The 52,245-nt window shown below is 40.5% G+C and overlaps 1 protein-coding gene across 1 annotated transcript; it reads left to right on the plus strand.

The window, feature by feature from the left end:
* The first annotated feature begins 12,365 nt into the window (after positions 1 to 12,365).
* TPPP3 (tubulin polymerization promoting protein family member 3) lies at positions 12,366 to 38,397 on the plus strand. The gene is made up of 4 exons (XM_018559647.1): positions 12,366 to 12,665; positions 35,449 to 35,643; positions 36,543 to 36,696; positions 37,998 to 38,397. The coding sequence occupies exons 2-4, from the start codon at positions 35,456 to 35,458 to the stop codon at positions 38,184 to 38,186; spliced, it is 531 nt and encodes a 176-aa protein (XP_018415149.1). The 5' UTR covers positions 12,366 to 12,665; positions 35,449 to 35,455; the 3' UTR covers positions 38,187 to 38,397.
* Positions 38,398 to 52,245: the final 13,848 nt, after the last annotated feature.

Below are 52,245 nucleotides of genomic sequence, written 5' to 3' on the forward strand. Positions count from 1 at the left end.
TGCCCCCGGGGGGGGGGGGGGGGGCACCCACCTTGCCTCTCAAGGAGCCTCCTATAGATGTCTAAGGGTTTCCTCACCTAGTTCAGGGTGTTGGTATAACACCCAAGGTTCCCATAAAAACTTGGCATGAGTATCAGTCAGAATACTAAATAATCTTTTGTTGATCATAATAATGTCCAATCTCAAAGTGAATTCGTGATAAGGGAGGTGTTGTTTTTTCCAGTTGCTTGCTAGGGTCAATTTGGCTGCCAAAAAGATCTGATGTGCTAGGGATCTCTGGGGTGTGGTTAACCGAGGCACCGTGGCATGTAACAGGGCCTGTGTGGGGTCCTTAGGAATGGGAGTGTTAAACAGGCAGGATAGCAAACGATAAATTCTAGTCCAGAAACGTGAGGCGAACGGACAGGTCCACCAGATGTGGAGCATGTCTCCAGGGAGGGTGAACCTGCAGAAACAGACAGCGGACAAGATTGGAAATATTTTAGCCAAACGGGTAGGGACTGGGTACAAGCGAAACATTACCTTATATGCCACCTCCATATTGGTCACATTAAGGGAGCATCGAGAGATGTCTCTCCATACCCTTTCCCAATCCTCCTCAGCCCAATTGAGGTTGAGGTCTGTAGCCCATTTAGCCGGATAAGAGTGCAGATTAAGATGCTTCAGGGAATTGAGTTTGGAGTATAAGAGTGATACCAATTTGGGTCCACCGGGTGAGTGGAGGCATATATGCTCAAAGCAAGTAAGGGGTCTATTCAGGCTCCTTTGTTCTCGTAGGGAAGACACCCGGTGTCGTAGTTGTAGGTGCATTTTTAAGATTTAACTTCTAAGTTTAGTGTCACGTTAACATTTCCTTTAATAAACAAGTTAATGGACAGGAAATTATTAACACATTACAAACAAACTTAGGCAAGGTAGAACATCAGTTGATTTAATAGCAAATTAAATTGAATCTATCGGAATAAAACTTAACAGAATTGTCACTATTGAACATTGCTCCACAATTGTTCTATTTTGCTCTTTAACCTGCTTTTTTTCTCTTGTGATAGATCTATAACGGTAGCAATTATTACATTTGAGGTGTGCTGTGAAGTTGCAGTGTTGTGCTCAAGACCCAGGGATGTATTGGCAATTATCCGAAACCACATACAGGTCCTCCAGGGTGTCTTGAAACACAAGTGGTTCACATGCAATACAAATGATACCACTATATTTATTGCTATCATTTAATGTAGCTAGAACAATTTAAAGTGTATTTAAACCCAAAAACAACAATTTAATATATTGCAGCGTACCATTTATCTCCTTTTTTTTAAAGCTTTTTTGCTTCATTTTCACCTGGTGATCCAACCAGTAACACATCTCCTTTACTGTATGGTTAAAACTGTCACTCACTGTAATGTATCTATGGAGGAACAGCCTTTTAATCCAAGGATATAAAATGTGTTAGGACTCCAGAGCCCACCCTCATTTCCATAACATATGGATGAGATGTAGATTGAGATTTCATATTTCAGCATTGTCAGCTCACTACAGACCACTCCTGATTCCTGACATCACAAGGTATTGTTTTACACTTATAAAACAGACATAATAAAAACACTTTTATTGGTTAATTTAACAGACCAAAAAGAGGCAAATAAAGGAAGTTAATTTTTAGGGTTTACATACACTTTAACTATAGTAAATTGTTTTGTGATTGGCCTTATCTGCCGCGTTCAACTTCAATCTGCATTGTTATAGAAATGTTTTCTTTGGCATGATGAGTGAATAAAGTTTAAACATTTGGTTTGTGATAGTATCAGATCTTATTTTGCCTTATAATCTTTGAAACGGTGATTAAAATAGTTATCAATACATTTTTGTATTTGCATTTGTCCCCCTTTTCACTTCAATGTTAATAAAAAAATTTACAAAATGGTGTTGAGAATTTGCATGTTTTCTGTTGCCCCTTGTTATAAATCATTTTTGTTTTTGGAGTAGATGTGTATTATTCTTGCGGGGTATGGATGGGGAATAATCTAAAAGATACTGTTTTTTTGTAAAGTTTTATTCTAACCTCAGCACTTATTGAGCTTTAATGTCTTGTAAGTTAAACCAAGGAGGACAGTTTCAAAAATATATTTAGTAGTGGGGATTAAACAGACTTTCACTGGTCCAATTATCTAGGCTCCCTCCAAAGTCCTCAAAATGAGTTTCTTCTCTCACTGGTTTAGTACAGCACTTGCTGTACTTCTGGGCTGCAAATTCATTGGCAGGTAAAACAGCTCTTATATATGTATTTTATCTGTATTTAACTTTTTGCCTGGAGTTCAGCTTTAAACCATGGGGCACAGGATGGCAATCCTATTGGCAATGAGATGGTCACAGAAACAAAATGCCCCCCACACACATCCCAACCTTTTATTTGATCCGGTAACTCTGGACTGGTAAATGTGTCAAGGTGGAAATATTGCAAAAGATCCCAAATCCGGGACCATCTGTATCCTAGTAACCAATTATGCTGTGTGACCACCGGCAAACGCCCAAGTAAAGTAGCTCCAGGACAGATGATCCTGGGATTGGTTGCTTGGACCATCATTGGTGGGTGTAATGGCTAAATCATTCACCTATTCAGCGAACTGTGAACAGCTTAGGTTTGGGTAGAACCTATGGTCAACCCAAATCTGAAGCTCATCCCTGGTTGACAGAGAGTGTCTCTTGTAAAGCAAACATGTTACTTTACACAGTGTAGGCAAAGCACAGGTTTACATTAATTGCAAAAAGACAAAAAGCTCCCCTACCTGGCAATAGTCTAGACTAGCGTTTCTCATTTTTTTTTCAGTAATAGCACCGTTTAAAAGGATGCCAAATCTCGAGGGACCCCATTCTACAATCTAAAAAACATAAATGTTCAAATTGGTTTGTGGCCTTATCCCAGATAGGGGTCTGGTATGGAATTTAAGGGGGCCTCCATGGAAAAACACAAAAAAGTGGAGTGTCCCCTTATATCAGAACTCACATCAGAGTCCCCTTTTACATCAGGAGCCACCCTTCACATTACAAGCCCTCATTCACATAAGAAGGCCGCCTCACATCAGCAGCCCCCTTTACATCCAAGTCCTCAGTTACCCCTTCACATCAGAGTCCTACTATCACATCAGGAGCCACAAATGCGGCACCGTGGCATAGTGCAGGGGGTGGAGCAGGCCTCCAAACAGTCAAACTTTCATCCTTTTCTGAATGGATTCCACACTCCATGGATAAGTGTAATTTTTGTGTTCATTGTGCCTCAGAACCTTGGCTGAGAAAGGCTACTTTAACATAGGTATCTGGATCAGTGGCTGAACAGTATTACAGTTCACATGTATGTACTTCATCTGTGTATTTAGCTGCTTGCCTGGAATTTTGCTTGAAGAATGAGTTGGTTTTGAATTAGCCTCTTATGACTGTGGTTGTAATCAAGAAAAAGAATTAGATCATAAATAGGAAATGTCTGGAGACAGCACCATTCACATGCCACGCAAAGATGCTTTTGTTGTATCAAAGACAATGCCTAAGAACAATAACCAGTTGTGTCTGTTTATCCATTCCCTTCTTATGACATACAGCCTGGCTGCTGTGATACTGCTGTCATGACTGTGTATGTCAAAGGAGCCTTTCATTTTGTTGGCGCATGTCAGATATAAATCTGTTCACCCAGCTTACTGTCGAATGATTTGAAAGTACTGTATTTAAAAACACATTCTATATATAGTAAAATATGTATAAGTTACCTATTAGAAATGTTAAAGCCCAACTCTAGCCAATGCTTTTATATTAGATAGACTTGGGAACATTAAATACATCTGTCACGTTTTTAATGCTTTTTGTTACCCCTTTGGGAGAATTCACCTCACTTCCTGTTTCTGTGAAAGCAGGACAGAAATGTACTGCCCTCGGGCTCCTGCACACAGTAGCATTTGTTTTCCTTACCTAGTTGCATACTTAGGCAACTGAATGGAAAATATTCTCCAGCAGTAAAGTTCTAGTAGTTAATGGGTGAAGTTTACTTCTTTCACACTATCAAATGTGACACAAGTCATGTTTAAAGGGGCTGTAATAGCAGTGATCTCTAGCAGTTTTGTGTAATGTGTCTGCAGTCGATGATTGTGGACATGCTATAAGAGTTATTGAAGACTGAGGATGTGATTCATGGAGACAGTCCCTGGCAATCTCTTGTAGCAAGTTCACAGTCATTGACAATCACTTGAAGCATGCCTGTAGTTTTTGACCATCTCCAGTTGCATACCTGCAGTCTTTGTCAGCTTTCTGTAGCATTACATTCACTGAATATTATGTGTGGCCCATTATTAATGTCGGGTACTGGAGGCCTCCTTTATCAAGATAGTTGGCCACCAGTTGTCTACAGCATCTTTTCTGCCTTCTTGCCTGAGGAAGGGTTGTATCCAAATTTTTGCACATAGAAACGGATTACACTAATCCATGGCAGGTGGGATCCATTCAGAAAAAGATGGAAGTGATGGTAGGCCTCTAAAGGGGGACTGAGGACTCTAATGTGAAGGGGGGCTGAGAACTTTGATGTGAAGGAGCTTCTGATATGAAGGGGGAACTATGACGTAAAAAGGGGGAGACTCTGATATGAAAAAGGGGTTTTGTTATAAACGAGGGACTCTGATGTGAAAGGGGAGTTCCTAATGTGAAGGGGGGTTTCTGATGTAAAAGGGGCTATCAATGTGAAATGTTGGCTTCTGAGGTGAAGAGGGGGCTGCATGTCAAAGGAGGAGGCTCCTGATGTGAAGGGGACTCCTAATGTAATAGGGGGGCTATTGTTGTAAAAGGGGACTCTGTTGTGAACGGGGAGATTCTGATGTGAAAGGGCAAGGGGATCTCATGTGAAGGGGCTTCTAATGTGAAGATATAGGAAAATGGACACTGGCACTCTAAAATGCTGTGCAAATGCGTCTATTTATTGACGGACATGCAGGAAATCACATAACAAGCAAAGTTTCGGGGTCTCTCATGAATCCCTTCTTCAGGCAGAGCAAGTGCTGCCTGAAGAAGGGGATCCTGCGAGACCCCAAAACGTTGCTTGTTATGTGATTTGTTGCATGTCCGTCAATAAATAGAGGCATTTGCACAGCATTTTTGAGTGCCGGTGTCCATTTTCCTAAGCTTACTTGAAGACGGTTGCCACCCGTTATCACCTTTGCACCCATTCATTCTATATGGAGAAAAGCGGCTATGAGTGTGATGGGTTCCAGGACTATCACTTCTAATTTGAAGAGGGGCTTCTGATTTGAAAGACTTTGCTGTTTTTGCAAGAGGACTTCTCCTAAAATTCATCCCAGACCCCAATCTTGGATAAATGTTTTGTATGGATTTTGGAGGGACAACACAACATTTTTTACATTTTTACATTTACATTTTCGGCTGGGATGCCTCAATTTTTTGTATACCTTTCAAGAGTGACGTGGCTGACAAAAAGGTTGGGAAATGCTGGTTACAGTGATCCTAGAGTAATTCTAATTAAAAAGTAAAAGGATCTGCTCCTGAAGCCACTCACTCTGTGCTCTCCATCTGTCAACATGTTCCTTGTCAGCACAGTTACATGCAGCACAGCTGATTGATTCCCAGTGCTTTGTCTTCCCTGCACCAGTCTGAGTGCTGCTGTACGGGGAATTACAAGAGGCTAATATCATGTTAAGTTTGCACTACCTGTATTTCAAAACAAACAATTGTATTCTTAATTGTAGTTTTTATATCTGAGCTATAAATTTGGCTTTAAAAACATTTTGAAAGATGTTTTTTTCATACAAAGGCTGTGAATTACTGCACAGGTTATAGAGGAATTAGGACAGTCTAAGTGCTTAAGCACTAAAAACTTCCTCCTTCTAATAATCTGTGATTGATTACATTTTCTTCAAGTGCTTGGAAATGTGGGAAATCCATAGGCATTATGAAGACAAATTGTTCTACTTGGCTTATGCTTTGTTTGCAGTTTACACATGAATAAGGTTTCCCTGCAACTCTGTCAACATCTGCTTTTGACAGCAGCCACGTGAGTGTGGCTACCACAACCTTAGTGTCATATGGTTGTACTAAGCTGATTTCCTTAGGATGCACAAGATCACAAGTGAAGGTGATAGTGAAAGATGACTTATTGATATGAAACATGAAAATACTAAGGACTGTTAAGCTGCTCACCATACACATTACCCAATCAGACAGGAACTACTTGCAGAGAAAGTGGTTTACCTCATGCAGGTATGCAAAACCAATAAACCCTTTAAAGTGACACTAAACTCAGGAACTAAATCTTAAAAAAGCATTCAGATACCTTAACTATTAACAAAAATGTAGTTTATTTGTGTATCACTCATCTGCAAATCCTCAAATAATCTCTGAATTGGTGCTGACACTGTCCTTCCTTCTGAAGGGTGGCTACTGTGATTCCCCATGGTCCCTGTATGTGCTGTAAAGTAGTCACCACTCCAAGCTCACTCCCATGATGTACTACAATCTCAATACAAATTAGTAAACTAAACATGAGATTTTAGTCCATCACAGGCATGAGCTTGAAGTGGTGGCTACTGTACAACACACAAAGGGACCAAGGGGAACAAAAGTAGCCACCCTCTAGAAGGAAGGACAGTGTCAGCACCAATTCAGGTGATTTGAGGATCTACAGCTGCGTGATACACAAATAAGCTACATTTTTGTTAATAGTTAGGGTACTTGAATGCATTTTTAAGATTTAACTCCTGAGTTTAGTGTCACTCTAAGGCTGGGTTCACACCTGGGCGTACGGAATATGCGCATTTGCCGCATGTTTTACCGCGATTTGCGGTAAAAGAAACGCGCGACAAACGCGCGTTTATGAGGGCTATCCGGCTGTATCCTAATGGATATGCGTGGAAAATACGCCCCAAAGAAGCTCCTGTACTTCTTTGGGCGTAGGGCGTTTTTCAGCACGTTCCTACGCGCTGAAATACGCCCAGGTGGGAACCATGCCCATAGGCAATTATTGTTTTTCACATGTTGAGCGTTTTACAGCACGTAGGAACACGCTATAAAACGCCCAGGTGTGAACCAGGCCTTACAGGGATGAATGGAAAATGTCACTTCCTGTCCCTGAGGTGTAACAGAAAGTGAAAGAAAAGTGCTAAAAGTAATTGTAATCCACCACTTAGATAATTGTTACTGATGCTTCCTGAGCAGCACTTATGAATGATGCATTTTACAGGGGTATGTCAGACTGCTGGGGACCTCTCTGTGTTGAGCAGCTGTCCGGCTCTCCAGCATGCTGCCAGCACAGTGTATTTTGAACTTTGCTACAGTAAATAGTACAATTTAAAAAGCTAAAAGATGCTCCCACTGCTTACAATTGTCTTACAGCAACAATATAAGGATCATTCATTAGGTCCTAAACCAAAGTGCCAGAATCCATTTGTCCTGGCTGAGCAGAATCTATATCTTAGGGTTTGTGACATGCAGTCTTTGTTGCAGTGCAGTGCAATACAGTATAAGACACAAATAGTATAATCGTCATAGATGAATTAACACAGGGGAACCAGTTGAAGTGGACACAGACACCCCATCACATACTCCTAATGGAGCTTTCCTGGTGCATACAAATTAGAAGAAGTCCTGGAACAGACCCAGAACATACAAGATTGAAGCTGATGTTCATAATAATCATCCAGATGTTCACTCTTATTTTATTATTTTCATACTAAATAAAACGTAGAAAGTTGACTGTTGTTATGGACAGTATGGACAGTTTTTCTTACAACCTCTAAATCCTAAGATTCTCATGTTTCCAATTTCCTCCAGAGACAGTCTGGAATCCAAGATCTTGAGTTGGTTACCAAACAAACAGACATTTGAACTGGAGAGCTCAGCCCATATCTCCCAATTGTCTTCATTATGGTGGGAAATTCCTGACTTTTGGACCTTTGAAGGGGCAGAACAGAAGAGTAATTGGGGAGTTTTAAGCAAATGTGGACTGATTGGATCAATGGATCAAGGTTGTGTCTAACATCCCTAATTTTAGCTTTGACGACATTTAGAGGTATATACCTTCTGTAGGCAATAGGCAGAAAAAGATAGAAAGTTAGATGAAAATAGATGAAACGCATATCTATGCACAGTATCTGTGCAGTCCACACCTTTCCTGTACTGATCATATAGTACAAACATCAATCAGGATAAATTGGCTGAGTCTCTCATTACATTAATGTATTCTCCATCAGTTGATGTGACTGCACAAAATGCATTAAAGGAAAAATAATGTATTATGTATGTGTAATCAGTATAGATCAGCAGATGCCTTCTGCTCCATATGTTAAAGTAGATGTGAACAATAAATGAATGACATTGCGTGCTAAAGCACTGTGTATTATAAGTCATCGTCTTTAATTAAAATACTGTTTTCACATTTTCTTATACTTTGTTGTATCCCATTGCTGCTAAGCCTCGGCAGCCACTTCCTGTCTACATGCCATAGCGTTATTACTGACCATGTGTTCTGACGAAGGGGGCGTGCCCCGGAAACGCCTCAACGCACATATCTTCACTGGCACACAGGAACTGCTTCGCTGACTTCCACTTGCCTCATTCTGGTTTACAGTCCCATTACTTTTATCTACTTACTCTTGTGAATACCCCTTTCTATAGTGTACCTGTATTTGAATAAAACTCATCTGCACCAGGAAAGGCGCCCCCCTTTTTGTGCTTCTTTCCAGATACTACAGTCGCCCTGACTGAAGTGGGGCAGCATCCTGCAGTATGCACATTATCATACCCTTCTGAGGAGTGATTGTCCTTGGCGCTTTTTGTTGTTACTTAATAAATGAATGACATTGCGTGCTAAAGCACTGTGTATTATAAGTCATCGTCTTTAATTAAAATACTGTTTTCACATTTTCTTATACTTTGTTGTATCCCATTGCTGCTAAGCCTCGGCAGCCACTTCCTGTCTACATGCCATAGCGTTATTACTGACCATGTGTTCTTAGAGCTGCAGAGAACAGATGCAGCCACTGTGCCTGTTCAAGTGAATGACAGGCTGACAGTGTCCGCATCTGTCCATGGCTGTCCACAAGCAATCTTACATGGAACAATTTCCTGCTGTTCAGGAAAGATAATTGTCCCTGGATGCAGACAGATTCTGTATGCATCTGTACAGACCCACCTGGGACTCCTGGGAATCCACAGGTTCTTGCTGCAGGAATCCCCAGCCACACATAATAGCCATGTGTGCATAAAACTGTCCTGCTTCTGGCCAGTTTTCCCATGCTGTATCTTTTGCAATATGTTTTTTTCTTTTTGTAAAACCCTTCCATGTGTTCTTTGTCTCTAGTAAATGTGGGCCTATTTTTGCTCATTAAAATTGTCCTGCTGCTGGCCAGTTTTGCACTGTTGTGTCATCCACAGTCTCTTAATGAGAGTTTTATAGAAATTGGACAGTTTTGCAATCAATGAGAACATGGACAGCCTAAGAAAACTACTGGATACTTTCTGATAGTTAAAGCAGACCTATTACTTTTGGATGAAAAAGCACATGTCGCTGCTAAAACTACCCGAAAAAAAAGCTTTTTTCAAACTCCAATGACTGCGGTGCTGCTGCTGCTGTATGTATACCATGCTAATGTAAAAGAAAAAATCCACAGCCAAATGTGTGCTGCCAGTGTATACTGTCACTGAGGCTGCATATGAAAATCATACTGTTTTATAACACCATGTACAGCTTTAACTCTTTTGCTGCCATGAATGTAAGTACTATGTCCATGGCAGCAGGAAGCTGTAAACGGACTCCTGGCTTCTATAGCAGCCACGAGTGTGTTTACTGGTTTTAGGATACACCCCCTACAGGTGCGACCCCCCTGCCATGTACCCCAGGCTCTGCTGCCTCTTTTGTAGGCCCAGGACAGCCATGGTTTGTTGATATTTCTCCAGTGAATAAACCTGTAAATTACAACAACTTTGTCACTTCAAGTATCTGAGGTGTCCTTACCCAGCCATTGTGGGCGGGGAAAAAGCTGATGAAGCACGATATTTGCTTGATCAGATTTAATGGGCTGAAAACATGACAATAGGGCTTTTTATAGAAGACAAATAGTCTCCTTAAAGGGGAATTGTCTCCTGCAATATTTAGATTTTATATTTCTGTAATAAAAAAAGTAAAAAAAATGACAATTATATATAATAAATGAAAAAAAACAAAAAACGTATCAAGCCCCCACGTATACATAGACACCAATGTAAATGCATGCGTCGAGTGCTCCCAAGTATGAAAAGATGAATGCGTCATACATGTTGGGTATCGCCTCACACGTAGGAGTGAAAGTAATAATTCATTGTTATTTATGACCTGCAAAGGCCATTTCTTTGAATGCATTTTTGCTGAATATTTGGGTAATATTTCAGACATAAAATGTTCATTTTAACATGTGTGCAAAAAAGACTACGGCAGCAAAAAGGTTAAGCCATCCCCAAGCATTTATTCAAACAATTGATGAATTTGTAATGTTGCCCTTCAAGCCACATACAAAGAGTCTATCCCTGCGGTACAATATTTTCATTTTTGCATATTTTTTGCATTGGTACGTGTCCCCCATGGCGGTGCCCAGTTATCCATGCCTTTTTTCACAGTAGTTCCGCCTATTACCCTTGCTCCAGAACTTACTAATAAGATTTTGCAAATCAAACCCAGAAAGATTCGCCCATCCCACTCATTGTCATGACATAGGGGGGGAGATGTTCTGTAGTACACATAAGAGAACTGGGCAAGGCAGATAACACTGCTTGGGACTTCAGTGCAGCACAGCTACAGACCACAGGAAGTTAGGCACACTCTAAATTCCTGGCAGGATCTACAGATATGTTTTCTCTACTTGCAGCATTAATAGAGACAAAACATGGAGGAATCTGCATGTATTGGAGAGATGTAATATTTTTTTTTATTATGCATTGTAACAACCTTTAAAAGCAGTATGTCTCCATATAGGGATTGATCAGTTTTTGATATTCATGCCCCCCACTGCAGTGCTGGGCTCCCCATGTCTTTATATGGCAGTAGTTTGCCCATTACCTTAAATGGCCAGAACTTGCTAACAAGATTTGTCTCCCATAGACTTTAATGGAATTCACCAACTAAGCTAGGGTTTGGTGAATTTTTAACAGGATTCACTGATCCCTCAGCAAATTAGACCCAGGCAGATTCACTCATCCCTACCCATCTTCACAACATACGGGGTGAGATGTTCTGTATTCCCCCGAGGAGAACTGGGCAGAGCAGAAAACACTGCTCGGGATTTCAGCACAACACAGACTCAGAGCACAGAAAGTTAGGGGCATTCTAGATTTCGGGCAGAATATACAGGTATGTATATGCAACAAATATGTTTTTTATATAGAGACTAAATTCCAAAGACATGCTGGTAGGTTAATTGGCTCAACTGAGCATGCCCAAGATGGCTGCCTCACCTCCTAAGCACTTTGAGTCCCCAGGGAGAAAAGGGGGATGTAATAAATATATGTATGTTTTTATTATGCACTGACATATCATTTTAATGCCCTTCTATGTATCATCATAGAGTGGTTGATCACTTTTTTTTTAAGTCATTTTTTGCTGACGTGTCAAATATAATAAAAATAAAGTAAGTCTTACATTTATCAAATGCAATGATACATTATTTCACTAAAATTCAGATATGTACAGCTATATAGAAAAATTCTGATTCATATCTATTGTCAGCAATCAATAAGGATTTTCTTATATACTGTATACCACCATCATCTTCTGCAGATCTGTGAATAACAGAAATATAATAGTTGTATAACATTTGCTGATGTGTCAAAGAAAAAAAGAAAAAAAAAAGAATGAAAGAAAGAAATAAAATCGCCTTACATTTAACAAATGCAATGATGCATTATTGCACTAAAATTGCACTAAAATCTGTACAGAAACAGTAAAGAAAATTATATTCTGCATATTCTGATTCATACATTATGTCAGTAATAAGGACTTTTGTTATATGTCACCTTCATCTTATGCAGATGTATGCCAAACTGACTATATTATTTTTTTAATATCTGCTGATGTGTCAAATACCCCCAAAAAAGTTGCACTAAAATTCACATATAAACAGCTATACAGAAATATTAGCATTTTCACTTATATTCTGCATATTCTTATTTATATCTTTGTCAGCAATAAATATTTGTTTTAAATATATAATTATCATCTTCTGCAGATCTATGCCAAAGTGAATAACATATAATATTTGTATAAGGTTTGCAGGAAGGCATGGAGCTGCAGCAGAATCTGGGAGACATTGTAGCCCAGTCCTGGTACAGCTAGCCAGCACATCCTGGTCCCTAATGAGCAGCCTTTGTCTTCTCCTGACACACCCCTCTCCCACAGCACCCCATCTAGAGCCTTGCATCTCCACCAAGTGAAATCTTGTCTGCTGCAAGCAAGAAGAATACATCTCTTACGCCTCTCTCAATGACCTTGGTCACTTATATTTATATTACACTCCCTTGATGTTTTACAGGATGTCTCTATGGATACAGGAATAAACACAAGATAATAGCCCTACAGTCTTTAAAGCAGCATTTCATTCTACAGGCCAGGCGGGGAGAGGAGGCGTCTATAGCAGAACAGAGAGAATCAGGAGGTAAGAGCAGGATTCTCTTTCAGTCACTGCACAGGCACACTTCTTCCACAATAAAATTATTTTGTTATTTGCTTTCCTAGCCTTTACCTGCTAGAGAGATCAGTTTAGCAATCCATTTCCTTCCAAATTCTTCTGCAGGTGCGTAAAAAAAAAATAGGCATGTATCTTTGCAAAAGGGCTAGAACCCCAATCGATGCATTTTATGTAGGATGATCCTTTTCCCCATGCAGAAAAAAATCCTTTTTCTTTTAATTCTCAGCCAGCTCTGAGATGTGCTTGTAGAGCTCTGTGGCTGAATATAGTCATGCATGGTGTCCCAGGCATGTTTTCATATAAACACTGCCTCAGTCTCCCTTGTCTGCTAATGTTGTAGTATTTTTATCTCTGCTTCCCAGCTACTGTGCATGAGCCGTAGACAGATTTTTACATCTGTTCATGCAGGGTGGGAGAGTGACTGTAATGGGTTTTTTTACTAGCTTTTTGTTTCCAGAGAAGAGCGCTGATTTATTTGTTACAGTGTGTGTTTTATTTTACAATGCTTTGGGTAGACTATTAAGATTTATGTCAGCAAATATCGTTTTTGGACGGAAGATGGTACAGGTTCCTTTGGCGCTGTCATAACATATCTGAATGGAGCAGAGTGTTGTGTATAATGATTTCAAATGTTATTCCACCCTTTTCTGGCAGATGTGATCAGTAGCTGTAGACAGAGAGCATAGCATAATACAATTTCTATTGCACACAACAGGTAATTCAAAAGTATAAAGGCAGAAAAACAAACTGTAAACACAAATCATAATCTGCCCTGTATCACAATATCCATTTGAATGATGTTGTATCTATGACCTATAAACACAAGTAACAATAAATAAGTAAGCATGGATTTGAAATATATTTAGGAAAATGCAGGGAAATAAATACTAAACATTGCATGATAGTGAAAGCTAAAAATAGCTAAAAATGATTGCCACCTTTTAAATAGAAGACTCCTCATACTTGTGTATTGGTTTTGTAAATTGAACTTTATGTATGATTTTTTCTGTGTTCTTATACTGGAGTGTACCAGAGAAGTATTTCTTCTGTTATACTCCTCTCTAATCAAAATGCCCACAAACATGGTCAATATACTGAATATTACTTCCATTTTCAGCATATTGTATGACAAGTGGCAGTTGACTGTGGGTATCAGTGTAGAGTCCATTCATTCAAAGTACATGAAACAGAGTGATACCATTGGCTTCTTGTACTGGGGTCTAAAACTGAGAGTATGGGAGCCATAGAGGTACTTTTACCATACGTTTCTATTGGAGTTCATCAGTGAGGGTGTAGCACAATCTCTCTATCACAATCAAATAGTCATACTATATACACAAAGGTTATGAATATCATAATATTTACTATCCATTTGTAGCCGTTGCTATAGATGTCCCATTGATGTAAAGGCATACCTTCCAACTTTTGAGATGGTAAGGATATACCCCTACCACGCCCCATGTTATGTGGACCAAAAATAAAAACACAATGATTGTTTAGACTCGCCTCCTTTCACCACTTCTTTTCCTTTATGCTGGCTTTTCAGAAATAACAAATGCAATCATTTAGTGGTTGGATGAAAGGTATAGTGTCGTATAACACTTTTGATAGTTAAAGTGACACTAAACTCAGGAGTTACATCTTAAAAATGCATCCAAGTACCCTATTAACAAAAATGTAGCTTATTTGTGCATCACTTGGCTGTAGATTCTCAAATCATCTCTTGTTCGGTGCGTGCAGTGTCCTTCCTTCTGGGGGTGGGTTCTCATAGATCCTGTGTGTGTGTTTTAAAGTAGCCACTGCTCCAAGCTCACTCCCATGATGGACTACAATCTCGCACTTAGTTTACTAATTTGTATTGAGATTATAATTAATTACAGGAGCGAGCTTGGAGCAGTGGCTACTTTAAAACACACACACAGGATCTATGAGAACCCACCCCCAGAAGGAAGGACACTGCACGCACCGAACAAGAGATGATTTGAGAATCTACAGCCAAGTGATGCACAAATAAGCTACATTTTTGTTAATAGTTAGGGTACTCAAATGCATTTTTAAGATTTAACTCCTGAGTTTAGTGTCACTTTAAATATTACATTTTTATAGAGTTGGATACATTAGACTAAACAGAGGGACAGAGGGAATTGATTCCAAAGGTGTCTATACACATTAGATGGTGGTCGCCCAGTTTGTTATTTGTGGCTTTCACCTATGTCGTTGACACCACTGCCTGGGTGGTATAACAATTGGGAAGGTTAGAAAAACCTGTTAAATCACATACCGTTTCCCCCTGCTAAGCTGATGCTGGAGGTATGTGCAGCTCACAGGCCTAAAACACAAATATTCAGGGAAGTGCTGGCCAATACAGATACCTGAAGGCAGACAGACTATGCCCACACTTCCAGCTTCTCTCTGCTATCTATGACCAGTTTAAAGGAACCTGGAAATTATAATATTAAAGCGGAAGTACGCGCTCATAACTTTTACAGCCAAGGAAGGTGCCATCTTAGAATCTGTATGGATTGCAATTGACATGGTCCTGCACATGTGATCAACTATCACACCAGCTATCTGAGGACTTCGGTTCGGTTGAGAGAAAGCACACTGGTAACCTTGACAGTTGGCATGCCTTGAAAGTTTTGGATTACATTAAATTGGTGGGTCAAGTTACCCATTATTATGCCACTTTGTCATTCCTAAACAATTCCCAGCGTAATATAGAATTCACCAACGCTACAGTGAGTGGAAATATGACCACTTGCTGAAGATCTATGTCAAAGTGAAGTAGACCAGAATGAAATGGCTGAAATGTTGAAAAAAATACCTCCCAGACCATTTCTGGGTAAATGCCCATGAGGGTCTCTAAACAGGTATAAGTCTTATATAGATATTAGTCTATCTCTTAGCCTCTGTGGAGGTGCTGATTGATATGGGACCAGTGGACCAGTCACAAGGGTTTGTGTTCTGGTTCTATTTGCTTTTCGTAGTCTATGGTTTTAATGAAATGTATTAATAAAATGTTGTAATTGTATCTATATGTTTGTGCGGTAATATTTCCAAGTAGGGGCGACTCAAACAAACCTAGCTACTTTCTCTGGGTTATTTCCCCGATTGAAGTGGCTGTTTTTCCCTATTTATACTATATGTGCAATAACTTGTGAGAAATCGTTGGTATCTACATGTGTATGCAAATACGTGAGCACATGTTACATGCATGGGAGAATACATGCCTGCAGGAGTGTATATTGAAATGTACATATTCACATGTACTGGAAACTAGATCTGACTAAAGCTTACCACACATGTTACAATCTGACTGTATAACCTCCTTTAGATCTACCAACAACTATGTAGTGCAAAGATTGGATACAGGTTGACTTGGTATTTTATGTAGGTCCTCATATTACATAATTTGGTACATTTTATAGTTGATTTTCCAAAGATTGTACAGATTCTAAAATGTATGGTGAGCTTAACGTACATCCATAGCTACAATAGACTTGGTGTGAGATAAACATGTCTAGAAGCAGCTGTTGATCACTGTCATTTGCTTCATCTCAGAAGGAAAATCACTACTTTGTCATAAAAATATCCACTCCGTTGGCCCCTTACTAACTACAGAACATAACTTAGAATTAAAAATAGAAATAAAGGGCTACATCAATCAGCAATTTTTCAATTCAGCTCTGTAGGGTGGGGCTCTAGCCTAATGTTTTCATCTCTAGACAGCTCATCCTGGTCCTGTAATCCTGCTATAATAAAGACTACTGGTGTAAATCAATGAGAATGCACATTCCTAGATCATTATTAGCAATCTTGCTTATGTCTTACCACGCCAAATCAGAAACCTGATTGAAAATTTTACAAATGATGTGCAAAATAGCAAAATCATTTCTATGTCTCCTTTCCAAATACCCTGCCCCTATAGACTTCCTCCTATACCCACTATTGTTATATACTGTATGTAAACCTCTGCTATACACAGTCTTTTGGTACATCAGCATGTGCCATCTTTTAAAAGCGGATGGTGTGCCTAATGTACAGTATGTATATGTTTGTGTTGTTATGTTATCATTTACATCGTGTCTATATAATGGGTTAAAAATAAAAGCATTGCACTATATAGCACAAAGTAGGGGAAATACATTTTCACTTAAAGAAAAACAATACATTTGGCTCCTTGACTGTCTTTGTGCAGCATAACAATATGCTTGTCTACAGGGAATATTCATTTGTTACAAGAACATCTGTGTTATCTGTCTCAGGAGATCTTGTCATTGCTCTATGCACTGAGAACACTTAGAGTAGCTACATAAATATTCTATATCCTTGTGCTATACTTAAGACTTGCTGTCCCTATGACACTCATGTACTTTTAATAATTATTGGCTCCACTAAGAGCAACAATTGGGAAATAGCCAATTTTTTTATCCAATCACTGTGAAAAGCGACCCACTGCCTCCCCCAAAGCTTTCTCTGCTATGCCTCGCTTACGTCACCACAGTCTGCCGTAATGGGGATTGGTGGGATGAGAAACAGCAGTGTCATGATCTCCCTGCAGGGCTCACAAGGATACAGAATTGGGTGGTGGATGTGTACAATAAATGATTCAGTTATCCGGAATGTTATGTTAACTATATAAATGTTAATGGGGAGAAGCATCCACAAGTTTGAGGTCTAGGAAATCATCATAAACATCACCCATAGATACGCTTGGTAACGTGTTTTGTGCTTTTACTGTATATATAATTACAGGACCAGTTAGAACTGAACCAAAAATGCATTATAATGTGACACAGAACATGAATAAACCATTTAAGTCAGGAAATTGTAAACGGAGACTGTTTCATGTGATGTTGCCCAGCTGCGGTCCTTGGGAAGTATGACAGCATAAAGACATGCGCTTAGAAATATCTAAAATGTAACGCATTAGTCACTTCAGCTGTGATCCTATGAAGACTGGTTAGAAAGATGTGGTCCCTGAGGACCAATATGGGAAACACAAGCTTAAAGTGTCAGTCCATACAAAATTGATCTTTCAGTTTCTTGTACATGCTGGAAAGTTAAACTACCTCATGTCTCGGAAGGTTCTCGTTTATCTAGGTCATGATGTAACTAGTAGTAGTTTGTCACATTCAACTGGACTTGTTCTGTAAAGTGGATGATGTTTCACAGCTTATCCAAGCCTGTTCTTCAGTTTTAATGAGTGTCAGGAACACGCATGTATGAATGCTGGGGTATGTTCTTGACACTCATTAGAAGCTGTAAAACATTTTCAGCATTACAGAACAAGTCCAGTTGAATGTGACTAACTACTACTAGCTAAACCACCTTATGTTTTTTTATACTGTATATCTATGGAACTCAGGTAGTGGAATCTCTGGGCTTGTGTTCCCAGATCTACACACCTGCCATGGTTATAATAAGGCATTGCATTCATTCTATAATATAGAGAAGGCAACTCCAATGTAGGCAGGAGGACCAAACTATGGCAGGAATTTTTACAACTTGATTCCCTAAGAAACCACATTATAGCATTGTGTGGTTTATGTAGACTCCACTTCCAATGGAAATGATCATTTCTGAGAAGGGTGACCCTTTAACGAATCAAAAGGCCACACTTCTTTAGATGCCATAGTGATGGACATCTGAGTCAGAGCCCCACAGAGTCCCAACAGAGCCAGAACATATTTCTTCTGGATGCAGGTGATCATACTTATTTACTTTATGTTTAGCACTGGTCTAACCTGAGCCAAAACCTTTTTCTTAGTTTTGTACTGATCAGGGAAGGTTTAGAAATACTGTCAGTTTTGCATACAACCTGAATCCCTGATAGGGACATTTTTCTGACCAATGCTGTCCATGTCCTCATAGAGGAGATTGCTCTTCTCTTCCTGTTCCGTTTGACACTTGGCCTAGACAGCAAGTGAGGGAAAATCTCCCACACGGTGATACACAGAAGTCAAATGCAGACAAAACTCTTTAACTTTCCGTACTCCATAGAAAACAAAAAGAAATGTTTTAGCTGGTGTTGGGCATAAACATAGCACATGAGATGGTTCACTGCTTAAAAAAGTGTCTGCCAGTTTTGACTTCTGCATCCACTAGAGAAAACTCTTGTCCTCTCTGGCAAACTGTGTATTTGGTAGGTCTAAAGAAATAAATCGATATTGGATAATAGTCTTGCAGTCTGACTTTGTTTGGCTTGATTGGACAACTGTCAATTGCCTATGGGATATAGAAGCATTCTCTGGGAACAAAACGATTATTTGGGTTAAAAAACATTGCACAAAAATTATCCAGGACTAGACTCTTTGGTATATTCATCTACATGCAGTGACAAAAGTCTTGACATGTTTCAAACATACTGTATCTATGTTTAATCATAAACGTGTCAAAGGCGTCAACGCTCTCTGGCAAGTTTAATCCTGCACCATGACAGAGCTTAAGAGGGTGGACAATTCCCAAGGTGGTATAAACCTGCACATTCTGCATAAAAAACCTTGCCCGATCACTAATGTTTTCCCTGTCTCTATAGGGCTCCATTGCTCTAAATAAGCCTTATGTGACTAGAACAACCATGTTTAGGACATGTTTCCACTAAAACACATGCAAGCACTGCTTCAAAAGCTCCATTTAAATTGACTTGAATAGCAAACTACAGCAGGTGAAAACACCCAAAATGCAGGCTAAACGTTTACCCAACATACTTTAACACAATGGTACAATGGTGGAAATAGATGATATTCCTATTGTGCATGCATTTTCCAGTGAAGGCAACACATTTGGTGGGAAGTTGCAAAAAATACATAATGAGATGATCAGGTCATACATGAAACTCTGACCATTCTCTAATGTCTATGACCAGCTCAAGAGAATCAAAGCAATATCAGATACCAATGAGTATAAGCCTAGGTTTGAGTCTGCACTAGGTAGTGAAAAAAACTTCTCCCTATTGCCTTTGCACAAGCAATATTTAACTTGGACTTTACTTAGCCTGTAATTAAAATTACATTTGGCGTGAAGCAATACAATGGCTATAAAATATAACAAGTAATGTTGACCTCAGTATTTAAAATTATTTTTTGAAGGCTAACTATAGAAGACTTTTCTGCTTCATACTGGAGCTTGAATGCTTTAGATGTAACAACTTTATAATAAAATGGATATTAAAAGGACATATCAAAACAATAAAGTCTGTCTAAAAGTTTTTGGGCAGTTGCATGCCTTTACGCTATTTTAGTTTGGAAGCTTCTCAAGATGACCAATGCAAAGCTGAAGAAATGATACTGAAGCAAAAATGTAATCGTTGCCTATATGCCTAAATATTGGGTATGACTCATAGAAGAATGGTAAAGGCAGAACTAAACTAACCTTTCATTGCTCCCTTGCCAGTGCTGATATCTTCACCCAGCCTTCTTCCGAGGTTGGGACCATCGGCCATCTTGATTAGCTGGGCAGGAATGACATATAGGCACTGGAGTTCATTCATTTCAACACTGAAGAGTGTCGAGAATGAACACTGAACTGTGCATGCAGAGCTCAGTGTACATTCTAAAGAACAATGCAGACAGGCAGGTTGTTTAATTGCCAAAGAGACATAGCATTTCTTCTGCAATAAAGAGCCTGCCTGCGCACAATTTGTTTCACTTATGTTCCGCTTTAAATAGAGTCTCAGCCTAAATACTCTATATACTTTACTACACAGTATGCAGTCTTTGTACCCACAAAATACTCCATAATTACACTGCTTTGAGAGCCTCACCTGCATACACCTCAGGATATAAAAAAAAAGAAATATGCTAACACATTGTCTGAGCCTACCTTAAAGCTGAACTCAGGGAATTACACAAAAACTACCCTTGCAGTAGAGCCTTCCACACACACTGCAAGGTTAAATGCCAAGTCTAGGGGTAGAGATATAAGGCATAATACTCATCATATTCCTTGTTCTAGCAGGCTTTGGGTGCATATTGCCTTTCTCTGATGCTCTGGCTTCTGGGCGGGCCTTCGTCATCCACACATACAATGCAGGGTTCTATCAGCTAAGGCTCAATGAGTGATTGGGTTTATATCTACTTTAAAACGACACTAAACTTAATATGTAAGGAGTTACATATTAATTCAAGTACCCTAACTATTAACAAAAATGTAGCATATTTGTGTATCACTTAGCTGTAGATGCTCAAATCATCTCTAAATTGGTGCGGACACTGTCCTTCCTTCTGGAGGGTGACTACTTTTGTTCCCCATGGTCCCTGTGTGTGTTGTAAAGTAGCCACCACTTCCACTCCCAATCTCACGTTTGGTTTACTAATTTGTATTCAGATTGTAGTCCATCACGGGAACGAGCTTGGAACATTGGCTACTTTACAACAGAGCGGAGTGATACACAGATAAGATACATGTTTGTTAATAGATAAGATACTAGAATGCATTTTTAAAGTGTCACTAAACTCATGAGCTAAATCTTAAAAAATGCATTCAAGTGCCCTAACTAATAAAAAAAATGTATCTTATTTGTGTATCACTCAGCTGTAGATCCTCAAATACTCTTTGAATTGGTGCTGACACTGTCCTCCTTCTGGAGGGTGGCTACTTTTGTTCCCCATGGTGCATGTAGTGTTGTAAAGTAGCCATCGCCCACCACTTACTCCTGTGATGGATTACAATCTCACATTTAGTTTACTAGTTTGTTAATAGTTAGGGTACTTAAGTGCATTTAAGTGCAAGATTAACTCCTAAATTTAAATGAAAGAAAGGTGTCAACATAACAACCAAATAACTTCCAGCTGTAATGTAAGCTGAAACTTTCTGATATGTAGCTTTGGTCAGTGGTCCTATATCATCTTAGTTCCAGTTTTTATTTTAATCATTGGTTAGTATTTTGTCTAGATTATCACCTATAGAGTTTTTTATTGTCATTTGTCTTTCACATCAGGTGACTTTATTTTAAAATTCTTGACAGAGACGCACAACCGCACAACCATACCAGGTGAATGTCCTTCCACCTTTCAGAAACAAGTTAAAACAAATACAAACAGGGTTATTCACAAAAGGGTGAAGAGTTTGGAGAAGGCAGGAGAAGTGAACAATCTAGGACAACATACAACATTGAACTGGAAAGTGAGCTGAATTGGAGAATTTTTCCAAATCAGCTATTTTGGCCTAGATTGTTCACTCTTCTGCTTTCTCCAAACTCTTCACCCTTTCTTCTACAAAGGAAGAGAACACTATAGCAATAAACATAACATCACTTTCAATTGCTTTGCCCTACATAGCCTAATTGCTGTGGACAACACCTTACATTTTAATTTCCCCCAATAATACAGCACAATCCTATTAGTGACTGTATCAAGGATCCATATGCATGGACTTCTTAGATTATCACTACTTCAATACACTTGTTTCAGTGGGTTCTTTTTAATGCAGTGATGTACATAATACAGAATGTATGTGTAAGACATAACCTGCATTACATGATACAGTCAAATAAATGACCTGCTGTGAATATCTATAGTAACTGATGCCTTACTTCTATAAATATATTTTCACACTTTTGACAGGTGTTTCGGTATATTTTAATAGTGGACAAAATGCCAGAAGTGATTAAAATACTAACAGTTGCTTGACACCCGGGAACAGTGTATGTTAAGTCACGTGTATTATGATGTGCTGATAAAATGTACATTGACTTGGTTTAACACATGAGTTCGTAGAAGCAGAAAAGTTTATATTTGCCTCAGGACTTGTAAGGAGTTTCTGTATGCAGTGATGCCAACCAATGCAATGATTCTGACGCCATATTCTAAAATTGTCAGCTTTTCTCTCTTTGGGGCACCATTACAGGTTCTGAACCGGGCTACCATGTGGTTAAAAATGTCCCTGTGACTCATTGCATGGTTAGCAGAAAAGGGGAGTGAATGTGGTCGGCTACATATGTTGCTGAGCTAGTGTTTGTGGTATGGCATGAGCATTAGCCATTAATCTGGCTTTCTACAACCCAAGCAGTAGGTCACATTTCCAGGGATCCCAACCTGAAAGAATCAATTTCAGGGAGGTGTCCCTCTCATTTCAGGGAGGTGCCCACCCCACCCTTCCACTTTTTTGATAAACTCTAAGGGCTAGTTCACACCAGCCCCAATGCGTTCCGCCAGACTGGTGCCAGAACGTACTGGATTGCACTCCAGCTGCCTCACTTTGTTTTGGGGCAGGAGGGGACGTGCCGGGCCGGAACGTGTGTCACATCAGTGCCTACAGTCCGGTGCAGTCAGAAAAAATGCTGCATGCACTAGTTTTTCTGACCGCACCGGACTGGAATGCAGGCATTGATGGGCCACGTGGCTAGTGCAGGCGATGGATGGATCCTGTCTGCATCTGAGCACGGACAGCCGCACCCACTCGAATGCGCATCTCGAGTGAGCGTATGACAGTGTATGGCCGCGTCCACCAGCACACCGCACGGATCTGTATGGCCCGACCGTACGCTGTGTGAAAGAGTCCTTGCTTATCTTATAAGAGTCTTATGGGTTGTGGAAAGTTGTTATGGTCTCCTTGGTTACGGCTCTGTGTATGTTGCCACAGGGAGCAGGAAAGGGGGCGTGGCACACAGCATGCTGGCAGTTAAACTGTGACCTGGGAGACTTGATGTGTTTGTAACTGGAAGCAGAGCGCAGAGGACGGACCCTGAGGTGCTGCCATCCTAAATGTAAGAACAATTCTCTAAGAAATAACACTGTCTGGGTATACGGCATACAGTATATATGGGATGAATATATCTGGGTACTTATGGACTTAATATAATATATAACTTATGGACGTAACATCACTTTAAAGCTGAACTCCAGGCAAACAGCTAAATACACAGATGAAAAAATAATAATTACACACATATATATATATATATATATATATATATATATATATATATATATATATATATATATATACATACATACACATACAATATACAGCTCTACCACACAAAACAGTCCTGTCTGGAAGGGAAGGAGGCCTGATTTCTGTTGCTGCAGTTATGTGACAGTTACTGGTCCTGGACATTGAAAGGAGAAGCAGGTGAGCTCATCCCTCACTTTGCTCTCTCCTCCTATCACCATGTCCCTTGTTAGAACTCTGCAGCACAAATGATTGGCTCCTTGTTCTGCTTCTCCCTCTCCCAGTCCCATTTTTTCAATCAAGATGTTGATAGAAGATACAATTCAGGTATCTACACTTCCTGGATTTAAACAATATACATTTAATGATGTCTTTATAAATACAGAGCTGCATTCATTGGTGTTTTTTTTCCATCTGCCTGCAGTTTAGCTTTCAGCAATTTTTGGTTGTGTATTCATTAGATGAAGAATAACCTATGTGGTAGAACTGTGGTAGCTGGCCATAGACAACTCAAGTTTCAGCTGTGGGTGGCCCTGTCAGCCCCACAACATGGACAATAGTTGATTTAAAAACTAAGCTGGGTGGAAAATGATCTGCTGGACTGCGGGTATTCATGCAGCTGTGGGTGCTGCGGCTGCACAGTAGATTCCCCCATCCATGCTGTATAGTGTGTATGGAGAAATCTATTGATTTTCCCTCGTTCAGCCTGTGCAAAGGGAAAGTGATGTCACACATGATTAAAAAATTAAACCATTTTCCCTATAGACATTTCTAGATTCCTTTTCTTTGGATCTCAGATTACCAAATTATATTCAGTTATTTGAAGTTGATTTATTCAAGAAGATGCTATTGTTTTATATGTAAGTCCAGGTTACTGCAGCAGGAACATACCATATGCAGACATCCCAACTCTCCTGGGCATATAGGTGCTTCCTGATGGCCGTGTGAGAAACATTTTAACCCGGAAAGGTTTTACTTTGCTCTATCTAGCAGAGTAAACCTTTTCAGGATCCCCAGCTATCTGTTTTTTTTTGTGTGTTCTGACGGCGACTGAATATAAAATATAGAATATAAATAAAAAACAAAACAACATATAGCAGGGGAATTAATAACTTGGCTGCTATTGGTCATTTCGAATTGCAATAGCCAATAGCAAGCTGGCTTTTGCACCAGACCCACTGATGCTGTCAATCAGCAGAGGTGGACCTGAAGTTCTCCATCAGGTTCTCCTCTGCTGATTGACAGCAGCAGTAGGCGGGGAACAATAGCCAGCCTGCTATTAGCTATTGCAATTTGAAATGGCCAATAGCAGCCAGCATAGCTATTCATTCCCCTGCTATATGTTTTTGTGTTGTTGTTTTTTTTATTCTGCCAGCGGCCACTGTCAGAATGCAGATATAAACCAGCAGATAGCAGCGGAAGCATCAGTTCCTCTGCTATCTGCTAATTCCTCTGCTATCTGCCATCCCACCCCCCTATCCAGGGGGATGGGGGAGAGGGCACCCCCTTGAAATTAGTTTTTGCAGGTTGGGATGTCTGCATATGTTGTCATTGCAACTTGAATAGCTTTCTTTTTGTTAGATGGCTGTGTGTTGTATTGGCCTACAGTGTAGCCAGCCAAGCAATGCAGCATTTGTATACTGCTATAGTATGAATCCAGCCTAATACTGGAAGGCCATGCAATGGTACCACAAACAGATCTTCCAATATTACATACTGCATAATATACATAGAGGGGAATTTATCAAAACTGGAGCAGACAAAATCTGGAGCAGCTGTGCATGGCAGCCATTCAGCTTCTCTCTTTCATTTTCAAATCTTAACAGAACAAACTGAGCATAGAAGCTGATTGGTTGCCATGAGCAGCTGTTCCAGTTTCTGTCTGCTCCAGCTTTGATACATTCTCTCCATAATGCTCTGCTCCTAAATTCTCAGAGCTTAACTATTTTGAGTGGTTTCCTGAAATGCCACATGGCCGATCACTAAGGTATTATTCTGTACCTTAAGGGATTGTTCATGTTAAATGGCCTGCATGGATCATCATTTTTTTTAAATTTCTTTGGTGACTCAGAAATATTTTTGGTGAATCTGTTGCAAAGTGTTTTTTACATGGAGATCCTGCCAGTAACTGTACTTCCTGTTGCAAGCTGACAATGCTAAGCTGCTGCCTGTCAATGAGCCGCATGCCCACCTTCAGTTGGTTGTTGGGCTGCTTATCAGATAGGCAGACCAACAGTCAACTGAAGGAGCTTGCATTGGAGGCTGAAAATGCTGCTGTCAGTTGGGAGGCACTGGATTAGCATTGACAGCTTGCAAAAGAAAGATCTGTTAGTGGCAGGATTTCACGTAAAAAGCTTTGCAATACAGTCACAAAAATGATGCTTAACCAGTTGACATCCGCGGTGTTAAACCCCCTTCCCATCCAGGCCATTTTTCAGTATTCAGCTCTGCGGTACTTTGACTGACATTTATTCAAGCGGACGGCAAGAGGTTAAAATGTATCTATGGTCAAAAACTAAAAATAAGTATGCATTTCTACATTGAATTTCCATGAGTCTTATTCCACTCCTAATAACCATATGGATCTGGAAGTTAGTAAACTTACTTATTGAAGAAGCCCATAGGATGTACCTCCTCAATGCACTGACACAATGCACACCCTTGTGCCTGCCTTATGAACTACAACTCAATGTCTGCACTTCCCACAATGTAACATCATCATTGCTTGCTGGAAGCAATGCATGATGGGCTATGTAGTCTTGAGAAATGGAGATTGCATCATATCAGGCAGCAGGGAAAGGGATACAAAGCACACTTGGAATCCAGGAAGTTGATGAAAGTGATGGGCAAACAGAAGGCAGCACTCACTACATAAAATGGATTTTTTCAAGTAAGCTTTGATTTCATTATCAAAAACAACTAAAGTATGTATTCCTATTAAAATGCTGATGTTATAATAGGAGAGGATATGCTGGGACTTTACAAGTCCTTTAAGAAAACTGGTGAAAAGATGTGAAACATACTGAAAAGTAGATATATTTCTGCTATTCTTCCACCCCAAAAATACAGTTGATTCTTATACATAGTTCTTTTTTAATCTAACAGAATAATATAAAAAATTTTTGCTGTATTCATAATACCTACCAGTCTTTTATAACTAGTAAATGTCATATCCTAAATGGGGGAGACAAAATAAATACTTCCTTGCTTGCTCATCTTTCAACCTATTTTTATAGTATTTGAAACTGACATTGGCTTTTTTGGTGGTTGGCGTGAAGCTGAATCCACCACTAGCTTCTAGGCCTCTGTGATTTATTGACACACAGGGCCACCATCAGGGGGGGGTACGGCCAGTACTATTGTAAGGGGCCAAGGTGGCCGGGTGGGCCGGGCTCCAAGCTATCATTTTTTTCTTATAGAATATTGTGATTAGTAAAATTTCCTAGGTTTCGGGCCCCCCGCACTATTGGTACCTTCCTCAGATGTGTGTGCAGGGGCGGAGCTTTCTTCCCAGGCAGAACCATCGAAGATCTTGGCTGAAGAGGAGCATATCTGCTGCCTGGAGGGGAAAGGTAAGTGTTTCCCAGCAGACACAGGCCCCCGAGAGTTGTGGGGTTTTGATAGAGACTGGGGTGAAAGAAAGAGTGAGAGAGACAGATTGACCAACGTTGAGAGCCTCTCAGGATCGGTCAGTCGGTCAGTCAGTGTCTCACATTTCCCTCCATCCTCTCAGCATTGGGTGGTCTGTGTCTCTCACTCTCTCCCCCCTGCCTCTCATTGAGAGGCAGGGGGGGGAGAGTGAGAGACGGTGGGGGCCAAGGCCTAAAGTTGTGTAAGGGGCCCCAAAATTTCTGATGGCTGCCCTGTTGACACGATATTCAACTGATGTTCTTGCCCCTTTTCATTCTCTCGCATGAAAGTAGCTTGATTGGTCTAACAGTTTTATGAATGGCAGCCTCTGGCAATCAGTGAGCCACAAATGGAGGGAACTGTATTCAACCATAAATAGTAAGCTCTTATGGTGTAAACGTGTGGGATGACATGCAGAAATAGTTTACAGGAGACGTTTATTCATGGTGACAGCTTCATTTAAATGCAAGACTGTTTGCTTTGCCAAACTGTTCCGGGCTGGAATGATGTCATTGTTTTATCATAAGAGCCAAGCTGCAATGCAGAGCTGGCGCCGTAATAAGCTAATGTGTAAATCCTTCACTCACTTGTGTCTGAATGTTTTATGCTAAACTTGTAAAAAGTTAGTTCCCCCATTTTAACTTCAATGGAAAATATCGGGGCTTTCACATCACCAAATTTTAGCAAGCTGTAGCCAGGGTGTCCCCAATGAGATACTGAAATGATTAATCTGCTCTTCTGAGATTGTCTAATAAAATCAGTAAGGCCCCATTCACAACTATGTGCGTGTTATGCACAGATACACGTGGTAAAGCGCATTGGTGCACTTTGCAGGCACATGTTCTACATGCATTTTAGGGGAGTCCATTAATTTCTATGGGGCCACATCAATGTAGTAAACAATGCACACAACCCACCATACACCACAGTAAACATCTGTGCTGTGTTGCATTCTTTTGGGGGAAAAGTGTATTTTAGGACCCATAGGAAATGGATGGGTAAATGCAGGAACATATGTACCACAAGCTGTAAAGCGTGTGCTTAGATATGCTTGTGCCCTAAGAGCCTGTTTACACAGCCAACTGTACATCATTTGGATTATTATGTTATCATAATTCAATTATTTTAATTATGATCCATATAAATATATGTATGTTAGGGTTGTGTCCTCTGCCTCCATATTTTTTGTTAAAAGGTATCCCATTACCTTCTGTGTTTTACTACTCTACGTTTCAATAAAGACGCTATGAATTAAAAAAAAAAAAAGGTATCCCATTTTCTCACCTTAAAATGTTGGGAGGTATGATCATTGACCAAAGGAGTGTTCAACATGTGCTCCTAATAGCAAACAAGCACTCACTGCTGCCCAGAGTTAAAAAGATGAATTTAAATCTACAACCAATTAAGAAAGTTAGTTTTTCCTTGCAATACTCTCTGCTGAAATTAGTATAGCATCAGTCTGGACTATGTAGTATCTACGGGTGCTCAGGCTGCAGTTCCCATTCATTTGTGTTCATTCCCCGTAGATTCCCAGACTTCAGCATTTTCACCCACGTAGATGTGCTTCTGCACCTTTACCAACATCTTTGTATACAAGTACCTTTACATATAATACAGACATTACTAATATAATTATGTGAATCTATGCACTGTGTAAGCAATCTTGACCAACCATCAGAATGCGTTGGGTTTCTATTTTGCAGAGCTAGTGATAGTTTTCTCCCTCTATATATACCTCCCAGCTGACTCTCATTTAGAGGGACTGTCCATTATTTTGAACCAAATCCCTCTGTCCTCTCTTCCTCAATTGTCCCTCTTTTTAATCTGATGTACAGATATCTTTAAAAGGGTACAATTGAACTACCAAAAGTGTTATTCCGCACTAAAAGCTTTGTTTTATCTCCTATTTATCTTGTTTGCTATTTTAAAAAAGCCAATATAAGGAAAACGTAATGGCGAAAAAAAAATTATTTTTGACATATAAATTGTTAATGATCTGTATAACTGGGGGTATGGTAGGAGTGTGTCCAAGGCCTGCTGGAAGGTGTCCCTCTTTCTCATCTCAGAAAGTCGGGAGGTATGTATATATTCACTTGTTTATAATCACATACTCACAAAATTAGCAGAGTTATAAATCCATGAGAAGTTACAATTAAAATGAACTTGCCCATCCAGGTTGGGAAATAACATGTGGCCCCGCTAATTGTGGTTTGAAGCTCTACATGCAGGAACCCTAATCCTGTGAAGAAGGACAATGCTGTAAGGAAATCCCCAAGACACTTAATGTATTGTCTGCTTATTGCGCAGTATGTAACATAAGCTATGTGGGTAAAATGTAGCTAATGTTGACTTACCGTACTAAACCTTCTAAATATTTTTGACTGAATGCCAGGTCATTTGTGTGCTTTTATAAAGTGTCCTGGGGCACAAAGTGTAAGTATATCTATACCCAAAAACTGTTCTTTTTTTTAGTCTTGAATACAGTAGGGAATGGTTAGGTTTATATGTTGTTTAAGTCCCTTTGGGGAGATTCCCATTACTTTGTGCACTGAAGACAAAACAGGAAGTTAGTGTACATTTTTCAAGGTTAGGGGAATCCAGCAAGCTGATGCATACTTCTTCTTGTCGCCTTTGCTGACTGTTATCAGTTAGCATTGTTCCCACACTCTGCGGACTACAGAACACCATTCTTCTTCTCCATGTTTTGGAGGAGAGGAATGGAGGAGGTGTTATCTAGTCCTTATATGCTTTCTGTTCTTGGCTGGAAACATTACTCTTCTATGGGCGGAGAACACTGAGTGAGTGTTGTCACCCTAGAACAAATAGTATCTCACTGGCAGGATGATCAAAACATTTAAAAAAAATAAGATATAATGTAGTCACATATTTAACAACCTGTAAGCTGCAATATATTGCATTGGTATACTTAGGTTTACATACACTTTGAGAAAAGCTAGTTGGGGCAACTCATGCATATGCATGAATGCCCCCTTTTGACTTATGCATGGCTATGCACCTCTTCCTTATAGCAGCAAATAGCAATTATTAATCATTACAAAGATAATAAAATATGGCCTGATTATTACAGATGACAGATTGGATTACAAAAGGCCATCTTGCATGATACAGACCCTGTAAACAAGTCATGAGTTAAAGATGTCCAGACAAGCTCAGTGACAGAATATATGTGAGCCATAATTGTGTTACAAGCTGATAGGTAAACTTCAAAATCGTTTGGCACCCTGAACAAATACTGAGCTCATTTGTCCTATCATCCAACCTGTGTATCTAGTGATAAAACAGTTTGCTAGTTATTGAGGCTTTAAGTAAACAACGCTTTGTCTTAGATTGCGCAAATGCCAATTCAATGGGAATATATTGTGTGTGTCTACACTTGCACTACAATAGGAACTTACACATTAGAGCACACTTACCATACAAGTGTGTCCTTCTCCAACAATGTCAGATCGATCTTCTATCCCTCCTCTGTCCCCCACTGCTTCCATTGCCGCTGCTGGCACTTCTAGATCCCCAGGCATGCTTTTCTGTGATGTCATTGTGCATATTCACAGGAGGTTCTTCATCCCCAGCACCCAGCCCATTTACGGCATCCTAGAGAATCGCTGGGGGAGAGGGGAAGATTTTTTTTCCCTACTTCCCAGCAATTTATTTTATTTAACTGACTTTACTTCCGGTTTAAACAATAAGAATAATAGTTCAGCATATTTATTATAAATGATTCCCATCTGTTTTATCCAAAAGTAACCTATGGCCTGGTTGCTAGGTACGGTGAAATGAGATTAAATGAAGTAAAGTGCACCTGTGTGCACATAAAACATGCAACCATCTGCGGGATTTTTTGAAGAAAATGAGACGTCTTCTGAACATGTCTGAATATTTGAAGTGAACAAAGGTTTGCTTTACCTCATTTTACCTCACTCTACACCATACATAAAATTTCACTTCACTTTTCCAGATTCACTTCACTTTACCTTGCCTCACCGTTCAGTGATTTGGGCCTCTAAATTACAATAAACCTAATTGATTCCAGGGACACAAGATTGCAGCTCAATCAAACAAAACAACGCAATCAGAGAAAAGCCCTTTAAAATGTGATGTTACAGTTTTGGATGGTTTGACAGTTGGGTCATATTGTTTAGAGACTTTTGTGGCGAGATTTCCTTCGCTGATTCTGCTGCTCCCGCCTGCCACAGCGTTGACAATTATGTCCCTCCTCTCGCTAATGGATTTTTTATTTTTTCCACTTATTTTGCATAATGGAAAACACAGCAGTAAAGGAGAGACTCCATTGTATGACTTAAAGTGGGATATTATATTGGCCACAACTGGGGAAAGTACTGGACCAGAACCTCCAGCAGAAACATTTTAGGTTGGTTTGGTAAACAAAATCAATTTCTGAGTAATTTGTTGCCAATTTATATACAGGGGGGATTTATCAAAACTGGAGCAAACAGAATCTGGAGCAGTTGCCCATGGGAACCAGTCAGCTTCTCTCTTTCATTTTTAAAGCTTAACTGAGCAAACTGAAGAGAGAAGCTGATTGGCTACTATGCACGGCTGCTCCAGATTTTGTCTGCTCCAGTTTTGATAAATTCCCCCCACAGTATATGATGATAATAACAAGAAACATAGGTAAATAATGTTAACCATGTCCACCTACAACTTAAAAGAAAATTCTAGGCCTCGCACAAAGTTGATTTGGAATTGGCCTAGCAAAGCACCTGAATGCCCAAAAAAACATAGCTGCACACCACAACATGCAGATGGTTCACATCTGTGCACTGAAGTACGCTATATGGTATATATACCCATTACAGGCAGTCCCTGAGTTACATACATCCGACTTACATACGACTCCTACTTACAAACGGAGGCTACTACTGTACAGCAGGGGTAGTTGTAATGCTACCACGCTCATGCTGACAAGGAGTGCCCGTATTTTTGGGTCTGGTTCATGGTACTATACGTACATTACAGGAAGTTGGCTCTTGTTAGACCTGCAGACGAGGGGTGCCCGCCTCTTCTTCCCGGGTCACTGTGAGGTTTTTACTGCTTTCTGTATCCTCATTAGAAAGATTTATTCTTACTTACTGTCCTTGAGACAACAGGAAGTGAAAGGAAATCTACCCCTAGGAAGGGAAATTCCCTCCTGTAAGAGTGATCATGTGAAAAAGGTGTCTCCACTGAAGCTTTATCACCAATCCTTGTGTCCACGACAACCCAACATTTTCAAAATCCAGATGCCACAGGGACAGAAAGTGAGGTGAAATCTTCTGAACAGGGGCACACACAGCAAAACAAACTTTACAGGGGGTAAACCCTTCCCTATGCAATCCAAAACAAAAGAAATGTGGCTGTAGTTACACTTAAAACATTTACCTGTTCCAACTTACATACAAATTCAACTTTAAATACAAACCTACAGTCCCTATCTTGTTTGTAACCGGTGGACTGCCTTTATATGGGTCATTGTCAGCATTACACACAATTTAGCATTAAAACTGACCAAGCCTACCTAAAAATGTAGGCCAACGTGTTTACTGGTTCATGCTAAACCTCACTGCTGCCTCCACAAACACACCCTGCAGCATGAGAAGGAGGTTGCACAACACAAAATGAGGTGACAAGAAGTTGCAGCCCTGCCCACAAAAGAGTGTGCTAAATTTGGATTTATATTGAAACTCCAATCAAAGTACATTTAGCGGGCTTTCTGATTTTAGCATATTTGACAATTTCTTGAATAGTGGTATCCGTTCATTGACTTAATTTACATGCTGCCTAGAACTGCTCCTCACATCAAACAAAGAGTGACCTGGTTGACTTGCAAATGAAAGTCTTCCTATGAAAGGATTTTAAGTTACTGTGGTGATTTCACCTCAAAGGGTTCACTTTAGGTTACATTTGCAAGTCCAGGCCAGAAAGCTAACTTACATAAGATTAATGTCCAATCTTCACACCTTACAAGAGGAACCAGCATACGTTATTAACATGCAGGAGGTGCCTTCACTAACATAAATTTATATACCAAGAGAGCTTACATAGCAACGCAGCGTAGGTACAAATACCATGCGGTAAACTTTGTGCTGAACGCCAGATAGCAACTGCTTGTTGCCACTAAAAACACATCAAAACAGAAAGCTTCTGACTCTGCGTGCATAGAAAATAAGCATTCTTCCTTGTGCCATGAGATAGTGTGCTGGACTCTGTTCACATGTGAACAAGGCTGAGTAATTATGTATGACAAATTACATTGGAAGGGCAAACATATTGAGCTGATGTCTGATAACTGTGGCTTAATTAGATCTATAATTGTAGTGATTAACAACGTACATATGCAGTCAGAACTCTGCGTCTGGTCTGTAGCGTGTTTCTGGTAGCTGAATGCTTTTCCCGTCAATATGTACTGTGTGTATACTGTTAATTATTAACAGGAAATTCTTGAGTCCATAGGCATTTGTGACAGCATGTGTATTACTATATGCAACAATTGATATGTTCTAGTTTTCATTTGTTGGCACTTAAAGGGAACGTATAATGTATTTCCAATGAGTGCATGTTTTTATACTTTAGTGCTTGCCTTAAAGTGAAACTCAGGAGTTAAATATTAAAAATGCATTCAAGCATCCTAACTATTAACAAAAATGTATCTTTTTTGTGTATCACTCAGCTGTAGATCCGCAAATCATCTCTGAATTCATGCTGACACTGTCCTTCCTTCTGGAGGGTGGCTACTTTTGTTCTCCATGGTCCCTGTGTGTGTTGTAAAGTAGCCACCACTCCAAGCTCACTCCTGTGATGGGACTACAATCTCAAGTTTAGTTTACTAATTTGTATTGAGATTGCAGTCCATTACTGGAGTGAGCTTGGAGCGGTGGCTACTTTGCAACAAAAACAGGGACCATGGGGAAGAAAAGTAGCCCCCCTCCAGAAGGAAGGACAGTGTTAGCACCAATTCAGAGATGATTTGAGGATCTACAGCCGAGTGATACACAAATAAGATACATTTTAGTTAATAGTTCAGGTTCTTTAATGCATTTTTAAGATTTAACTTCTGAGTTTAGTGTCGCTTTAAGGCTAGGTTCACACCTCCACTACACCGCATGACAGCCGGGACGCGCGTCCCTGGATCATGCGGTCCTGCACAATGCAGGCCCCAATGATTTCAATGGGGTGACATCCGTGCGGCAATGCAGAAAAAAGGTACACGTACCTTCTTTTTGCGATACACGACGTGCGGCTGTTTTAGCACAGGCGCGAACCACCAGCCACGACTGTGGTGCCAGAAAATATAGGCACCCACAGCGCGATCGGTTCACACCATGGCGACTCCTAAGTGTGCGGCAAACCGAGGTGAGGTGTCGCCTAGGTGTGAACCTAGCCTAAAGTAATTTAAGATGTGATTCACATTATAACAAGCCTGCCCTTCCATATATTTCTGTTATTGGATCTTTCGGTAGCTCACTGTGATTACATTTACGTTTAAAGTATATGGAGCCCCACCCCTAAAATCTCATGAAAGCTTTAACATCCCAATGTGATCTTTCAATTAATTCTCAATATTTTAAATTCTGCAGCTTTCAGTAAAATAACACCTGGTTATCCTGCCAATAATGCACTTAGTTCAGAGACTGTTATAGGATGACAACACTCGGCCCTTACCTCCCAGCTGTGCTCCTGCAGTGTCACCCCATCACATAGGCTTCCAAGGGAGAAAACAAGTGGCTCTTTTACCACACATTATGCAGGCATGGTCCACTGTTGTCACCATCAGGAAACTCACCCTGGAAAATGCCTTGCAGTTATTACAGGAGTGCATGTAGACAGGAGGGGCTGCAAAGAGGCTGCAGCAGCACAGATTCAGCATGGATGGAAAAAAAATGTGAACATAAGTTCTTTAGTAAAGCAAATGTCATTCATTTAGGGTATACATCTACTTTGACAGGATATCAGCCACATAGGCAGTGCATTGTTTTCAATGCATTAGCAGACTTATAGACTTGCATTGTGAGAAGAAGAACAATTTAAACCTGTATATATAATGAGCAAATATGTCTACCTCTATATAAATATGAATTATACATGTCAATTTTTTTCAAAGAATTACTACAAAGTGATTAGATTATTCACAGCTTCTATTAAAACTGTTTTTCAATCTAAAACTAACATTTCTCCATCATAAACAAAGAATTCTTCTGTTTTTCAGAACAACAATGGCCGAAAGCACAGGCATTGCTTCTCTAGAAGAAAGTTTTAAGAAGTTTGCAATCTATGGCGATACAAAAGCTACAGGTCAAGAAATGACGGGGAAAAATTGGGCCAAACTTTGTAAAGAGTGCAAAGTTATAGATGGAAAAACTGTGACTGGCACCGATGTTGACATTGTGTTCTCTAAAGTAAAGTAAGCGGAGCCTTTTTAATAATATATTTGCATGTGATTTTGCATCCAAGGCTAGAAAGCTGACCTACCTTTTATCTATACATAGCAGCCCATCAAATCTATATTTAAAAGAACACAGCAACTAAGTAAGCACGTGTTACACTCACAGTGTGCCATTATCTAGGCAACGTCAATCAGAGCAGCCATCAGAAATTTTTGGGGCCCCTTACACGGCTTTAGGCTGGGCCCCCCCCACCGCACCGCCACAGGGCTTAGTGACCCGCTGGACCCAGGGCTGAGTGACCCGCTGGATGCAGGGCTGAGTGACCCACTGGACGCAGTGCTGAGTGACCCGCTGGATGCAGGCCTGAGTGACCCGATGGACGCAGGGCTTAGTGACTCACTGGACGCGGGGCTTGGTAAACCGATGGACGCAGGGCTTGGTGACCTGCTGGATGCAGGGCTTGGTGACCTGCTGGACGCAGGGCTTGGTGACCCGCTGGATGCAGGGCTTGGTGACCCGCTGGATTCAGGGCTTAGTGAAGCGCTGGACTCACCTGAGAGTGACCCTGCAGAGCCCATCATAGATGCTGCACAGCCCATCTGAGACTGTCTATAGTGGGCTCTGAAGGGGTTCTAAGGTAGGCTGGTCAGGGCTGCATCTCCCTCCCTCCCTCCTTCCTAGCTCCTCTTACCTGCACACCAAAGGGGTCCTGAGGCCTGAAGCTAGCCGAAGGATCAGCCGAAGCTACGGCTAGATCCTTCGGCAGCTTAGTGAATAGACCCCAATGAGTTTGAATTGCCTCCATTTGTGACAGGTTTAAATTATGCTTTCTACTACATTCCTATTTACATAGCTTCATTCTGAGAAAATGCATGATCAAAATAGAGGTCATATATGTATTATTATTGTATTTCAGACAAAAGACCGCCAGAGTCATTACCTATGACGAATTTCAGAAGGCACTCGAGGAGCTCTCATCAAAAAAATTTAAAGGAAAAAGTAAAGAGGAAGCCTACGAGTCTATGTGTACACTTGTGGCCGGGAAGGAACCTGCTAGCACAGGAGTCACGGTATTAAGATATACTATTTGCATTATCATTACTGTAAAACTGATACAATGCATTCTTTGTATTCCACCAGCATATGATATGACAGTGAGAGACCAGTAATACTGTGCTCATCTCTGCACTGGCAATGAAAATGATGAGAAAATGGCAGAACATTTACATATTATGGAATTCACTTTTCATCTGGTGTTTTGAATTCTTGTGAATTCACCAACATTATTATTTTACTTTTTAGCCGGACTTTCATAGGGTTAGAAGCCCTTGATATTACCCACTTTGACCCTCTCATTTATAGGATTGTCAGCCCTGGCAGACACACTTAAATGCCAATTTTTTTTTTTATGCATCTAAAGCATTATATTAAATATATAATCACTCAGTTGTAATAGGAGGTGAAGTACAGCAAAATGGCAGCTAAGCAAACTTCTCTTCTTTGCCTCCTTAAGCTTTTCCCAAGCACACCATGCTCTCATGGGCAACACCTACAAGCCCAACTTAACTCTACCTGCTCACTTATCATGTATACCTGTTGTGCCTACCTGCACTTTGGGTTGGTTTGCCAGTCACAATCTCTAGACACATCCCATATAGGTGAAAGAGGGCCTCCTGTCTAGCTATAGAGTTGCCTCTGAATTTACACTGGACACAACACAGTAGAATATGGGGAAAAACACTAAAGAACTTGTGTGTACATATCCTCTTACCACATCTATTTTAGCAGACCAGGGGTGTGGCTTTTTAAGTAAGTACAGCTTTTATAAAATATGGACAAATTTGGGATTGAGTTTTTGGCATGGCTCTGTGTGTTTTCCTAGGATCACAATATAACCTGGTTATATAGACAGGATTAAACATTTGGTAGGCCTAATCTTTGTCATTGGGGGTCATGTTTTAGTTTCCCAGTATCTTTTGCCAAAATGTTTTTGTAGTCTTAGATGGAGTGGGGAAGGGTTGAAACCTTGGTCAGGTTTTTATTCATGTCTGCGTCCCCACAGGGAAGATTCAACTTCTCTATTTGTCCTGGTGTCCATTGTCTTTGGGACAGAAAGTGATGAGAAATCCAACTCTTTACAGTTGTTACTAGGACAGGAGGTGGAGGGAGATCTTCCAATGGGGACCCCTGTTCCAGGGAAAGCCTTGACAGGGGTTGCAACAGTTCACTACTCTATCCAAAACTAAAAAAGAAAAACATACAATTCAGGGTCTAACATGATTCTGTGCTGCTTGTTTTGCTATGTTTTTGTATTTAATGGCTTTTATAACTTACTTAATGTCATACCATCGAATACCTTTCCTTTCTATAGAAAGCTACATCAGCTGGAGCTGTGGATCGTCTTACAGACACATCCAAGTACACAGGATCCCACAAGGAACGATTCGATGAGAGTGGGAAGGGAAAGGGCAAAGATGGCCGGGAGACCATTGTGGAAAACACTGGCTATGTAGGTGCATACAAACACGCTGGCAGTTATGATTCCAAAGTAAATAAATAAAGATTCCGCAAGAGGTGACATTCTATGTTAGCTCCTGCATAGACATAACTGACCCCTTTGTTCTCATTTATGAAGAGCAGTCCATACTGGTAGTGATGGTGATTTTATTCTATTCTGTTCGCTTCTAGTACCAAAGGAGTTAGTGACAAGTGAATGATTTGTGCAGTACAAATATCTTTACCTTAATGTTGCTGAACCAAAAAAAACAAGAATACGTAACACAGTGCTCTTTTAAGTAACAATTGGCTATGTTGACTGCTCAGTTATCGCTTATTTACATCTGAAAATGCAAATTCACATTAGTATCTGTTAAAAAAAAAGGAAAATGTTTAGTATGTAAATATTATAGGCTTTCAATATGTCTGCTTTGGTGTTACTAATTCACTTTTCTGTCAAATTTGATGTTCTAAAAAACAGTAAGAACAAAACGAACACTATCTTGTTCTGTTATGCATGCAAAGGCTTTTAACATTTTGAAGGTAGGAAAGTCAATTTAGTAAAAACTGTAGAGACTTAAAGTGTATTTACACTTTTGCAGCCAAATTGGGATAAAATCTACTTTATATTTGTTACACGTTCCCATTCACAATATTTGAAAATTGCTACGTACCATTTTTACTTGCTGAAATTGTATTTAGCTTTCCCCTTCTATGTAATGTTAAGGAGAGGTCTGGGAAGTTATGTTTACCATAATTAACCTTGCCTGTGCTGGCTGATCTCCATTATCATTTGTATACTAGATGTGCAGGACTCTCTGTCCTATCAAAGTGTTAAAGATTTCAATACTTGAGCGATGCATTGTATGTTTATTCACTTAAAAAAAAAAGTCCCTTAAGTCTGTCCCTTATCTCCACATTCCCATCTATTTTAACCAATAAAAGATGCCCATAGAGTCCTATGTATAATATTGCTCCGAAGAAACAGCTACAAAGGTAACACATATATTTATTACATTATTTTTAGGTATTCTTACAAACATTTAGTGGAGGGTTTCTCAAATTTGACTGCAAAAGTGGAAAGATACTTTAAAGTGAACCTGTGGAGAAAACCAAGATTCTTACCCTTGATTGCAGGCATCACCAATTGGCTCTTCTCTATGGGTTCCTTGGATCCCAAACTAGCAGGGTGCTCTAATCTGTACATAGTGACCAGCGTCCATGGTCATTGCCCTGCCTCTGACCTCTCCTCTCTGTACATTTTGTGAAACTGTAGAGGCTTAAAGTGAACCTATGGAGAAACCCCCCCACCCCCCGAAATTCTTACTCTGTATTGCAGGCATCAACAAGTGTATGTTCTCTGTAGCTTCCTTGGATCCCTGACTCCAGGATGACTACAGGGTGCTGTAAACTGTACACAGTGACAAGCTTCCATAGTCAGTGGGTCAGACCCACCCCCCTGCCTCATGCACCTCACTACTGGCCACTACTAGGTCACGAGTGGCCTTTCACTGTGACAGGCAGCATTGCTAAACAAAACTGAGGCACAGGAGGGTAAAGGGTTCAGGACAGAACCAGTGACCCAAGGATTTTATAGTTGTTTGCACATCCTGGGTTACTCTAGAGAAAAAGATACCCTAGAGGAGATAATTATCAACTTTTTTTCTCTCCACACTTTGACCTTTAGGTGTCCATAAATATAAAATGGTGACTACTGTTTTATCTTCAGAAAAATGTTAGCATAAATGTGCCCATATTAACCAAACATGCATGTGTTCTTACTGAGGAGGTAACCCCCACTATTGGCATAAACTCAGAAGAACAACTGTGATTATTTATGGAAAATCAATCCCCAGAAATCAGTATTTCTCCCAGGGTCAGTCCATGAAGGTTGTCCATAGAGTATGTAATGTGCCAGCAGGCAGGCAATTGTGATCCAGTCTACTCATAATCAGCCAGATTGGTAATGATCATCTCATTTTAGGCTTTGTCTATGCAGACGTTTATAGAAAACTGTAGAGTTTATGGTCCCTGAACTGCAGAAGGCAAAAACGGGTATTGGCTTGTACTGGCCAAATGGCACATTATGGATAGTACATACCATTAAAAAGTTGACCATGGCGATAAGAAATGCAAGGATAGCAACAGAATGTGTTTGCTACATTGTTACACGTAAGGTGACTAGAACATACACAAAATGTTCCATAAATGATGTGTATAATAGAACAGCAGCTAGCATGCTAATTTGTGAAACAGGATCCTCCATTGACTGCACAACACAATGTAGGTATATTCCACAACCTTAAAGGAAAAAAGTAGGGATGTTTATCGTGTAGGCTGTTACGTTAGTCATAGTTCCAACTCATACCTTAACAATTTCATTTTATTCCTCACTGTGTACTGGAAGCATAAAATACAGAATCTAATTGGCTGCGATGGAACACACCTTCAGAAATGGGACTACTTCATCAGAAACTTTTGTTTGAATATTTTTATTCAGTATTTCACATAAAAATTTTACACACAACAAAGAACAAAACCAGATATTCCAATTTTTCAGAATACAGATACTAACAAACAAAAGATAGGAGAAAAAATTATAAAAAGTTTCCAATATATCTACATAATCTCTAGTTCCTTCCCTTCTACTACCACAAGTTCTGTCACCTTCAATCCATCCACAAAGTAAAAATATAGACAGTAACATTGCTTTCCATTATCCATATTAAATACTAAACTATATCCAAATATGAGCAGGGAAAAAACAGCAAAAAGGGTCATCATACCCAAAGAAAAGTTCCCAAGGTCATTCCCCCACCACCCCATCTACCCATATTTTACAGGGCAGACTCATCCAGAGGACCTCCAAGGTTCCCAAACCACTTCAAAGAGGGCTCTCCTATCTTGTGCTATACTATAAAGTTTCCCATGGATCATAATCCATTAAACTTTTGCTTTAAAGTATGAAAAAGGAACCTTGGTTTTTTTCCAAGCCTTAGCAATAGTGGTTTTCGCTGCCAAGAAAAAAAAACATCAATTTTTTTTAACTTTTTAGAGACTGTAGGAATATACTTGTTGAGCAATGCAAAACATGGTTCACGTGGGACTCATGCCTTGACAATTTTATAGCTATATATATATACTTTATTCCAAAATGTACATATTTTAGGACATAACCACCATATTTGATACATCAAGCCAACACTGTCACATCTAAAACACTGCAGGGAGGATCCCGGATGAATATTCACCAATTTGGCTGGAACAAGACACCAGCGTGTTAGGACTTTAATATTAGCTTCAGTCAGGGAAGCATTAAGAAGGCCTCTTGATGATCTTGTACAACATTGGTGCCACTCCTCCAGCGAAATCTCATAGCCGATATCTCGTTCCCACGCCGTCATATAAGATAATTTGGACGGTAAAACCATTCAAATAGAGAAAATATGTGTAATTCTTCCCCTCAGGGGTCCGGGATGTAAACACCAGTATTCATATTCGGAAACTTTTATGCATAGATCAATTACATTTATATAAACTTGAAGCTATGTTGTCCAAATCAACCAATCAATTAATTTCAGTTCCATAAACTGCAGTATCAAATGACTGGAATTCTAGTTCCTATCCACAGCGGCATTTGTTTCCTCCAGTAAATTGACCAAACGTGCAATGTTAATCCAATTTTTATTTTGCCATCAAATGTATTATATATTTATTTGCCGAATATTCCTAAGAAACCTTTGACACATGTACAAAGAACACTTTTTGAGACTTATAACTATTTCACACTAATTAAAAAAAGACAGACTTCATCAAAAAAAGATCTATGTATAAAGAAGTTTCATATGATGACACAAAATTTACTGCTGAGGTCATATATCTATTTGTCTCTGGGTATTTTGGCAGTACATGTGTTGTCTCGTTGTTAAGTAATATTTGGCACAGAAAGGAATGATGCCATCAGAGGTGTGAGGAATTGGAGAATGAAAGTTAAAGAGAAGATTCACCCTCGCCAATCTATCTAAAATGTATTATTCATTTTTTTTTTAAATACTTTTTTTGGGGGTAACCCTCCTTGCACTTCCTGCATTGTTGCTTAGGGGAGAATGTTGTATGTGTCCCCTGTGGCTTTCTGGGATACCCACGTCTCGCATCACAGGAGGTCTTGGGGTATTCTACGGCACCTGAGCAGCATCAGGGGGCCAGTTATCTCTTCCTGATACTTGCAGCAAGCCCCCTGATGGCTGTTTCTTGGCTGCAGGAACCCAGAGAGGACAGCCAGCCCCATTATGATATCAGAGAAGAAGGTGGTGATGCAGGATCCATCTGTGCAGCAGGCAGATCAGAAGATCCCTACAGATCACCAATGGATCACTGGGCATTTGAGTAGGTTCTTTCTGCATAACCCAGTAAAAAGGGTAAGAGGAGGGAGAAATGGAGGTTGAAGTTCCTTTATAAATTCTAACAGGGTGCTTCAAGTAATAGGAAAGGAAAGTAGGACCTATGTCAACGGGCTTTTGTTTGCAGAACTGCTTCTCTTGCCATATTAGTCTGTGGGAATAAAAAAGTAACTTGCACCAGGTCAAATGCAAGTCCAAGAGGTGGTCTAAAACTGACTTAATAATTTCTGAATGATCTTAGAATCATCTCAAACTGATATCAAAAGCAAGCTCAATGACACAGCCCAAAGCCCAGCAACAGAAGCCTGTTTAAATTTGGTTTTGCTTAACATGTGTTTAGTAGGTCACCGGTCTGGTAGTAACACTGTGCCAAGTTTAACCAACTCCTCCTTCAATATGATCCACATATTAGGTCTCATAGAAATACTGGAAGAAAATAGAAGTGAAATTGCCTCCCATAGACGCCGATCAGATGCTTGCTTTCATTGACTGCTCTGTTGTATGAAAATGACAGCTTCTATCTGATAGGTTGCTACAGTTTCAATACACAATGGTTGGTATCGCCTACCTTGTATAGAAAACAAATGTAAAATATAATGTTCAATGTTTCAAAGTATTAATAACATTGTTACAGATGATTATATAATCTGTCCTTGCTATGCAGTTAACTAACAAAACTCTTGTATTGTTGTATATTATACTGTTCCAAAATTGAATGGTTATTCTATAAAAATATCTTTCTATCTATAAATAAATATATATGTATGTATGAAAAGAATCCTTTCTCTGCAATAAATTCATCTTTTCTTGTAAATCAGTGTGATGTTATGTTTAGAAAACTATATTATAATATAGAAGTAAGTATGGTAACACATACTAAGACCCTTCAATATTAAACTCTTATAGCACTATGAAGTGGGGGGATTGCACAATATCCAAGTTACATTTCAATCACTCATTGGGGATTTATTTTAACTGATGTAGGCGGAATAAAGGTTTACATTATTTGCATCCAAGAATATGCAGCACGATGGAAATATAAGTGGCTACACGTGAGATTTTGGGACTATATACAGTAAATTAGAGTCACTTTTAAATTGAAATGTAATAATAAATTGGGTTTCAATTTTAAGTGTTTTTAAATGTGTGTAGATATATTGGGGCTAAGACCCCATTCACACGGGGTGTTCTGGCATTCCTGCTGCAAGAGCCTATGGATTGCTACGACAGTAATCACAGGTGTCCCCATTCAGATGCGGGCACTGTACCCATTGTAGTGAATGGCAGGGTGACAGCGGCTTTATCTCTCAAGTGTAGTCCGCAGCCAATCATACTTGGTATGATTACATCTGGTTTGGAATAGATGCGTCCAGCAACAATGATCTATCCCAAACCACATCATACCATGTAGGATTGCATGTAGACTGCGGCTGAGGGATGCGGCTGCTGTCACCCTGTTATTTACTATAATGTGTACAGGGGCCCCATCTGAATGGGGACACCTGGGATCCGTAGGTCCTTGCTGCAGAAATGCCAGAATGGACCACGTGAACAAAGCCTTAAGTAAGGTATACACGGGTAGATTTTCCCCTGAACGTTTGTACGAAAAATCCCATCCAAATGTTTGATAACGCCATCAGAGACTTGGCAATTGTCGTTCAAAATTTCATTTGATTTCTTCTTTTTTTAAACATCTGATAATGGAATGAATGGAGCTTCCCGAACAAAAACCACATTAACTGTTAGAATTTCCTTTGATCACGAAAAAATTTCCAACATGCTCCTTCAAAATTTGTCATCACTGTGGTCAAAATCGATTATCAATCTGACCCCATCAATGATTAGAAAGTCGAACAAATGTTCCTAAAACAATTTTGTACATTCGAAATTCTAACTTTAGCTGAATTGCAGGGTTCTTCTCCTCGCAGGCTGCTGCTCTGTTTTGAATTTGGTGCAGCGGTACATGGCTCCCCCCACACAGCCGCGTCATCCTGTGACAGGATCTGTAAATGGAGAAACTGCACGTCACATCAGCCACCGCAGAAGCGCAACTTGTAGTTACCAGCGGAAAACAATTGCGGTGACATCAGGGTACTTGTAGTCTATCCATGGAACTGCAAGTGACGTTATGCATAATAAAAAAAAAACAACTCTAAAATATAAAATAAGACACTAACACTTTTATTTGGCAACAAATGGCCGCTGCATTTTTTATTGGTTTACTAAATACATTAAATAAATTTAAATAAATATATCATAACTTTATTAAAGATAACCCAACAAAATAAATAACTAGTGCTTGGCTAGAAAAGCCCAAGCACACCAATCAGAATAAAGAGTAATTCATTTTCCAAATGTCCCACTCAAAGAGGTGACGAACCACATAAACAAATGCCGCGACAAGTGAAACAAGGGTGGGATGGGGGGGAAGCTCATCTGGATGACAGTTGGCAAAAGTGAGGGGGTCACAACGGCTTCTGGTTAAAAAAGGGGTCTTCAGCCAATCAGAGGCCATCCAAGGAAAAAAGTTTTCCCGCCTAAAACCGTAAGTTTGCCTGGATACAGTCTTCATCCAATCAGATTCAAGATAGTTTTCACGCCTAAAACGGTAAGTCTGCCTGGATACTGTAGATAACCAATCACCTGTCGGGAAGAAAGCAGAAAAGAGCGGGAAATGCAAACAAGATGGGGGAAAAAGAACTACCAGTCACTGCAGATCCATGAGGGGGGGGGGGGCTCACTTAGGGCTCGTTCATCCCCCCTTTTCCATTCCAGGAGGAAGAGTCTGATGGAGCCAGAGCATTGCACCCAGAATCTACTGACCGTGCTTGCAATGCTTTACTGGCTCCAATGCAAATCAAACAAAAAATTCACTTTTTTAAATAAAGAAGTGCGCAAAAAAAGTGGGCTTTCCCTTTCTCTTTAACTTTCTCTTGATGGAGTATCTCCATTTTCAGGGACCTTACGAAATATTGAATGCAATATTAAACTCACACGTATCATTGTAAAGAGATGCACTCTGCTTTGTGACTTCTGTCTGTGTTGAGATGTTCACTTCACAGATAAGGAAGAACATCTCCAAATTGCAGTGTTTGGGGGTGTAGGGGTTAAGATTGGAGGATATGCAGGCGTTGCCATGTAGCCCTGTGTTTTGGTAACAAAAACATAAAGATTGTTACTACCAGGTGTTTTCAATGTTTTTGAGTGTGTTTTGGTTACCATGACAAAAAAGTCTCAACTCCACTTACCATGACCCTGAATTGACAGGGCCTTCATCATACTCATGTCCTGGACCCTGAGCTTACCCATGCCCCACCCTGCGCAGGGATCTTCTGTCTGTCATTTTTTTAGGACCGAAGTTAAAGAAGGATTTCAATCTAATCTAAAGCTAAGCTGGCTTCAAAACATAAAGAAGATGGAAATCACTAAAATCTCTTATGGGCTTTAATGAGTTAATATCATGTCAAAAGTCACGTTCAGTATTTTTATATCTGCAGCTTTCAGTTAAATAATTGAATGATACTTGATGATTCTTCCACAAAGGTCCGGTTGCAGACCCCTCCTGTTATAGGGCGATGACGCTTGTGTCATATGGTCTCCTGCTTTGTTGCCCTGTTATACGCTTGGGACCAGTGGCATCACAAGGGGGGTGCGACCGCACTGGGTGACACCATCAGAAGGGTTGACACCAAAACGACTGACTCAATCATGTGCCGAGTACCCGACAGCTGCACGAGAGAGGAGGGAACCCAGCAGCATACCTTATCCCACCGGACCGGATGAATGTCCCCTCTCCTCTCTGCCACTGTCCATCACCGAGATGATCGCCTGCAGTGAAACGCGTGACGTCATTACCCGTGTGCTTCATGACATTGCATGCGTGCATCATGACGTCCCAGCGTGTGACATCTGGCGGCCGCTCCGGGTGACACACAGCCTGGAGATGCCTCTGATTGGGACTACAAATGGCCATGCTGACACACACGGATGTACAGGCATGGTCCCCTGTGGTCACCATCAGGAAAGCCACCCTGAGAAATTATGTGCCGCTTTGCTGTAGTGCGTGTAGATAGGAAAAGACTGCAAAAAGGCTGCAGGGAATCAGCAGAGCTGATATATGACAAGGAGAAAAAAAACAATTGTTTTATTAAAAACAAAAATGTTTCGAAAAATAACTGTTTGTGATACACAGTGCTTCAGCAAACTGAATGTCATCCAGTTAACTGTTAGATGTACTTTAAGGTACAATGCACTAAATCTGCGTGTTCGTGTTCTGCATTTGTTGCGCATCCACATTGAGTTCAATTGGGCCTGCATGCACGATAAACACAGCAAAGAAGCTCATGTGGCATATTTTCAACACACGTTTCGTTTTCCTGCCCACAAACGCAGTGCAAAAATGCACATTTTCCTGGTCGTGTTTAAGGTACCATTAGAAATGAATGGTAACACAAGCCAAACGCTTACAAAATCGTGCACTTTGGAGCGCATTCATGGAATGCGCAGGTGTAAATGCAGGCTAAGGGCTGATTCACACCACATGTGTTGAGGTCCACTGGCTGTTGTTTCCAGCGCAGCCCCAAAGCAAGACAAGGCAATTTACTTTGCCACGGACGGGCACAGTTCACACCACCGCAATGCAATGGGAACGTAGTGGTGTCAGCTGAAAAAATGTACTGCATGCTGTACTTTTTTTCAGCGCAGTGGGATGCGCCGCGGAACAACCCGCAGAACTGAATTAAATATCACTTGTGACATTTCAATAAAGTTCTACCAAAAAAAAAAGTACAGTACAGTAAGTGCGATGTGCCAGGCACTGTGTTGTGCATCCCACATCGCTGTTTGTTTAGCGCAGTTTACTGCAGTTCAGCAAGTTGTAGAGGCCCTTTGCAGTAAACACCCCGCCCATAATAAGATCCTTCTCCCCACAAATTATCAATATACCTGCGGGGGGGAGTCCAGCCCCTGCTGAACCTCCATGCCCACTCCAGCTGCAGCTCTACAGTTCTCATAAGTCTCAGCAATGTGGTCCCACCTCCACCCTCCTTTCCCGGCCAATCGCAAAGCAAATGGCCCCAGGCTCCATTTTGTGATTGGCCAGGTGGAGAATGGGACAGAGATGCGACTGCAGCATTGTGATCTAGGAGACACGCAGCACTGCAGCTGGAATGGGCATAGATGTTCAGCGGTAACTAGACTTCCACAGGAAAGTATACTTAAGATTTGCAGGGAGAAGGGGGAAGACATTATTATTATGGCTGGGGTGTTTACAGCAAAGAGCCCGAAGTGCAGTAAGTGTATTGTGCCCAGAATTGGGCTATAAGCCTAATGCAATTTCGGAAAACAACAATCTTTTCTGTTTGAAGAAACCCCGGGGTCCTCACCGTGCCAACAGTCATAGAAATGTGGAAAAAAAAATAAGACTAAACATGTCATGGCTGATTAAGACTAAATCAGCTTTGCATAGCATTCTATTTAGTAAGCAGGGCTTATACCGCAGCAATACCAATGCCATACAGATGCTTGAAAGCAGAACCCCTTGCAAAATTGTGATTAACCCTTGCAGTGGAACAACCCCCACACTGTAAAGGTCAGCGGCTTGTTTTTGTCTAGGGACTAAAATAAAAAAGTTATACTCACCTGAACCTCAGAGCAGGCTGGTTGTGACATCACTCCCTCCTGTCTGTCTCCTCCTCCACTGCAGTAATGGTATGTATAGAACGTGATGACTCGAGGATTCTTAGACCGCTGCAGCGGAGGGGGAACGAGGCTGATAGGAAATGTCTAATCTTTTTTAGCACTTAGACAAAAACAAGCAGTTAACCCTTGCAGTGTGGGGTAGCCCCACTGCAGGACTGCGCTCTGCCGGCTTTTAGAGTTGAAAGTCGGTGAAGCATAATAGTAAGTGATAGGCAGCTGTTTAAAATAGTGTTAAAAAAAAAGGGGGCAAAAGTCCACTCACATGATCTGTCAAAGTCACATGGCCAGCTCTCCTCCAATTACAGACTTCTACCTGCTGTGTCATGCATAGAGAACTCTGTAGGATACTGAAGGCTGCATACCGCGGCCCACATTTCATGCATGTGCAGGTCGCAGTGTGCAGTAGCACTAAGGGGTAGATAGTGATATCAGCTGGTTTTTACAAATTGACCCCAAAGAGTGCTGCCCACCTTAACTAGTAGGTTTCTTAAAAATACAAGTACCATAACTATTAAAAATTTACCCTATTTGTGTATCACTCGGCTGAATTGGAGCTGACACTGTCCTTTCTTCTGGAGGGGGGCTACTTTTGTTCCCCATGGTCCCTGTGTGTGTTGTAAAGTACTTACCACTTCAAGTTTGCTCCTGTGATGGACTACAATGTCATATTTAGTTATATTATTTGTATTGAGATTGTAGTCCATCACGGGAGCGAGCTTGGAGCGGTGGCTACTTTACAACACACAGGGATTATAGAAGTTATGGAAATCTACTACTTTGCACATCAGTAGACTCCACCTTCAGAAACTGGGTCAAAATTGTTAGTAGACTATATTATGGAATCATAACAGCTCTGCCTTTAGAAACGTTTCATAATTCAACCATGTACACACAGTGGTGCTTTCAATGCCCCAAAATATGAAGCCTAAGAAGACTTGGCAGTGCTGTTACTGATATGCAAATTCAGACTTTTTGTCAAAAATCAACAGCTAAGCAATCAACTCAGTCTATGACTAGTGCCCCTGGACACTTATATATGGAGAGTGCCATATAAATATCAGGAGGGGCAGACTGTAATTGTATTTGTAAACCTCCCCCCCCCAAAAAAAGGCAGATTGTAATTGTAATAAATGGCCATGCTTAGAGCCGTACCTATAACGAGTCATCTCTTTTGGTCACGTGGGGGGGCTCTGCCACACAACCTTCTGCTGCCCCTTTTCCAGCCACAGTGTTGCTAACAGCAGGGCGGGGAAATATGTAAGGGCCAAACACATCTACCCGCTCAGCTCTAAGCAACCTGGGATGCTCTGACCGGCGTCCTGCCCCGCTCCAGTGACGCCAGTGAGCTGGGTTGGATGCCGGCCACAGCCGGAGCCAGACATGAGATGATACCCTCCCCCTTAGCATGCACCACCAGGACCCCCAATGTGGAGACCCAGCACAACCCCACCCCATCCCCACCAGGTCTCAGGCCTCAAGCAGTGAAAAGGCTAGGGAAGTCCCAGGAGGTCCCTTTACTAATTCTCTGTTGTGGAAGAGGTAAGATGTCAGCTTCGGGTTGTCTCCACTGGAATGCAAGCTAGGTGTGGACTGCTTTGGGTAGTTTAAAAACCTGAAGAAACACACGTGAGTTTGGTTGTCCTCCTAAAACCAAGACCTAGACCAGTCACTGCAATGCTACTTCACATGAACAGGGAACTTTCCTACCTTGTCAAGTGAAAGGAACTAGTACAACCAATGGTAATTGTAGACTTAACTGATTTGATAAATAGGTAGAGAATGTTCACCTAGCAAAGTGATACAGCATTTACTTTGAATACCCAGGGGAATAAAAACAAAACATGATTCTACATTGCATATGATTAAAGGAGAACTATGAGGCGAGTGATTTTCACTCAACCTCATAGTTTGAGCCGACGTGTGACAATGAAACTGTCACAGGTCGGCTCTATAGATCGGGAAGTGAGCGAACACATACCGTCGCTCACTCACTACTCGATCCTGTCCCTGCAGAGAGCAGTGACTGTCACTCAGCTGTCAATCACGCAGCTGGGTGGATCTCGACAGTAATGTCGGGATCCGTCCCAGCTGCGGCGGTCTCAATACACCACGAGCTGCAGCCCGCGATATACTGAGCTTTGGGTCACGGGAGGACACTAGTTTATAACCCTGAGGAGAACTATGGGGAAAAACACTTACCCCATAGTTCTCCTTTAAATGATTGAAATAAATGCATTTTTACTGTGCAAGTTAACATCCACTACTGTTTTTGGTAAATCAACCCCTGTATGTCTTTGTATGGAATTAGTCCTAATAAACAGTAACAGAAGAATCGCTCATGACCACTGGGCTTCAACACCTGAGTGACAAAATAATAAACTCCCCATTTTTTTGTGTTTTTTAAAAAGTATACAGATGGCTCAAGGCACATACGAAGACACTGTAACCTTGTTCCTCCTAGGAGAGTATAAACTTACAAAGTCGGTGCTGTAGGTGTATGTTAACACAGCATGCTTTGTTCTAGTTAATTTAGCAATAATACAAAAAAATATCAACATAAAAAAATGAAGAAAAATTTTGCCTACTTTGTTGAATTTCAAATCCTGTTTTTCAAGCCGGTGAAAGGTCTATCATAAGCTCTGGATTAACTGAATCTAGGGCCCCAGGCTGTTTTCAATTTATGGGCCCCTCATCAGTTCCATAGGATCGTGCTCTAGGGTCTGCATTCATAAGGGTCTGTATTTTGCATTTGTGGAACATGTTTTAATGATTTGTTATATAGTGTTAGAATTTTGAATTGGATCTTATGCAGCAGTATACACTGCAAATTATATAAGTGATTATAACAGACAATATTAACATGATATTTCCAGTTACAGGAAGCATCAACATTGTGTAGCAGTTGCATGTGTATTGTGTACAATAATTCATTATGTTAAAGGAAACCTTTATTGAGAGATAGAAGCAGCTTGCCATTGCTGACTTCCTTCTGGAATTAAAAAGACTTGCAAAATGGCAATGAAATCAGAAGGTCAGGGCCGGGCAGCCATTCAATCTGCCTTTATTATAATCTGCCAATGGGTGTAATTTAGGGAACAATCATATAACTCCAAGGGTTGTGTTAATATTTCAGGCAGCTGATGGTGGTTAGGTGTGAAGTATTTTTAAGGCACATGAAGGCCAGGAACTGCAGTTGTGCAAAAGGTGTGGGGACTTACAGGCCGTCAAAGCTCAGGATGCTGCACCCCATATGTCTTTGGTCACACATTATTAATATCTATAGGCAAGCTCCCAATAGCTCAAGCTATGGGTCCCAGAGTCACAAAGGAATGTCATAGTCACATGGGCAGTATGGCATAGGCTAGAAACAGGAAATGTATAAACTTTTGTAAAATTGAGCAATTTAAGAGGGTTTATCAACACTTTGTTATCCATCTAGAACTGTGAGAACTTTGTCTGAACTTGACCTTTAAAACAGAGCAGTTTTTCTGTGGTTAAATTAGGGCTGGTAATGATTAAAATGTTCGTGTTCGATTAATCAAATTTTTTTTAATCGATTAATTTCGATTAATTATAACGCACATACAGATCCAACTACGTTGGCCTATACACATACAGCGCAGCAATGAAGTAATAAAATTAACTAGGATCACACTAATCCAGCACGTTATTAATCTCACGTGCCCCATTCAATATGGCTGCCGCTTGAGTGGGGCAACTCAGAATAATAACGTGCTGGATTAGTGTGATCCTAGTTCATTTTATTACTTCATTGCTGTGCTGTATGTGTATCTGCCTTGGCTGGCGCTCGTGCAGAAAGTTTCTCTGGGAAAAATCACCGGCCCACATGGCTCCGTCGGCTAACGAAGTGGCTCCGTCGATGTCCGTGACGTCAGCGGACTCCTCCCCCCTTCCCTTCGTTAGCCGTCACGGACATCGACGTCACCGAACTCCTCCCCCCTTCCCTTCATTAGCCGACGGAGCCACTCGGGGAAGGGGGGAGGAGTCCGGTGACGTCGATGT

Source organism: Nanorana parkeri, unplaced genomic scaffold (assembly GCF_000935625.1).
Source record: "Nanorana parkeri isolate BGI_ZX_2015 unplaced genomic scaffold, ASM93562v1 scaffold409, whole genome shotgun sequence".
NCBI lineage: Eukaryota > Metazoa > Chordata > Amphibia > Anura > Dicroglossidae > Nanorana > Nanorana parkeri.

Excerpts from the sequence above, each read along its gene's own strand:
- TPPP3 (XM_018559647.1), top strand. The coding sequence starts at position 35,456 with ATGGCCGAAAGCACAGGCATTGCTTCTCTAGAAGAAAGTTTTAAGAAG. Across the intron at positions 35,644-36,542 it reads ATTGTGTTCTCTAAAGTAAA|ACAAAAGACCGCCAGAGTCA; the intron begins GTAAGCGGAGCC and ends ATTGTATTTCAG. Across the intron at positions 36,697-37,997 it reads CTGCTAGCACAGGAGTCACG|AAAGCTACATCAGCTGGAGC; the intron begins GTATTAAGATAT and ends TCCTTTCTATAG.